The sequence below is a fragment of the Columba livia genome, chromosome 2, assembly GCF_036013475.1.
Source record: "Columba livia isolate bColLiv1 breed racing homer chromosome 2, bColLiv1.pat.W.v2, whole genome shotgun sequence".
Taxonomy (NCBI): Eukaryota; Metazoa; Chordata; class Aves; order Columbiformes; family Columbidae; genus Columba; species Columba livia.
In genome coordinates, this window is record NC_088603.1 from 78,158,321 (window position 1) to 78,230,409 (window position 72,089).

The 72,089-nt window shown below is 37.5% G+C and overlaps 1 protein-coding gene across 1 annotated transcript; it reads right to left on the minus strand.

Moving 5' to 3' along the window:
- Positions 1–23,308: 23,308 nt before the first annotated feature.
- On the minus strand, positions 23,309–52,157 carry LOC135578557 (uncharacterized). Its single transcript, XM_065052598.1, has 2 exons — positions 51,143–52,157; positions 23,309–45,026 (listed from the first exon to the last, which is right to left on the minus strand). Exon 2 carries the CDS (start codon positions 43,210–43,212, stop codon positions 41,785–41,787), a length of 1,428 nt encoding a protein of 475 aa, XP_064908670.1. The 5' UTR covers positions 43,213–45,026; positions 51,143–52,157; the 3' UTR covers positions 23,309–41,784.
- Positions 52,158–72,089: the final 19,932 nt, after the last annotated feature.

Consider the following 72,089-nt stretch of genomic DNA (forward strand, 5'->3'; position numbering starts at 1 on the left):
AATTAAGAAAAACATTTGATACTGCATTCTAGAAAAGCTCTTATCTCAAAATTAATTTAAATTGGCTTGAATATGAATGTTATCATGTGGAATAACCACTGCTGGAAGATAGTAAACAAAGGGAAATTATGAAGTGCAAAATAGTGAGTTAGGAGGAAAAGACTATTGGTTTACTGCCAGAGAAGGAGGTCAGGTTATACTCTTTTCCTCCACTAATGACTTACTTAGAAGAGAGAATGAACAGCACACTAATTAATTTGCAGGCAGTACTAACTTGGGAGGAACAATAAAAGCTAAAGTGCTATTAGCTGTACTTCTGCATTTTCATGCAGATTAACTTGAATGCTAAATAAAAGCTGAAAAATATCAACTAACAGATTTTTTGTAAGATTTTCCAACATCCAATCTTTGTGAAGTAAGTTTCAGTTCGGAAAAATTCTTCTACATATTCTAAGCTCTCATTGACTTTAGCAAGTGTTAATCATAAGCTCGCGTTGTGTGGAATAATTAAGCAGTTAGACGTAGGTTTAAGACTAAGCTTACGCTTTAGTACTTCGTTGATGTAAATTCCATAAAGCAGAGATGGAACTTGAAAACAAAAGTATAAGAATATTAGAAAGATGTAAATGTGATCCTGCATTAATAAGCTTTCTATTGTATCGCCTAGGTTACTACCTGGAAATCAGATTAAGGAAAATGAGGAAATCAATAATAATTTTATTTTCCATTATATCAATCACAAGTAAAACTTTATGTCCTCAGATATGCTCCTGGTGCATCTTACTTCCTCCCCCTTTTTCTTGATATGTAACCCACTAAGAGAAATTAAATAACTGCTTAAGAAAGTGAATTTGTTAGTACAAGGGATAAAGTTTAAGAAGAAATCATGCTCTGTTGAAATCAGTGAGAAAACTCCCAAAAAATCTAATGAGGATTAGAATTTTACCAGAACATGGGGATGGCATGGTCCTATGCAGACCTCCACATCACACTGTAACCTTTGCAAACTCAAAAGTGATATAATATAAGAATTCCATTTTGGTCTGTAATGAAAAAGAACTTGCATGACCTAAAAGAAGTTCCCCTTAAAGATTGGAGATGGGGTGGGGAGTCAAGAAGGAGTAAAAATAATCTGAGAGAATATGAGCACTTCTAAGGTATGCATCTACCTTTAAAGTATCTGGAAAACAAAACAAAACAAATAAACAAACAAAAAAATAGTGGAGAACCCTGCTAAGACTATGCTTGTGGCTGTGTATCTTTTTTTTCCAGCTTCCACACAAAAAGGGTCCCAGCAAGGACTGATGGTATCACCCTAGAATCAGAATAAATGCAACCAGAGAGCACAGTTGAAGTGCAAACAATTCACAGAAGAACAGCTGTCTGCAGCAATGCTCACCTGCTGTGGATCAGCACATGAACCTGATGTTCATGTCATGCTCCTATATGTGGAACAGGATGAACACTGAATCTCTTCCCTATCTGACACTGCTTACAGCCACAAATCACTTCTTGATTAAAATCAGTTTTGCAGGAAGAATGCCTCTAGACTAATTTTTTATTCACAGCAAAGCTGGATACAAGGGAGAATACAAACTTGTGAATTAATTATTTTGCGGCTGGAAAGGGAGGAATGCTTTGATCAAATTAAATTTTCAAAACACTTCCAGCTTGTCACCCAAGTAGGCTGGGCTGCACTTGGAGTCCAATTGAAAAATGGATGTAGGTATCATCACTGACTATATAAATCAGCAGGAATATGAATGTCAGCCAAAAGAGCTGAGCAACTACAGAAGTAGATTTTGTGTGAGCAACAGGCCCAGTCAGTTTCAATTTCACATGTGATATCCTTGGGATAGTTATCTAGCATCTCACAATTGACTGCCTCCTCAAGCATGAACAGACCTAATTTATTATTAAAGGCAAATGAAAGGACAAGTATTTTACTGAGAAGAGAACAATGTTTTAACCAATGTTATACTATTTTTGCAAAGAGAAGTTTGCATGGTCAGAATCAGTCTTGAAAAATGATGCAAATGCAATGCCGGGATATTTGCCTTGGATCCCCAAGCAGAAGAAGATTTGTGCTAATGGTGCTAATTGAACCTTAGGGGACCAGTGATGTAACCAAGCAGAGGTTTCAAAGGACAGAAAAGACATTAATCCTTTAGCAATTTCCTTCTGGTTTTAGAGACTCTGCAGTGGCAGGAGCAGGCGGGGATCTGCTATAGACTTCATAGTATCTAATTCATTCAACCTCTTCTCTGATAAATTCACAGTCTCCAAAGAGAGAGAAGTCCTTTTATAGCAGCAGTCAGAAAAGTTCAGTGTGCAATGTTAGCATTTGTTTATTCATCAGGTTACTCGAATTGTAAAGTGAAATATGAGAATGCTGATAGAAACTGGCAAGTAGCTCACACGAACACAGCTAAGCCTCTGACAATTTATTTATCAGCTAGTTTTGTCCCAGGACAAGATATTAATGCCTTGAATATTAATTTAAAGTCTTAATATGTGGAAATATTTACTTATCTGGTCGTGAAGGCAGGGAAAATTCTCTTAAGGAACTGATTTTTGTTTTATGCTTTCCCTACTGAGTGACAAGATCTTCCAGGACCAGGAAGGGATTCAGCAAGGAAGGTCTCAGTTAAGACTTGTGATTTTACACATATGAAGTTTGTTCTCTTTCTGAGTGTCAGCTAAAGGATAATTAAAGAAAGAATGTATAAATGTATAGACAATCTAGTCTGGCTATTTGCTCATCTGAGTAGAAGTCACTTAAAAAAAAACAAAAGTTTGCTATGATGTCCAAGCATATGTATCACTAAGGTTTCATTAGTGTAATGGAAAGAAAATTCAGTGTATTATATATGCTTGAGTATTCTGTCTTTTTTTTTTTTTTTCTTCAGAATCACATGGATGACTTGTAGAAACTCATATGTGATTCTGTGGACAAAGTACTACACTCTTGGTTCAGTGGCACATATTCAGCTTTCTCTGCACTTTCACTGCAGAATCTTAACAGTGTAATAGCAGATTCATACGAAGAGACAAGGTATGAAGAGCAATACCTATAAGTGATTCATGAGGATGGATGCTAAGGTCTATGTGCTTTCAGAAGCAGGCAAAGCTACATTTCATTGGCAAAAGGAACAAGTAAGAGACAAGTAGGATGAATGCATAATTGTACACCTTACTAAGCTTTGAAGGAGTTTAGTTAATCATTAAGAAACAGGTTTAGAGCAGATCTAGGGCAACTTCCCAGCAGGAGCTGACTGAAAGATAGTAGAATACTGGAGCAAAGGATTTTGCAGGAAGCTACTAATTCTTTATTGTTGATGGAAAGTAAAAACTTATGAATCCTCAGTAACCAAAAGAACTGACAACTACCACAACATATAACACTGACATGTAAACATTCCTTGTGGTGTAAAATTCTCCAACAAAGGAGCAGTTTTATATTTTATCTGGTGGTCTGGAATGAACTGTTGTGGAATTGGAACCTATAGCAAATAATGGAAAGTTTGGAAGAAGCAAATGAGGATTTTACTGGTGCTTTTTGGCGGCAAGTATCCAGGACAAGTGATTTCTTTTGTAGGACATTCAGCTCCCTGATAGGTTAAAGGAATTTTGAGAGAGTTATTTGCAAAGGAAACTACAGCAGGGAGGGGTGAGGTTCCTGGTAACAGTGGTCAAGTATGCAATGTGGCAACAAATGGCTGGTGACCCATAACAGCTGGAAAAGGTCATGAAAACAGAAGAATTCTCTCCATTGTTCCTGCTTAGTTCCCAAACTGGACAAGGAAACAAAATTCCAGCCATAGTGAGCCACCACCTTCAGATCTTGCCCACCTATAGTAATGGAACGCAGCACTTCCATACTCCGTGCTGAGCACCATGTGAGTCTTTGCAGGATTAACACCTCAGAAATCTAGGAAGCCATGTTGAATAAAGAAAAGTCATGGTCACAGTTGCAGCAAGCTAATATTGAGTACACAATGTGATATTGGAGTAAAAATAGCTAATAGAATTTGGGGCTAGATACTCAGAGGGGTCTCGACACAGAGAATATTCTTTTCTGTACAGCTGTAGTGTGACTATATTTAGAATGCTGTATTAAATGTAAGGCACCTCATTGCCAGAAGAATATTGAAGAGATTTCAGAAAGAGAATTAAAAACAATTAAGAAGGTGGAGGGATCATTTAGTAGGAGAGATTAGAAGAGTTACAGATGTGTAATTTGGATGGTTGACAAAAATCAGCTGGTATGTGAAGGGTAAGAAAACACTGGAAGATGGAGATTATTTAGAATGTTAAATGGAATAATAACATATGATATCGCCAAGTCTAAGTTCCATTATTCCTAGATACACCATATTTTACTGGACTAAATAATTCCCCTGACAGTAACATCTATTAGGCTGTCACAGGACTGGCTTGTGTAGCAAGGTTAGCTTATAAATTGCAGTGCTTTTCAGAGATGTGAGAATACATTTTCTTACAGAGCAGAACTTCAACAACAAACACAAACCACAAGGCTTGTCAGGTTCTGCAGCAGCAACAGCTTTTACGCTGCCACTTCCTTCTCTTTCACCTTCTTTTGGATTTTTTTTTTCCTGTCTGTTCTTGACAAACTGTTTGCTCCCTTGGTTCTCTGTCTCTCCAATAGGCAAACCTGAAGCAATTATGCTCTGTCTTCCTGGACCACTTTTTATCCCCACCAATCAGTGGCTATTTCTCACAAGCAAAAAAAAATATTTGGATAGTAAAGAGAAACCACAGAGACTGTAGCTACAAACAACTAAATGCGTAAGGGACACCAGGAGACAGGACAAATGTGTGTACATCTGATTTTCACATCTGTTTATGCAATATACAGTGTGCTTCAAAAAGATGGACCCAGTTTCAAAGATGCAGTGATTTCTAATTGGGTCAATCTTTTTGAAACACCCTGTATAACAGCCTTTTAATTTGAAGCAGACCATTCTGTGATGTGGGCTTTCAATTTTGTTTGCAAACTGACAAATTGCACATGGGGTAAGAGCCCCATTTATAAAACTAAATAAAACAAAATACTTACAAATGAGAAAGATTATATCATATTTATTATTTTTGTTTAATTATTTAATGTCTCTAGTCAACTCTTTTGTTGTACTTATTCTCCCATCAGCTCCCACACTACACTATTCCATCAGAAGCTGAAAGGTATCTGAGTTCCACACACTATTTTGTCATTGTTACTCAGACCTGCAGATTTGACTAGTGAGCTCTGCTTACTGACACTCACTAATATTGCTTTAAAATCACAAAGTCTCAGAAAAATTAAAAATTCTTCAGCTAAGACTTCTATAATCTATCTCCCTATTGCTTTGTGTGCATGATTATGTGTTCCCACACAGACACACATATGATTTGCTGTGTTAAATTACATTTGGCTCTTATTGCAGTCCATTCTTTAAAAGCAATGAGCAAATATGTCAACATGAGGCTCTTTAACAAATATAGTATAGGATGTGTGCTTGATTGTCTTATATCTTAATCTAGTTTTCTTTCAGGGTCAGCACACAAAAACTCTGTTTCTGTAAATATCTTGGCATATATTTACAGATATACTGCCTATAAGCAATTTTTATGAGTTTTATGTTCTTGTGTTGTTTGTAAGCTAGAAAAAATAGATAATAAAAATAAACCCATACCTTTCAGAAACAAAACTATAAAATTAATGGCCCCATATAATCCATTCAAAATAGCAAGACAATATGGCCCAACCTCTATACCTGTTAGGCTGCAAAATTACAACTGACCCTAACAATCTTCCTAGAGGAGATGTAACAAAAAGTTTGAGATAAATATTTGATAGTTTCAACATATATGATATTGTTAAACTACTGGGGAAGGGCACAAATATGAACATTATACCTTCAGATACAGTAATTATTTTGGTTATATTTGGACTTAAATCCACCTAACAAATAGGGAGCTCCCCCTAAAAAAAAAAGACCTGTATACATTGTATGCATGCTTCATTGAACATATATGTGTTGAAAATACACAGATCTGGGCCTTTATATCTTTTTTGGAGACTGGAATAGTTTGAAGGGATATAAAGTAAATTTGAGGAGATTTCAAGTTTGTTGCTCAAAAAAACACCAAAACCACAGTTCCCTTCCCTAAATCTCCAGTTGTTTTCACAAAGGAGTGGTAACGCCTTACTCAAAATATATAGGGATCATGCATCTGATGATGTTAAACTTCTGCTTTAGCCTTGGCCTGGTATGTGCTCTAGAAACAATGCAGAAGTATACAATGTTTCTGGGAGCATTTAATGCTATTTTATGCCAGAATTAAACATATGAAGGAAAAAAGTCCTGTCTCTCTAACACTGGTCTGATGATGTTAGGAAGAGCATGAGACTGTTACACATGTCAGCAGTTTCAAACTACCCTTTTCTGAAATATTTGTGGAGCTTCAATTTTACTCTGCTAGTGGCATTGACCCACATTATTCATCTCAGCATCTGACTTTTGTGATGGAGTTTGCTCCTGTCAGCAGACTGTATTTGATGAACTGACTAGTTTATATCTTTGCTATTCTTAAACACATTTTGGTTCCTCTCTCATTTGTTCTCTGTCAAGAGATGGTGAAATGTTTTATGCCTTAATATCATCAATAGGTTTGTGCAAGAATCTCTGCTTTGTGTTATGAAGTGGTGGGCTGTTGTCAGTGCCACCAGACCTTCAGCGGTCGCTGATATGATGATACCAGGATGCTTGAGTTGTCAATCCATATGTTCCTCTTGCTCATCTGAGAAAGCACCTGCTCCATTCTTTGTGGGCCTCATGACCTTGGGCAGGTTTGGCACTTGTTTTCTGGTCAGAAAAACAAGTCTGTTTATTTGATCTGCTCTAGTGGCAGTGGTCTTGCCCAAGGCTGCTGACAGGTACACCCAGACAGGACAAGCATACGATTTGCATACTTTATTATTCTTTCTCTCATTTCCTGACCTTAATTTTCACCACCTTGTACCTCTCCTTCTCCAATTCAGTCTCTATCTAGCTAAGCAACCTGCTCTATTTATTCTCTTTCCAACATATCCAGTTTTCTTGCAACTGTACACAAAATTGCTATTTATGATACTGTTGCCTAGGTAATCTCAGCTCTATATGGAACTGACGTTGCAAGACTATGCTCCCAGAAATGTTCACAGTGCTTCACTCCAACCAGCTGTGAGGTTTGGTCCCTTCTCCCACAATTCCTCTTTCAACACTCGTGACACCCAGCTATCCTTCACAGCACTACCTGTAACTTTTGTCATCCTCTCGCAAGCTCCACTTGGAAGCAAATCAGACCAGAGATGTCAAGGGCTTCTTCAAGTACATGTAGGTGCACTGCTGAATGAGGAGGGTGCCCTGGTGATGGATGATACAGAGAAGACAGAGTTACTGAATGCCTTCTTTGCTTCTGTCTTTACTGCTAAGACCAGCCCTTAGGAATCCAGACCCTAGAGATAGGAGAGAAAATCTAGCAAATGAAGACTTTCTCTTGGTTGAGGAAGATCAGGTTAGAGATCGTTTAGACAAACTGGACATCCACAAATCCATGGGTCCCAATGCGATGCACCAAGGAGTGCTGACAGAGCTGGTAGATGTTATTGCTAAGCCACTTCATCTTTGAAAGGTCTTGGAGAACAGGAGAGGTGCCTGAGGACTGGAAAAAAGACGTTGTCATTCCAGTCTTCCAAAAGGGCAAGAAGGATGACTCAGGAAACTACAGGCCAGCCAGCCTCATCTCCATCCCTGGAAAGGTGATGGAGCAGCTCATTCTGGACATCATCTCCAAGCATATGGAGGAAAAGGTTATCAGCAGTTGTCCGCATAGATTCACCAAAGGAAAAACATGTTCTATCGACCTGATAGCCTTCTATGATGGTATGACTGTCTAGGCAGACAATGGGAGAGCAGTGGATGTTGTCTACCTTGACTTCAGCAAGGCTTTTAACACTGTCTCTCACAACCTCTTCATAGGCAAGCTCAGGAAGTGTGGGCTGGATGAGTGCATGATGAGATGGATCATGAACTGGTTGGACGGCAAAGCTCAGAGGGTTGTGACCAGTGGTGCAGAGTCTGATTGGAAGCCTGTAGTTAGTGTGCTTCTCCAGGGGTCAGTATTAGGTCCAGTCAGTCCTGTTCAACCTGTTCATCAGTTACCTGGATGAAGAGACTAAGTGCACCCTCAACAAGTTTGCTGATGATACTAAACTGGGAGGAATGGCTGAGACACCAGAAGGCTGTGCTGCCATTCAGCAAGACCTGGACAGGCTGAAGGACTGGACAGAGAAGAACCTAATGAAGTTTAACAAGGGTAAGTGTATGGTCCTGCACCTGGGGAAGAATAAACCCCGGCACCAGTGCAGGTTATGGGTGCACCTGCTGGAAAGCAGCACTGCAGAGAAGGACTTGGGAGTTCTGATTGACAACAGGTTGACCAGGAGTCAACAATATGCTCTTGTGGCCAAGAGGGCCGATGATAACCTGGGGTGCATTAAGAAGAGTGTGACCAGCACGTCAAGGGAAGTTATCCTCCCCCTCTGCTCTGCCCTGGTGAGGCCACGTCTGGAATACTGTGTCCAGTACTGGGCTCTTCAGTTTAAGAATCACAGAATCAGAGAAGAAGGGTAAGGAATTATTGGAGGGAGTCCAGCAGCAGGCTACAAAGATGATTAGGGGCACAGAGCACCTTTCTTATGAGGAGAAACTGAGAAACCTGGGTCTGTTCAGCCTGGATAAGAGAAGGCTGAGAGGGGATCTCATCAATATTTATAAATATCTCAAGGGTAGGTGTCAAGAGGATGGGACCAGACTCTTTTCAGCGATACCAAACAACATGGCACAGACTGAAACATAGGAAGTTCCATCTGAATATGAGGAGAAACTTCTTTACTTTGAGGGTGACAGAGCACTGGAACAGGCTGCCCAGAGAGGTTGTGGAGTATCCTTCCCTGGAGACATTCAAGACTCACCTGGACACATTCCTGTGCAACATACTCTAGGTGTACCTGCTTTAGTAGATGGGTTGAACTGGATGATCTCCAGAGGTCGCTTCCAAGCCCAACCATTCTGTGATCTTCAGCAGTTTCTCATGCCATATCTTGTAATATTTCACATCCTTCTCATTTGGCTGAACCTCTCTTAAACTAGTCATTCACCTGCAGCTGTAACATCTTAAACTACCTGTTATTAGAGAATGAATACTTATACTTATACTTATACATGAATACTTATACTCGAATGAACTCAGACATGCTTGAGGAACTGCATTTATAGTGTACAGATTGTTTATGGTGTAAGAACAGATTGTTTGTTAGATGAATAGTTTATGATGCTGCCTATGGTTGCCCAATGAATAAACTGTATTTTTAAAAGCATAATTACAAATCAGAGGACAGCTTTTTATGAATAGGTAAGTCATGACACCCTTATTATACAAATTTACACAACTAAGTGTCAGAGGAAATCCTCTAAGACTTTACAACCTTGTTGATACTCTAGTGCAATAGGAAGCATACTGGAACATACAGGTTACTAAATGAAATAGGTTTAGGCATTTGCAAGGGCATGGGACAGCAAAACACCTCCAAGCTGCAGGAGGGGGCTAGAAGCATGTCCAGAGGGCGGGAAGATAACTTTCTTGGGAAGTGTCGGTGATAGGCAGCTGGAAACCAACAGAAAAATGGGAAGAGGGCCTGAAAATCAAGGGTCTCTATGAACGTGTGGCAATTATATGTACTTTTTGAAAAGACTGATTGTACTGCTACAATCAGATGTGACAACTGTGTAACCCCCACCAATTCTTATCTTTTGGAAAACAGAACTGGCTTTTACTACTGTCATTCATATTTTGACAAAAGTGATTCACTGTTATGAAAACAGCATGAATACTTAAAATAGAGTGCAAGAAATGGTGGTTTTTGAAACCATGCTAGTTGTACAGTGCCCAGAAGCATTTTCTTTTGTCTGTTATCAGGCATCGCAGTGGTGCTTTTTCATATCACTTGTTCATTTTGGTTAAAAGTGAAAGAATTCAAGTCTTTATTATTCTTACCGGTGGGCTGGCAGAAATATGTCTCAATGATTTTTTTAAATAAATCTAAACTGTTACACAATGACTAATGAAGATGTTGGACCTTAAAAGAAGCATTAGGTGTCCTTGTAAATTATGATCCCTAGAAAAGTGTAATTCTGATTAATTCTCTCCCTCACTTTGATCAGGATGTCAGAAGAGGTGAAAAATGTCTTTTTACATTAGTAAAACTCTATGTTTCGGTGTGCCGGGTTAGCTGAAATTGAGGTAATTTTCCATGAAGTTAGAATCTTCTTAGTAGCTAGCATGGTCTTTTGTTTTGGATTTAGTGTCAGAATATTAAGATAGCACCCTGGGATAAATTAATATTTTCTTCCAATAGCCCTTCAGAGTTTGGGAGTTGATATAAAAATAACGTAAGAACTCACTGACACCTTGGCTTTTGACAACGAGACAAAGGACTTTTTCAATTGTCCAGCTGTAGGTGCAAGATCACAGCTGGGAGGAAACATAATGGGACAGCACTTAGGTTGTCATACAGGTTTGTAAATGACTTATATGATGAACTTCATGCTCCATATATAAGTGGGAAGTTGCCAGGGACTGGCCAGCTCCTTTGATGGCCACTATCTGTGAGGGATCCTGCTCCTGCTTTTACTCCCAGTGCCCGATTCCTTTGACCACTGTGGTCTCCACATTTTGCTGGACTCGCTCTGCTCACAGTGTCCACCCTCTGGCGTTCGTTGCTGGGATTGCACATTCTAGTGGCTAAGTATTGTTCTGTATAATAGTATAGCTTTTTATATTTTATTGTATTCACATTATTGTTCATTATTCTTTTAATATTATTCTATAAAAACTGTTTCCACTTCAGTCCACTTCCCTTCCTTCCCTTTGGGAAGGAAAGGCAAGAAAGAGAGCAGCTTTTTACTGTTTCCCTGATGGCTCAACATGAAATGGTAACATTCAGTTTAGGAATAAAACTGATCTAGAGTTATCAGAGATATCTGACCAAATAATTTTCAGAAGAAAAAGGTGGTTTACCCAAAATTAAATACTTATGTCAAACAACTTTTCATTTTCTTAATGAGTCTAAACGAAGAACTCAATTTCTTATAACTAAATCATAATTTTTAATTATGCAAATATGTTAATTTTGATTGTGTTTAATAAAATGGCATGATTTAACCCCAGCTAGAAAATAAGTACCACATAGCTACTCACTGACTCCTAGTCCCTGGTGGGATGTCGGACAGAATTGGAAGTATAAAAGCGAGGAAACCCATATGTTGAGATAAAAACAGTTTAATACCTAGGGAAATAACAAACAAACAAACAAACAAATAAATACAAATAGAGAAAATGTAGGGAAAAGGAGAAAAATAACAAAGAGAGAGAAAAATACAACCCAAGAAAAGACAAGTGACGAAAATGAAAACAAGTGCTCACCAACCAATGCCCAACCAGTCCCTGAGCAGTGTCCCACCTGCCAATTATCCTGCCTAGTTTTATTGTTGAGCATGACAGCATGACATCATATGGTCAGCTGTCCTAAATGTGTCCCCTCTTAACTTCTTCTGCACCCCCTGCCCACTCACTGGTGGGGCAGGTAGAAGCAGAAAAGGACTTGACTCTGCATCAGCACTGCCCAGCAGTAACAAAAATATCCCTGTACTATCAACATTGTTTTCAGCACAAATCCAAAACCTAGCCCCGTACGTGCTTTTATGAAGAAATTTACCTCTATCCCATCCAAAACCAGCACAAAGTGCTAAACTGCGTTTTGCCCTCCACCCATTCTTTCCAATATATAGGGCTACACGGAAAAACACTTATTCGGATACCAGTATCTTATCTTCCACCTGATTGAGCTGCATAGAACCTCACAGGAGTAACATGACTTTTGGTTAGTCCTGGGAAACAATATTTGTTCATAAATCTGTACTTTAAACGAAAATCAGGGCTGGAGACTGCTAGAGAACCATTCCTTCGGTCAAAGGCTTATGGCAAAAAAATAGGTCTAACAGTAATTATACCTCCCCCTGTAATAAAAATAAAAGGAAAACAAAAAATTAAATAAGAAGATGAGTGGATTTATTAATTTACTGGTATCTTGGTTAAATTTAGCTATTTAGAAGAATCTAGAGATTTCTTGAGGTTCATGTCAGAAACACAGACAACATAAGGGAAGATGAATGCATGTGATTAGATAATTTACAATCTTTGGAAGACAGACATAGAATTTGGAAAAAAATTTTATTAATTGAAATACAGTTCCAGAAGGATTTGAATTAGGTCACATATGTCCTTGATTTTGTTTAAAAAAAAAAAAAAAAAAAAAAAAAGATAGAGAGAGAGAAGAAAAGTTTGAAAATTCCAAAGCATTCTGTTTGGAATTATTGTAACAGAATGCTTTGGTTTAGAAATTTTTAAGTCTTTCATTTTAGCCTTTTTTTTTTTTTTTTCAGAAAGAATGCATTCTTATTACAAATCATGGTTTTTTTAAATGATATAAGGGATTAGTTAGTCACACATTTCAGATAAAATAAAATATTTTGGTGTGACCTGAAAAGTTGTAAAAACACTTTTGATAACAAGATTTTTATTTGATCCAAACTAATTTATTTTCTGCAGTTCATTTAAATTGCCCATTAGACTTAAAAAATTCACTTTTCTCTGAACTTGGGCTGTAACACTAACAATGAAGAAAAAATCTGATAGGTTTGAAATATACCTTCAGGATAAGTTTAAATAGGTTTTGAGGAGATTTTAAGTATTTGATTTCAGATGGATACAATTTTCATGCTCTGAAGCCATGACAGTGACTCCTGTTTTCACATATTATTTCTTTCATGTGTCAGATATACTCATCCTACCTTGTCATCAGTACATACATAGCAGAGAACTCTGAAACTGACAGACTGCATGATGTACTTCTCTAGATGTATAGCATGTGCTGTTTGCCATTAACCAAAATAGCTGTGTTCCTGAACATGTCATGAACCAGAAGGAAGACGTAGAGCTCTTTCTATACTTCATATTCAGAAATACCCCATTTAACATGAACAGCCTTTTGGTTTTTCACTTTGAATAACAATTTGTCAAACAGGAAAACAACTAGCAAAATACTTGAATACTGCTACATACAGGTAGAATTCAAATACAAAAAAAAAAAATACAAGAAAATTTTTTAAGTGTAAATTTGCTTGAGCTAAGCTTCTGACAGTATTCATGTTCATCTAAGAGTATTTCTATATTTCTCTTTAGTTTACTTTCATTTCTTCTTGTATGAGCTGAAGAACTGTGTTTTAATTACACAAACTTACATCCACCGAATTTTAAGAACTGGAAAACAAAGATTTTAAGTACAGAAAAGCTGAGTTGCATGTGAAATATACAGACCTCAAGAAACATTGTAAAAAACCTTTTGATTACCTCCAAAAGGTATACATTAATTGTGGATTCTAGAGACAAAGATAAGACCAGAACTGAATTGTTTATGTATTTGAGTTCAAAGCCTATTTAGAGATTTCCCTACAATAATAAATGTCCATCTTCCTGTATATTTATTTGCCTGTCATCCTGTTCCAGAAGAAGTCTGGAGCTCTTGACTCTCCATTCAATTTTTATCACAGACTTAATGATAAGGATAGTCCTAGCCACATTGAAGTCAAGGCTTTGGAAGAAGGTAAGTAACTACTACAGGAGCAAGACCATGCTAATGAACAAGATAAGGATTATTCAAATGGAATTATGGTTTAATTTTTAGATTTGGATTAGGAACTAGATGGTAAAATAACTAAAATGTTAAAGTAGTGCAAACCTTTGCTGGACAATCTTACTATGAAAGATAATTATGAGCATTGCTGCTTTTCAGGAAGGCAACAGGGAATAGTAGATACCTGTAAAACAGTTGCCCTTATTATATCAAAATCATTTGTAGATCTGATAGTATTTGGATGACATGCACAGCTGTGATATGTCTGTGTTACTGCCTAATATCAACAAACCAGGGATGGGTAAAAAACTGTTCTTACCTCAAGCATGTCAACAGGAAGTCTACCAGAAAAAATGAAAACAAGACAGCTGATTTCTTTGTATATTGAAGGCTTCCCTAAACCTAGGTTCTGGATGGCTTGACATTCCTCAGAGAGGGAGAGGGCAATGGCTCTCCACCAGGCACAGCACTGGAAGCAGTCTATGAAAACTTAAAGAATAGTCTTGAAATCCACAGCTTCCCATAGAGTGAGTTTACCTGCAGCTACTTCATGTCATTTCTCTCAGGTTCCTCTCAGCACACCGTTCTGAAGAACACGTGAATTTACTGAAGTAAGATTTTCAAGAAAAAAGATAAAACTGTCGAGTTTGTATTAACAGCTAGTTATGAAGGTGGAATCATGTTGGTTTAGCTCATATTATAGGTAAGTTCAAATACAGGGTTTTGGTAAAAGATTAATTAAGACATCAGTTTAGCAAAATATTTAAACAGATGATTCAGTTCATTGCTTTTATTAAGAAATGTGTGTTTTGCTGAATATGAAAATCGTATTGCAAGTACTTAGGTAAAATAGATGGATCTTCAATGCTTATACCTGGACAGGAAAATATAATGTTACTTGTGTATACCTGTTCAGCTATGTCCATTCTGCCCATATTAAGCTTATAAAGCTCAGGTTTACAGAACTCCAGATTTCACAATCCACAGAATGAATGACATTCAGTTTGGCTGGAGTGGGACAGGAGTTTAAACACTGTTTGTGGTATCACAGACAAATACCTGAACCCTACAAAGCATCTGCCTTTATTTGTCAGGGAAATTCACCTCCTGCCTCACAGACCAGGCCTGGAGGGATTGCAGCAGTGATCTGCTTCTTTTCCTCCTAATTTGTTCCCATCTGTCCATGAGTCAGACAGACTAGACACCAAGTAGCCAATTTAGACAATTATAACATAATATTATAAGGTACTAATGCTAAACTGGTGGGTGAGGCTCAGCTGTTTCCATGAAAGTACTGAGGCAGTTATGAACTGGATTCCCCAAAGGAAAAGTGCCATATCCCTACATGCATGTTCTCTCACCAGACAGCAGTGACAATAGTTAAAATTTTAATTAAAAATTTAAGAGAGCAAAAAATCTATACACGTCTGTTGTATATCTTTATCAGTCCAAAGCCATTTTTAGCAGTATTTTTTGAAAGAATGCTGAGTTAAAAATTGGTAATATATATTTCTTCTTGTTTTTAGAAAATATATGGCCTTTTTCTTTTTTTTTTGCCATCCATGTGTGATAATCTAAATGTTAAACTTGAAATATGTGTTGTATTATTTTCTTACCCCCTGCTGTTTTGGAAAAATTAATAGTATGCGTTGGCATTATTATTCATGGTAATTTGCTTAGTTCTTGTTCTTAAAAATATTTTACCTTGTGAAAATATGCATTTCATATTAAAATGAAATAAAACTATTTTGTTTATGTATTCTGAATCATTAACTCTCTCTTACATTACTATTTCTAAATAAATTTTAACTTTTCTTTTTATTTTATATGCCTTCAGTCATCCAATTAGTATCTGCACTTAAGTAACTCAAATATATTTAATTATGACTTAAAATTAGAGATGTATAGTTAAAGAATCTACGAGTAAAACTTTTAGGGACAATAAAATAAGTTTGGTTAACAGAGAAGTATTCTCCTGCAGCTTCACTTGAAACTAAAGGGTTGCTGTTACTAAGCACATGAAATGTGTGGCTAACACTTGAAAAATTGATAATTTTTTTTTACACATTTCCACATTTCCTGGCTTTCTGGAACAGCAAGCTGTATTAATAGACTGCAGTGAGAAAGTACATTTGGCATTTTCAGCCCTAGAAATCTGTAGTTCCAGGGTACTTGTGGGATAATGTTTTTCAGAGAATTTCTAACCAATTTCACCCACTCATATTGTTATTTCAACAAACTCTACAAAGATAAAGAAATTACACCTGCAAGCTGTGCTGACAAATAGTTTATGAGTTTTATACTCTTACAATTTGAATCAAGAATACAAACTCATCAGTGTTTTAAAATAGAAGATAAAAGTAATTGCAAAATGAGGTAGAATAACGACGACAGTAATGTACAAAGTAATAGACAAATTTTAAAAGCTACAATTCAATTGTTATTAGAGAACAGTTTTCTTAATCCAAGTTCAACTGTTGCCTTTTTTTTGCTTTGCTAGAATTTTCTGCTCTCTCCCCCAGTACTTTAAGTATGTCTGCCAGCATTTTTTCATCTTGAATCAGTGATTTACCATTAAATCTATTCCTTATTATGATCACACAGGATTACTTTATTATGCATGTCTAGTTCTACTTGTCAGGGTCCTGCAGTCACTAACCATGCCCTGCCTTCTCCGGGGCTTTCCTCCAGTCCTGCCCACCACTTAGGATGCCATTTCAGCACATCCCCAAGTCTGTCAATCCTTACCAAGCCCAGACACCAGCAACCCCAGATGGACCTCAGGTGCACATTTGTAGCCATGTCTCCAGCCCCATCTGTCCCCATCTTCTGCTGCTGTACATACTCTGGCAGTGATGCATCACATTACTTGCCCAGCCTGGGTCTGTTGATAGATCCCATCACATGACCTGGCTCTGCTCAATATGGTCAGACCCTGAGAGATGGTGCCCATTGGAGGGGGTGCTGGCTGCCCCAAGGTCACCTTGAGTCCCAGTTCCTCATCACTTAAGGAGCAGGCAGCCCTTGTTGCAACCTGGTACCACTTTTTCCTGTTTCTAAGCTGCTTTTTGTACCTTTCTCAGCGACACGTTATGTTGTTGTTAATTCGCTTCTTTTTCCTCAAACTAGTTGTACTATCCTTTCTGATATGAATCTCTGCTAAGAAAACAAACAAAGAAACAAAACACCCCACTAAAAGAATAGCATGGATGGAGTGGTTTGGAAAAAAAAATTCCTCTAATCTGAGAAAAGGTGACCAACTGCTTCCAAAGGCCTAAGACTATCAACAGCGGGAGAGGTAGTCTGTGTCATAAAGTATGATAAATGCTATTTATATAGGATATATGGAGCCTTCAGTCTAGTAGAGGTCTGGGGAAGGGAAAATATTCATGGATATTGATCTGTATGAAGTCCATCAGCTATTTTTTTTTTCTGAATAATGATATGAAAAGTTTCCTTTTTACCTTAAGAAATAGGTTATATGAGTACCAAAGCTACAAATTCAGTGGTACTGCAGGTACAGATGGGATGTACTTCTCTACAGCATGCACTTCACTGTCCATTTAGCTACTGATGACTGCTCATGCTCCTGCATTTTGCTGCTGGTGAACTCTGGGACAGAAAACATTCAACCAAGAAACAATTCTGTCTGAAGGTCTCCCCTCAGAGTATAACACCGCAAAAAAAACCCTGTGTTTTCTTTGTCTTTTTCACTAAGAGTTTTTCTATGGAAGCGTTTAAAACTAAATTCTCTACAGAGTAGTTTTAAATAGCCTTTTTTTTTCCCCTATTATCTAAACCATTAAATGCTGATATAAAACATTTGAACTTATCTGTCTCCTTCTTATTCCCTTGTGATGGATAATTGCTCATTTGTAAATTACTACCTAACTATGCATGCAATCTGGTATGTTGCAAGAAACAAACATAAATGTATTCTGTTAATAGTAATTATGAGTTTAATTTAGTTTTTCACTCGTATTTTTTTACCTTAAGGAGTTTATTTTTAAATGTGTTGGAAATAATTATAAAAAAAAAAATAGCTCTTGATTTGGGAATGTGGTTTACTAAACATACTAAATGTGGTTTACTAAACGTACTAAATGTCCTGCACTAATTATCATGGGATGAACTATATTAACTCTTTTAAGTCTGGAAGATATCACTACTATAGGAATTGGATTAGAAGAAGAGCCTATGGGGACAGTTCATGGGGTGGCTCCTTCAGGATGTTTAACAATCTTGTCTTGATGCAGGCAGGCAACCTGCATCATCCATGAAGTTCTGTAAACACTGTCAATGCCACCATATCCTTGCAGGCAAACGTGGAGTTTATAATAGTTTCAGTGTTACTATCCTGTTTAATATCAGGGTAAATCAGAGCCCTGCAGAAAAATCATACGTTATCTAGGTCCCCTATAAAATTGGTAGCTTGCCCACTAACAATTAGAATCAGATTTCTTGGAATGTTTGAATCAAAGAACAATTTAAACAGGTTTCAATATCTTCAGGTTTTACTGCAATGGAAGATTCTCAGGTCTTGTTATTGACTGGATAACATCACCGATATCTTTTCAAGTGACAGGATATTTTTTATTATGAGCTAATCTTTGCATCACTAAGCACATTAAAAGCTTTTATTAATTAATAAATGAAGCGATAATCTGCTTTACTTGATGCTGGTGGAAGAAGTAAGTAGGAGACTGTAATTAAAATCCAGGTCCAACTGATGTCAATCTCCACATCATTACTCATTTAAATGAAATTAGTATTTTACTTCTAGGCCAAATTCAGCAATGAATTTAAGTAGTAGCAGTTTCATTTAAGATTTGTGCTTAAATATATATATTTTTTTTTTAGACTGGGGAGTGGAAAAGTTTGCAAATCTTAAAATGCATAACAGTTTGAAAGAGTAGTTGTTTAGGCCAAATAATGTTTAAATGTCATTATTTCAAAAGAAAACTATTATTATTAAGAACTCTTATTTTGAAGTCTAAACATTTCTTGCAAAAAAATGTAGACTATATAAACCCATGGACCAAAACCAACATATGACTTGATATCAATACTTGATACCTTTATAAAACTAATCAGCAAAAATAAAACTAATAACAGTAATAACAATAACAAAAACAACAGACGAAAAAAAGCTTTTGCAGCAATACAGTTTAAAATCTCAGTATGGCTAAAATAATCTTGTAATGTGTTGTCTTTCTTATTTCAGAAATAAGTTCTGTTATGATATCAAGCACTTATTTTTAAGGGAAATAACAATTGTCACCAATGTTATAGTGGCATAATATGGCTGAGTAATAATGACTTGTGTGGACCATGCACCAACATCAACTTGCTTACTCTTAAAAGACCTTTTTCATTACAAAAAACCCAATAAGGTGGTAAAATTCAGTTAACTTGACAAATTAGATTGGTCTGTGTGAAGAATCTTTTCCCTGGCAGTCTTAGATACTCAGAGCACATTTTTTACTGTAGAAATGATTAAACCAAAAAAAAAAAAAAGTCCATAAAGAATCTGATCTGTGATGATCTGTGATGATTTCAGATTGTAATAGAAAGGCAGTCTTGACACACCAAAAATAATGTAAATTAACAGGTACATTTGCAAAGAACTTTTGCCTGTCTTCTAAGCAGAAACATCTCTCAAATTCTCAAAGAACTACACATGTATGCACATTAACATCATTAATTGTGTCAGTAAATACAAATATAATTTACTTGGAGTAGAGGGAGAAGAAGAAAATTGTGAGATGAACGGTCTGATACTGAGGCAGTGTTTAATTTCCATCCAAACAGAGTACTTTGTTCCAGTCTGTGAGTAATGCAATACGATGAACATGGTATACAGAGTGAGAAACATGGGGTGAGTCTTTATTGAAATGATGTCACATGCAAAAAGCATGCATTTATCTGAACATTGTATCAAGAGATAAGTGTGATGGCTATAGTAGGCTAGCCTGGGTGGATGTGTTCACACCTCTCACAGAAGCTGGCACTCAGGGTTACTTGTTCCTTACAGAATCACAGAATCGACTGGGTTGGAAAAGACCTCAGAGATCGAGTCAAACCCTTGGTCCAACTCTAGTCCATTTACTAGATCATGGCACTAAGTGCCATGTCCAATCTCAGTTTAAAAACCTCCAGGGACGGCGAGTCCACCACCTCCCTGGGCAGGCCGTTCCAATGCCTGATCACTCTCTCTGTAAAGAATTTCTTTCTAATATCCAGCCTAAATTTCCCCTGGCAGAGTTTAAGCCCATACCCCCTTGTCCTGCTGCTAACTGCCTGGGAGAAGAGACCAATCCCCACCTGGCTATAACTTCCCTTCAGGTAGTTATAGAGAGTGATGAGGTCACCTCTACGCCTCCTCTTCTCTAGACTAAACAAACCCAGCTCTCTCAGCCTCTCCCCATAGGTCTTATGTTCAAGTCCCTTCACCAGTCGTGTTGCTCTTCTCTGGACCCGCTCCAGCACTTCAATGTCTTTCCTGAACTGAGGGGCCCAGAACTGAACACAATACGCCAGGTGTGGCCTCACCAATGCAGAGTACAGGGGAAGGATCACTTCCCTTGTCCTGCTGACCACGCCATTTTTGATACAGGACCGGATGCCATTGGCCTTCTTGGCCACGTGGGCACACTGTTGGCTCATGTTGAGCTTCCTGTCAATTAGTACCCCCAGGTCCCTTTCTGTCTGACTGCTCTCCAGCCACTCTGCACCCAGTCCGTAGCGCTGCAGGGGGTTGTTGTGACCAAAGTGCAGCACCTGGCACTTGGCCTTATTGAACTTCATCCCATTGGAATCAGCCCATTTTTCCAGCCTATCCAGATCCCTCTGCAGAGCCCTCCTGCCCTTCAGCAGGTCAACACTCCCTCCCAACTTGATGTCATCAGCAAATTTGCTGATGATGGTCTCAATCCCCTCATCTAAATCATCAATAAAGATGTTAAACAGGACTGGACCCAACACTGATCCCTGGGGAACACCACTAGTGACTGGCCGCCAGCTAGATGCAGCCCCATTCACCAGCACTCTCTGGGCCCGGCCCTCCAGCCAGTTCTTAACCCAGCATAGAGTACACTTGTCCAAGCCATGGGCTACCAGCTTTTGCAAGAGTATATTATGGGAGACAGTGTCAAAGGCCTTGCTGAAGTCCAGATAGACCACATCCACAGCTTCCCCCTCATCCATCAGGTGAGTCACCTGATCATAAAAGGAGATCAGGTTGGTCAGACAGGACCTGCCCCTCCTAAACCCATGCTGGCTGGGTCTGATCCCTTGTCCATCCTGAAGGTGCTGTGTGATTCTGTTCAGGATGATCTGTTCCATAACCCTGCCAGGCACCGAGGTCAGGCTGACAGGCCTGTAGTTGCCAGGGTCAGCTCTGCAGCCCTTTTTGTGGACTGGGGTAACATTGGCCAATTTCCAATCATATGGGACCTCCCCAGTGAGCCAGGACTGTTGGAAGATGATGGAGAGCGGCTTGGCAAGTTCTTCTGCTAGCTCCCTCATCACCCTAGGATGGATCTCATCTGGTCCCATAGACTTGTGAGGATCCAGATGGCTCAGTAAATCACCAACTATTTCCTCCTGGAATACAAGGGGCCTATTTGGCTTCCTATCTCTGTCAACCACCTCCAGAGATGAGTTGTCCTGAGGGCCACCTGTCTTACTGGTAAAAACTGAGGCAAAGTAGGTATTAAGTACCTCAGCTTTCTCCTCATCTTTGTTAACTATATTTCCCTCAGCGTCCAACAGAGAATGGAGGTTTTCCTTGCCCCTCCTTTTGTTATTAACATATCCGAAGAAGGACTTTTTATTATCCCTGACAGAATTGGCCAAATTAACTTCAAATTGCACTTTTGTTTCCCTGATTTTTTTTCTGCATGACCTAGCTATTTCCATAAATTCTTCATAAGTAGCCAGCCCTTTTTTCCACAGTCGGTAAAGTCTCTTTTTATTTCTGATTTCATTCAGAATCTCCCTGTTAAGCCAAGCCGGTTGTCTTCCCCGCCGGCTAGCCTTTCGGCACACTGGTATAGCCTATTCCTGTGCACTCAAAACCACCTGCTTGAAGCATGTCCAACCCTCCTGGGCCCCCTTGTTTTTAAGCATTGTTTCCCAGGGTATGCTCTAAACTAGACTTCTGAATAGGCAAAAATCTGCCCTCCGGAAGTCCAGCATAGAGGTTTTGTTAATGGTTCTCCCTGCATCTCTGAGTATTGAAAATTTTATTATTTCATGGTTGCTATGCCCGAGGCGGCCTCCAACCACTACATCTCCCACCAACCCTTCTGTGTTTGTAAACAGTAGGTTCAGCAGGGTCTTGCCCCTGGTGGGCTCATTTACCAGGGAAGGAAGGAAATTGTCCTCTATACACTCTAGGAACTTCCCAGACTGCCTCTTCTGTGCAGTATTGAGCTCCCAGCAGATATCCGGCAGGTTAAGGTCACCCACAAGAACAAGGGCTGTTGATTTTGAGACATCTGCCAGCTGCTTGTAGAATAATTCATCTCCTTCATTGTCCTGGTTGGGCGGTCTATAACAGACACCCACGAGGATGTCAGCCTTGTTGGACTTCCCCCTGATTCTGGTCCACAGGCACTCAACCTTGTCACTGCTGACCTCAAGTTTAACAGAGTCGAGTGACTCTCTAACATATAAAGCCACCCCTCCACCTCTCCTACCCTGCCTATCTTTTCTGAAGAGCTTGTAGCCACACATAGCAGCACTCCAGTCATATGAGTCATCCCACCATGTTTCTGTGATGGCAACTATGTCATAGCTTTCCTGCTGCACGATAGCTTCCAGCTCCTCTTGTTTGTTGCCCATACTGCGTGCATTAGTGTACATGCACTTCAAGTGGGCTGCTGATTTCCCTCTTAATTTGGGCTTTCCATCCTCAGGCTGATCTTTGGAGAGCCCAGTTTCAATCCCTTCCCCCTTCAAACCTAGTTTAAAGCCCTCCTGATCAGCCCTGCCAACTTATGGGCTATAGTCCTTTTGCTCTCCCTAGAAGGATGAAGCCCGTCTGATTTGAGGAGACTGGGTACCACGGAGCTTGCCCCATGGTCAAAAAACCCAAAATTTTGACGGTGACACCAATCCTTAAGCCACCTGTTGATGAGATGGGCTTTTCTGCTCCTCTCTTTATTTAGTTCCTCATCCACCCCAGATAGCACAGGAACTGAGGCAAATATCACTTGTGCTCCCGTCCCATGAACTGACTGACCCAGTGCTTTAAAGTCCTTTTTAATTATCTTGGTACTTCTTCTGTTGATGTCCTCACTGCCAGCTTGGACTACTAACAGGGGACAGTAGTCTGAGGGCTGAATTAGCTCCGGAAGTCTCCTATTAATGTCCCTCACCATGGCCCCAGGAAGGCAGCAGACCTCCCTGTGGGATGGGTCTGGGCGACATATAGGCCCCTCTGTTCCCCTTGGAAGGGAGTCTCTGACTACTAGCACTCTTCTTTTTTTTTTTTCTTCTTACAGCTGCAGTTGTAATTCTTTTTGTTGATGAGGCCCATCCAGAGGGCTCTCCAGGTGGATCTTCTTGGCTGTCCTCTGCCTGATTTTCAGGGTCCAGGGCCTCATATCTATTTAAGGGCACCAAGGGTGGTGATGGGGTTCAAGAGAGGGTTCTTTTACCTCTCTGATCAGGGACCTGTTTCCATTCCCCCCATCAATTAGATCTGCTGTATCCGCCTTATGGCAGGAGGGACAAGGCTTTGCCATCTCCTGTTGCACACCCTCAGGAGTCAAAAGAGCCTGACCCCACCAGTCAATTTCTTCTTCACTCTCCCTAATGCTTCTTAGTCTCTCCACCTCTTCCTTAAGCTCTGCCACTAGGCACAGTAAGTCATTGACCTGGTCACATCGTACACAGGTGCCTCCCATACCATTCTCTAATACTAATTCCAGGCATAGACACTGCACAGCCAGAAGCCTGGGTGGCTGCATCCTTCTTGGCAGGTAGTGTCTGTGTAGACACACTCTTTGTATTAACAGCAGTAACAGCTTTCCTTTTTCTAGAAACCATTGCTACCCTTAGTTAAATTGGGGACAAGAAAACAAAATGAAACCCTGGACAAACTCACCTACAAGAGCTAGTTGTGTCCAATCTACTTGCCCTGCCACACCCCAGTCTGTGTCACCAGCAACAAGTGAGAGGTCTAACAGCGAAGAGTGACAGAACCTCTGAGCCCTACTGCACGAGCAGCCCCAGTCGCTGCTGCAGCACCGTATGGGTGGTGCTCACCTGCCTCACAAGCGCGTCCACCCCCCAGCGCCTGGTGGGCAGCGGCGCGTTGCTGCCCTCCCGGAGGCTTTTTCAAAGCAAGGGGGAGGGGTGTGACTTCCGTCACCGTGGTAACGGCCGCGCCACGTCAGCCGGTTCCGCAAGGGCTGCCGGGGACTCCCGGGTAGCGGAATAGAAAACGCGACCAGAAACCCCTCTCTTTACCTTCTCTTACCTCTGTAGCTTCGAGATTTCCCTCCCGGCTCCGGCCGAGCGTGCTTCAGTCAGCTGATCCGAGGAACTGTATTTTAAATCAGTTTAGGTGGAGTCAGTTGAAATGGTCAGCAGGATCTAAATGAAATTACTTTCATGTTTTACTCTTGGTTTTTATTGTTATAGCTGAATGTTGTGAGTTTCTGTTGGTTGCTTTTGGCTTCTCCCTCCTCCCCTCCCTCTCCCCATGCCCAACCAGGAGAAAAATGTATTCTGCTTATTCCTTAATTCAATTATTACTTTTTTTTTTTTTTTTTTTTAAATATCCCTATCTGATCACCATCAGGTACTCTCAGACTGCAGCAGATCACCTCACATTGGCTTTACTTTGTGGTCTAATTGGCAAATGTCAAGAGCTTGAAGGAATCAGTGAGTCAATATGTGCATCAGGGCAGATCATTGTTCTGTGCTGTTAGCCCTGCAGTGGCATTATCACTGAACACTTGCAATGGGAAGGTACAACAGAAGACCTCTGGTCCATCCTCCTTCTCAGACTTGATCTAGACTGAATTCACACCAAGTTTCTCAGGGCTTTATCTAGCTAGAGAGTGTTTTGTGTTTTCTTCCTATATCTATACACTATGTTAGTTTTTTCTTCCAATTTTTTTACCGTAACTGAAAATAACATGCTCCTATTTTGCCATTAATCCAAACTACAGTTTAAAATCAGCCAATACTCTTCAAAAGAGGTTTGGTCTCACCCTTTTCTGATTCAAAAAACATTGTGATGTTACATTCTAATATATTGTCATTGACTGATCATGAAATGATGCTATTATGGGTAGCTTATGGGAATAACATAGAAAGAAAGACTGATGTTCACACAATACTGTGAAATTTTCTGTGACATATTTCACCCCTAAGCATCTCGAAAGCTTTATAAAGTGATTTAAGTTCTGCACACAAGGATCATTTCATCCATCCATGTTTATTAGCTGTGCAGCAACACTTTGGTTTAGGACAGGAATTAAAGGCCATGTCCAGCCAAAAATGCAAGGTGAATGTACTCATAAAACACCCCTCACAACAGTTAAGACTTCAAACAGCTTCCTTACAGTGCTGTACCTTCTGCAAGACATCATTCCTGAGATATTAGGCTATTGAAGGATTTACTGTTCAGATTCAAAATTGAAATTCAATTTACACTCATTGTGTTCACAAAAATAGTTTTAGTTAGAATATATATTCAAAGAGGGATATTGGATATTATATTTGCAGCTTCTAATTGCAACAATTTTAAAATGCATGTTTCTGTTTCTTTGTTTTTCCTGGTCAATTTTCATCTCCTGATCACAATGTTGTAACATGATAGGAATGACTTCCTTGGGAACATACATCACTTTAATTTTTATGTTTCCAGCAGGATTCATTTGAGGATTTTAGAGTAATATTTTTCTAGATGGATTAAAGATTCCAGAAAATAATAGTTCAGATATTTACCTAGTTTCAACACAGAATTTATTCGAAGTCATGTTCCATCACCTATTTTTCCTTCTCTAAATTAACATTAACACACTTTTTTTTTTTTTTCTTATGCCTAAGATACATGTTGAATGACTACTCATTGCTTGGAATTTTTTGTTGATTTGTGGGTTGTTTGGTTTTTGGTTTTGGTTGGTTGTTTGGTTGTTTTTGTTGTTTTGTTTTGTTTTTTTATTTACATATAAATATAGATGGTACTGAATTGTTTATAAACTCATAATGCAGTTTTCTTTCCACACCTTTTCATCCACATAAGAATGCTCCAACTTATTCTCAAATACATGTTTTTTTCTGCAACAGATGCTAGACGAGTATGATGTATTTCAAGGAACTCATATTGCATAAATCCAAGCCAGATATTGCAAGTGACATTTTTCCTGGTATCTTGGAGACAGGCTCTGCTACATAGAAGAAGATGTGCTCCTGAACTTTTGAATCAAAAATGCAGCCAGAAGGCTTTATCTAAGAATGGTCAAAACACCACATAGGCACTACAGCAGTCATTAGGACACTAGTATTTTATGTATACTTTTTCTGCTGCCCAAAACTCACACAGTAGGAGGAAGCATAGCAAACCTACTGAGGACTGATGAGTAGGACAGCTTAAGGAAGATGGCTGGTTTGCTGAATTTTTGGTTTAGCTTCTTATGAATTGAATTCTTCTTCATTAAGGTCTATGACTACAGGAAAAATTTCATAGTGAATTTCTATAGATAAGTCTGTAGAGAAAACATATTTATAGGCAAGATTTTTGAATGACTTTGAGATTGTAATTTAGATATTAATAGTAATTAGCCTCCAATAGTAAGAAATTTAATAATTCTCAATTTAAGATTTTTTTGGGGTGTGACATGGGGGGCTAATACATGAAAAATTCTTAGAAGTTAAAGGCTTAGTCTTTGTCTAAGTTAGTGAATGACTTATAAGTAAAAAATGTTCTCCATTGTTTACACATTCAATACAGCTGTTAAGTCTGTTTTCTGTTTTATCAGAAAAGCAGCTGTGTGTAGCTGTTACTTGGCTACTGTAGCAACAAATTTTAAGAAAGGTCTCTGGGACAAAGCATCCAAGTAGCTCCTCCATCCAGAGCTCTTCCATGAGCACTCATCACTTCTGTAACTGTGGCCTGTGTGGCTTCTTTGCTAGATGAATACTCTGATGACAAAGACTTGGTTTAATTTTACCCAAATCGCTCGGTCTGAGTGCCTCCCTGCTCTATCATTTTTTCTATCATCTCTGAAATTTATTTTTAGATGGAAGTTTTAAATAAAAACAGGTACATTAACACCCTTGTCAACCACATGATTAATACTCCATTCTTGTGAAGTTTGACTATCTTATGGGATTAATTTTCAGTAACTCCTTAATCTACATAAAAGAGATGATCTCTATTATGTTACCCTTTAATCAGAACTTCCTGAAACCCCAAATACCTACAAGTCTATTATGTTTAGACAGATCACTTAAGCCATTAAACTTTTTATCTCATCTTTTCTAAGGCTACCCCTCGTTACTATGGTCTAACTATTTTTTAAAAATTAGTGTAAGTGGGCTTTGAAATATCTTCTATTATCTTACTGGACACCCGTGAGCTAATTATTCAGTCCTTGTGCACCAAATTGCTTATCTCTTGTAAATATTAACTAATGTCAAGGTGAAATGTTCTTTTCTTCTTTTTTTTTTTTCTTTTTTTTTTCCTTTTTTTTTTTTTGACTATTGTAATTGATTTCTTGCAGTTATAGTACAGAAATACTTAGAATAAATGTACTTGAATACTCTTTTATTTCAATCCACTTTTGTAAAACATCATCTTAATCTAGTGCAATGTGCTTCCTAAGATTTGTATAGTCTGTGAGGTAATTCTAGAAATACACTTAGAATGGCACACAACCTGATATCCTAGGGTCTTTATCAGCTTTGTGAACTTTGTATGCCATCCTTGATATCTGTGGTTGGTGACATCTAGGGTTTTTTTTTTACTTTCTATTGCTTTAAAATTAAGTTTTAATTCCTATTATCGTTTTTACCATTCAGTTTGAGTGGATTGTGTCACAATCTTGTCTAATTGTTTATACTACAGAACTTGGTTACTTGGTTTCTATTCTCTATACTATCTTTCTTTTTCTTTTTTTTTTTTTTTTCTAAATTCCATGGTTCTTAAGCTTTTTCTCAGCTTCAGGAAAAAAAAAATCACCTGAATGACTGTATGTTTGCATACAGTCATATATTAGTAAATGGAATTGTCCTTTATTCAACAACACCAACCATGATCAAATGACAGCACTGAATCCTTCTAAGTGGACATAAACTTTAAATCCAGTGGCAATTTAACCTATCGTGATGACTTTTTTATTTTTTTCCTGATTGGGGAGAGTAGAATGTAGTCTCATTTTTTCCAGACATTTATTCTGATATGACTTTGTTAACTTCAACTGAGTATTCACTTGCTCTTTTGATTATACAATAGAAATTAATTTCTATGTGTCTGTTTCAGAAAATATTTTATTGGGTTTTTCCCATAATTTATTGGAAACCACAAAGGTAACTCAGAAGTAAAAGAGACCATCAATTTTATTAACTGACTAATATTTTGACTGCTGTGTGAACCACAGATGGCATAACAAAGATTAAAGCTGAACCGTTACTATGTTTTATCTTTAAAGGTAGCTTTGCAGAATTTTTCTGAAAATACTTGGGACTAAAGCTGTGCATCAACATCAGTGTTTATTTTTATCTTTTTTTTTTTTTTTTGGGGGGGGTGGGGTGGGGTGTGTGTGTGTGTGTGATGTAGATATTGAGATTTGCTAGAGATAATTAAAAGTGACCTGTGCTCTTACAGAAATTTGAGATTCTGGATTGCTTCCTGAAAGACTGCTACTAATCCTCTCCACAGACACAGATAAAATCAGAGTTACTGAATTGTTTCTTGTCAGTGATAAAGTAAGGACCTGTAGTTTCTATTCCCAAGGGGTGTCATTAGGCATCTTAAGAATTCAGGGAAGAACAAAACAATATGACTATTATGGGCTCTATTATATGCTTTGACAGAATAATATTTGTGTCACACAATCCCTTTCTGATATCTGAAAGTCTAGGTCTAATAAAAGAAAATATCTGTTTCTTAAAAGTTAGATGTATAAATAGAAGCTTGGTTCTGAAGGGCCAGCATTTACTTCGTACGGCCAGTAGCTCTGAAATTACACTTCAATTACAGTCAAGTTACTATTCTTCCCCTACAAAAGAGAATCTTTCTTGCCTATGTATTTGTGAAATTGACTGCATACATTGGCAGTTGACTAAAATAAGGGCAATTTCAGCTACTGGTGTTGTCAGCAAGGCTTCTAAACAGACACTAAGCAGCATCTCTGAATGCAGGATGTGTGCAGGATTCCTGACGGGTGTGAGATATAAAAAAGCAACTGCCTGAGGTCTAGTTTAATATGCCCATAGTGCTAATACGCCATGATTGTGAACCTGGCCGGAGCTATTTAATAGTTAAGATTTTGGATAGACCTCTAATGTGACAGTAAGTTTCTGAAACAGGTTTGGGCTGCTTAACACTGTGTTGGAGTATAATAATAGTTCACACAAAAGATAGTCCCTGCATTCCTTGTACCAGGCCCAAGGAGAAGTTCTTTGCTCTTCTGGAAGCCAAAACCTGTTGTGTTATTGATTTCAGTTGGAGCAGGACTTCAATCCAGAAAAAAATAGCACATATTAATCAAGTTTTTTTGTATGACCACAATACAAAGCAGATGACTGCGATTGTTCCTGGCATGCTAGGACAAAGTATCTGAAGAAAACAGCATGGTGTTTCAAAACAACTTTTTTCTTAACAACTAGTTTTCACTGGATTAAGGCAGCTAAGCAAACAACAATGTATTGTATCTAATTTGTTATCTCCTGTAAATTTTGTTTTGACGTTTTATCCAATATTGCTTTTCTTTGGATCCATAAGAACTGTTTTTAGTTTGTAGAGTTGCAGTGGGGAGCAAGATTATGTTAATTTAATCGGATGATATTATAAAGCTGGGGAAAGTATAGCAAATCAAAATAACAAAGACATGACAGTTCATAATTAAAAAGAAAATATAAGTAAATGACCATTCTTACTTGAAGAGCATTGGTTACCTCTTCAAGTATCTGAGCTCTCTGACTCAACATGCTGTTGATTTAAAATAAATAAATAGATAAAGAGATAGATAAATAAATAAAAAATTAAACTCCCTTCCATGTCTCTGTAATGCCAAAGCCCTATATAGCGTGGACATAACGTACTAATGAAAGGAAGGCCAAGAATATGCAAAACCTTTCCTTGTGAATTCAGCAGTCAATTCCACCAACAGGAGGAAATCCCTTATCTGGAAGAAAGGTTAAGACTGATTTGACACTTGATATTCTATACTTATCACTCACAAATTAAATTCCTGAAGAAAAATTTTAAAAATCCCTTATGGCAGATATTATTATCATAAAGATATGGACATAGGAAATATAAGTGTTTTCCTGGTCTGTCCTATAAAGGAAAGCAGATAGGTAGCTCTCTAGCAGAGAACTATTCTATCATTGAGTGTTCAGAGCTGCTTGCCACTTTGTAATATCAGCAAACACTGACACAATTCCATAAGCCACTAAGCTAAAAATAATGTCCATGTGCACTATATTAAAAAGTCTTATCAATTTCATTTTAATCATAGATACACTAGATTCTTTTCCTAATCACTGTCAATAGTGACGGTACCAACTAGAAATATAATAATGATTTTTAAAGGAAACTGCATGTTACCACCAAGACAGCTGTGCTTATTAATCAGCTTCACATCAACCCACCCCCAAAACACCCTATATAAGCAAGTTAAATTACAAGCAGGCTATCTGAAAACAGTCACTATAAATAATCCATTTCAATTAATCTCTTTTTAAACTAACCACAACACATCCCAAATAAAAACATTTTTATGAGTGTGCCAGTATTTCTCGTTCCTCAACCTCTGACACTTTAATAGACTTACTGTGTTATGAATAAATCACAAGACTTTTTCTTTAGAACGGATATCAAGCAAAAATCTAACTCATTAAACTTGTATAAAAGTCCCAGCCCCCATAAATGGTCAAAATAGGTACATTTGGAGGTTATGCGTAATTGAAATTTTGACTTCTGAAAATTTGTTAACATCAGAAGTAATTTGATTAAGGACATAATTTTATTTTAACCTCTTGAAAATATCTGGAGTTATTTTAAAGATAATTACTTGTATATTGTTCCAAGTTGGTTTCCACTATTGGCAGTGGAGCACAGTTATACCTCAGATAAGTGTAAGAGTAAGTAACACAGGTACCTAAAGGAGCCCAGATGCTGCAGAATGACACCTGTTTTAAGCTGGTTTATTTTGCTTCTCAGAATAATGACACACAATCATAGAAAAGACACTTTCTTCAGTGCTGACTATGGAACTTTACTGCTATAAGGAAAAAAATAATTCCTAGTGCTACCCTGTTATGCTTTCTCTTATATCCTTGTATCTTCCAGCTGCTTACTGTAAAGTACTTCTCCACTGTGAATTTAAAAAATATATATAATCATCTGGGTAATTTAATAGCTTTTTTACTTATCCAAGCCATTTGTCTTTTGTTTTGATGAGTTATTTTTCTGATCATTTACATTTATGAAGCTTTTATCAGTTTTTGGGACCCTCCTCTCAAAAAAATAGTTACAATTATGAAGTTGGTTCTTGAAGTAATGTTGGTTTACGTCTGTACATTAAAATTCAGCTAACCTCAGAGCTAAATCAAATAGCTTTTTGTTTATTCCATATAAGAAAGCTTTTGCTAGTGCCAAATACGTAGGCTGGCTGTGCAGCAAAAAGCTCAGTAGAAACTTCTGTTCTCTCATATTGCTCTCATTCCATTTTATTAGGATTTTCTCAGAGATTGGATCTGGAGAGTTGTCAAGCATTATTCAGACAGCTAAAGAAGACAGTTGAAGGTTAGATCTAGCTAGTTGTCCTTTCAACAGGAGTGCTTAAAATTGGCAGCAATATTCTTCCAGCAGTTCACTGAGTCTTCTGAACTGGGCTTAACATGTCACTAGCACATCTCATACATGGAGTCCTTTCATTATCAGTTTTTCATAGTAATTTCTTTTGGCATCTCAGCCACTCTTTTTCATTGTGGATGTTACATGTTGGAAGTAGCATGTTTGAAATCACAACACATTGTGAAAATAGCCAAAGCAGCCAACTGTCACTTGCTGTTACTGAACATTTCTTCTGAAATGCCTAATGAAAAAAGAGATGTCTTTTCAATTTTTTAATGACCTCTTGACTTACAGTTTGAAAGAGAAGTAAAAATTCTACAGAACTAGAGAGCAGCCTGTGGTAACTAAGAAGGTACTTTTATTTTTCTTTATGAAAGTTGAAGACCATGCTTTGTTATGCTTTGTCAAATAATGATCTGAGTCTGTGAGGTTTTTTGGGTCACTTATGCAGTTAATGTGCACTTATACTATGTTTTCCTCCCACTGTTTGCTGGGTTGTGCTCCAAGACTTTGTGAATTGCCAACATTTCTCCCAGTTTCACTATGTCTTTGTCTAGTATTATAACAAGATTGTTTCCTCAGCTATGCCAAATCCATTTTAAGGATGGGATGAAGCTTTTCTTAAGAGTATAAATTATCTGTAACTTATATATTCGGGTGAAGCTGTAACAGTGTCTCATGAATAAATACCCATGTAATTTTTTCTCATTTAGAATTAGCAGCAAAATGATATCAAGATATTTTTCTCTGATGTCAGTACAGTAAAACAATACTGTATTACAACAATTAATTCAAAAGCTCCTCATACAAATATTCTGTAACATCTTTGGGTAAGCTTTGAGTCGGGTTTCCTTGACACTTTGGGATCTTCATCAGCTAAAGTTTTACAGCCAGGTTACTTGAAATAATTTATGTATATGTTGGTCTGGAGAATGGGCTACAGGATGTATGAAGTTTCTTCCAATCCTATGACACATACACAAACAAATTTTAATTTCAAAGTCAAATCCTCCTTGATACCATTGTTGAGTATTTGGGCTTCTGGTTTTGCCTTTGGTTTGAAATCAGCATAGAATTCAGCATCTTCAAATACCAAAGAAAACTGTTGCATGACTGTACATCTGCAAAGTATCATTTCTCAATGATATATGTCCCTGACCCAAGATGTAAACCTTGGTAAAATAATCTGTGAACTTCAGTTCTTTGTCACTTCACTGGAAGGAGAAGTTCAGCAAGAGTAAAACTGCTGGTAATTACTGAAAAGCCTGTGGACTTCAAAACATCAAACCATTCTGGATAAGCTTCTGAACAATTTTATCAGCCAAACAATGGAAATATAACTCCCAATAGCAAATTTTAAGGCTCCTCTCTAAGGACTCTTTTATTATTGACAAAGTAGTCATAGAACAGAAGCAACTGAATGGAGCAACACTAAGCAAGATATTTTCTGGAAGTATCCTTGAAACCATTCAGGAAAGATGGAATTAATTCTTCACATTCTCCCTACTTTGACCTGTATTCCATTTTCTTATATTCTCAGGCAGATGGGAATGTGTAACTGTCATAAGGTTGCTGTGCTTCTGCTTTATTATATAGCAACATATAAAGGTAGCAAGGGATCACAAAAAATTCCTTAAGAAATCCATCAATTTAAAGCTATCCTTGAATTACTTTAAAATAAACAATCAATAATTATTAGCAGTAAGAGAACACAGTTGTGAAAGGACATTACAAAGGCAGGAATCATTAATCTGTAAAAACAGTAAAGAAAAATGAAACAGGGAAAAAAAAAATGTCCAGTTTTATAAAGCACATTAGTGCTGAAAATTGGCACATGGAAAATTCTTCCTCCATGTAAAAATGTCCTTAAGGATGATATTACAGAACACTCACAAATTGTAGTGCAATGTCACCAATACTCCAGTCTTAGGACTGTTGCTGAATTGGGCAAGATTCAGTTTCAAGATTTGCACAGACTTCTATGATGTTTGTGAAATCAATTCCTCTCTACCTCAGTTTCCCATCTGAAAACAATGGCTGGAATCAGGATGAGGGGCAACAGGTACGGACTGAAGCGTAAGAGGTTCCATCTGAATATGAGAAGAAACTTCTTTGATGGTGACAGAGCCCTGGAACAGGCTGCCCAGAGAGGTTGTGGAGTCTCCTTCTCTGGAGACATTCAAAACCCACCTGGACACATTCCTGTGCAATCTCCTCTAGGTGAATCTGCTTTAGCTGGTGGATTGGACTAGATCAGGGGTGTCAAACTCATTTTCACTGGGGGCCACATCAGGACTGTATTTATACAGTCCTAAAATTACATTTGGTCCTTTGAAGGCAACTGCAAGGCTGATGTGGCTTCCGGTGAAAATGAGTTTGACACACCCGGACTAGTTGATCTCTAGAGGTCCCTTCCAACCCCAACCATTCTGTGATTCTGTGATTCTGATTATAGTTCCAGGATAACAGAGAGGACACATTTGGGACAGGGTCTCTTATGTAGTTTGCATTGTAGAAACACATGATTGATTAATACAGTGCTCAATAGAAACCATTGTACCTGTGCTCCAGACTGTAATTCAGTTCTGTAACCAAGGCTCCCTGAACAGCTTTTACCTCTTGCATGACATAGCTACAACCTTCCTTTCAGGTTTTCAGATTTTATAAAACCAGTCTTTTTATTAAAAACTTAACTTTTCTGTAGAAAACAGTCTTTGTGACTGCTTCCTATCAAAAAATGAGTTTTGATGGAAAACATGTAGGACTGCAGCTGTCAGTTCAAAATCCTTTGAAGAATTACCCTTCTTTCACTCTCAATGCCAAAATTAACTCAATTCCAGTAAATTAGATATTACATGTAGCATAGAACAATTCAATTAATTTTGCATAAGTTCATAGGTATTCTTACAAATTTGTGTATCAAGAGAGAAGGTACTAATTAACTCTTTCTTGCCAGCCTCTGAATGGGAAGCCGCAATTAATTCCTCTGAAATTTTCATTATTTTCCAAGCTATAACTAACATGTTAATAGCAATACTATGTACAGGTGTTTCAAGGATTTAAAACAGAAGGGTGAACTATTCTTGAGGTCATGTCTTGTCATTCTAATCCCCTGCTTGAAAATAATTAATTAATTAATTTATCACGTCAAACTAAGAAATCAACTTAGCCATTGGTTAGCCAGAAGAATAAAGTAATGTTTACTGATTTCACATTTTTGTTGTTGTTTTTTGTTTGTTTGGGGTTTTTTTTGTTTGCTTTTTTTTTTTTTTTTTGGTGCTTTTTTTTTGTTTGCTTCCCCCCCCCCCTCCCAGAGGAATAAAATGCAGCAAATGTTTAAGTAAAGGAAAAATATCTTTCACAGGCTGTTAGTCTTTTATCTGTGTTTTTGTTTTCCCAAGTGAGTCAGTATAAAATTACTTAAGCAGGTGTTTCTGTAAATCTCATTATGTAGGAAGACAGCATATTGAATACCATGCACATTTCTATTTATTAGGTAACTTACTGGTGCAAAACAACTGACTTCATGTTGTCACTCAATCATAGTGACTGCTCAAGTAATGATGAAGAATTTTGTTGTTACTACCCTTTGTCTTTTCTGCAAAAACTTGTACCAAACACATAGGCAATGTTCAGTTAGTTCTATGTCATTTATTCAGTTAAAATGAAGCTTTAATCTCATTTGTGAAGTTTAAAATACACATTGATCACAAGCAAAGTGTTAAGGGAATGATTAGGATAAAATGTGAATTTCTAGCAGTTTAGACTAGTTTAGGGACTGATGCAAAATCTACTGGAACTAATAAGCTGACTCCCATTGATATAATAGTCTCTAGAATAGATGCTGACAATAATTAAATTCCATCTCTTCTTAAATTTTCCAGTTGTTAAATGATTTACAAGACACATACTTTATAAATTAACTTCATTTTAACATTTCAAATGTAGGTAGTTTAAATCCATAAAGTTAAGGGAAAAATCCTGGTTGCAGTGATGTTCATGTCATCTCCCTGCCAACCCACGTATTTTACAAAAGACTGCTCTTATCTCAAAAGGTATAATGGAGGTCATATGCATTAAGCAATACTTCTTTATTTATTAGAAACACAGAGATGAAAACTTATAGGATTAGTTTCCAAATTAGAGAAGCAAAAAGAAGTTAAACCTGTGATTTCATTTCTTAACACCATCTAGGTACTATTCATGTAACACTTCTAATAATGAGAAATAATAACTTGTACAGTTGTTATTCTCATGCGTATAAAATTTGTTTAGGTGAATTCAGGTGAAGAAATGTGTAACCCTTAGCTATGCTTAGAATAATGCATTTTGTAATTTAGAGAATACAGAGCATTTGAAGAAACACCAGTGTGAAGGCTAAGGCAGGCTAAAATTTTTATTTTGGAAGAAGGATTTGGATTTATAGTATCTATCATCTCACATGATTCTGAGTACACACACAACAGTGTGGCCACAACAGAGTGTCTGGAAACTGTTGCTTTTCGACCCCTTCTTCCTGTGGTGAACTTGCATATGGCTTTAACTGAGCTCTAACATAACCCATATAGTACAATTTTCACCATCAAGGAGGTGTTTTTTTCTTTTTGCCCTTAGAAAGTGGTCATTATTTTTCCATTAAAAAATTAAGGAACACATAATGACCATGATTCAGTCTAGAATCTAACTATAATGTTTCACAAATTAAACTCAATTAGTGCATAGGTTTTGAGTTTTTTTGTGGAATTCACACATTGTCAGTTGCATTTTTGCTAAAGCAATTTAAAAACAAACTGAGATTAGCTTTGCACAAAAAAAAGGTATTTTTTAACCACTGTTAAAATTCACTTTCTTTATAGGATTACTTTTAAAAAGTCAAACCACAATACTATTGAAATATTTCTTTATTTTTGTCCTGTTTGGGTTATTTACATTAGTAGAATGCATGGTAGAAAGAGAATAAAATAATACTTTTCATTTACATTTATTTCTTGTAACCTAAAAGAAAAAAAAATGACAGCCTATAATTTATTCTTGATTTCAGAGCACAATACAAACTGATTTAATAATAATAAGTGATTTCAAGAAGTAAATCATGTCTCAGAAACACCATGAAATCAAAGTCTCAGAAGGACCTCAGAACCTCAGGATACATTGAGCTTGAGGAAAACAGATAATCTGTCTTATGGAAGTGCAACTCATAAACATAGTTTGGAAACCTGAATGTTTTCTCAGTGTGTGTAATTTTAACATCATAACTTCCGTTAAGATCATGGTCCTAATGGCAATTTTGTAAATAGGGAATGAGGACTATCATTATGAAAGATACAGGTTACACAGATGAGGAATCAGTATATTAAGCTCATATACGAGTCTTTCTGTTTGTACAAGTTAGTCCTTCGAAATACAGTCTTAGCAGCTGCTGTGAAAAGATTACTAGTTTTCATAGAAAGAAAAAGAGGATTGAAAAACTGAAATAGGCCTAATAGATCTACGTTGCTACATCATCTGTATGTGACAGGGCTAAGGAAAATATTTCAAAGGGAAAACTGGGCTCAAATGGGAATGTGATTTATGAGGATTATCAGTCTCTAGAAGGGATCTTGATGAAGAATAGTACCAGTTTTAGGCATAAAAACCCATAAGAAGGATGTGAATTACGTTATCTGTTTAATCCTTAACTATTACCTAAGGATCCTGCTGGATTTTGATCAGCGGCCATTGTGATAAATTGCAGAGAGCCAAACGTTCCTGAAGGAAGGATGTCTATAGGTTCAGTTATAACTAGCTGTTTATTTCCCTCCTTCCTTTCACCTTTTTCTTGTCTTTCTATAGACAACTAAATTTGGAGGAAATGGAAGGCAACATTCTGTGTACTACGAAGATTTTAATATGGGAACTAATTTACAGAGAGGGAGAAGACATCTCTGGATGCTGGTAAGACTATAAAGAAGTTAAAAAAAGGTCAGTCAGATTTCCCACCAGTAATTATAACAGACAGTTGTCAACCAGTGACAAGATATATGTGAAATATATGGCCTGGAGAACTTCCCTGAGAAGATTCTGACATTTCTGCAACCTCCACAGTTTGTGGAATATCTTGTTTCTGCCCCTTTGGTCCAATATAGCTGAGCAGTATAGACCAAACAGAGACTTCATGGTATATCTCGCTGCATTTGAAAGCGAGTTGTTGCGGAACACCAACCTGCTGGACAATAACTTCTTTCATTGTTCCTTTTTCAACTGCCACTGCTTTCACATAAAAATGTATCTCAAAAGTACTTCCTTGTGGCCCAGAGGCTGGAAGAATGGTGATGGCACTGGTAGCACTGGTGAAATCCAGGACTGAAGTTGCAGTGCCCTCAAGGTAACAGTTCTTATAAAAATTTGGGAGATAAAATAAAAGCTGTTTTGGAATTTGGGCTGTGACTAGATACTGTGTAGATACGAGTTGATTGATATCAAGGATATCAGGAAGTAATTTCAGTTGTCATTGGGACAGCCCATGGAAATAATGCTTGATGGTTAAGTTCACTCTCTTACTTACTTAATAGCCTAGCCTGAGACTAACTCAGGCAAGTCTTGAGACAGATGTGGAAGGGCAATCCCAGGTTCACAGAGGTTGTGCCATAGTCAAGGAAATTAGTGTGGAGAAAAGAGAGAGAAATGAGATAATGAAGAAAAACATTCTGGATAACAACATATAAGTTCACTCACTCTTCCAAAAAGAAGAGGATCAAAGACTTGGAAACATCCTATGAAGAAAAGCTAACATTAGAAACAAACATCACAATAGAGCTTTTCTCTTAGACTTTTCCAATTTCAGCATTTTACTAACTATTCCTGCATTTTGCTTATACTTTTGATGGTATTGAAACAAATATGCAATGAGTTCATGTTTTAAATCAGTATTTTAAAGAAATTTTCACTCAACATTTCATAAAAATTCAGGGCCATTTTATAAAATAAAAGTTCAGAATTCTCTCAAGGAAATAGATTTCATTCTGTGGGCAACTCTTTTACAAATACAAAAATGGTAGAAGGATAATACTAGCCGTATCTCCTTTAAAGCACTAAAATAATATCCATCTGTAAGTAAGTTAGCCATACAGTAGAACATTTGTAAGGAGTTTCCTCTAACTCTCCTCCTAAACAAGTACATGCAGCCAGAAAATGGAAATTGTTACAGAAACTATTACTTCTAGTTGTGGTAGAGAAATAATCAGATACAGACAAAATATCACTAGGCTTAGTCATTAGGCCAGATGCAGAAGCCCACATTCTTGACACCTTATTTATTAATAGCTTTTGTTGTTGTTGTTTTGTTTCCAAGCAAAGTTCCATATTTATCATACTCCATACAAGTAAATATATAAATCTAACTCATTATCTATAAAGCTCCAGAAGTGAAGAGCATATCTGTGACAGCTGCAAAAGGTATTTCTACTAAATCTTTGTATTTGCATTACTATACCTGGACTTGAGCATATCAGAGAAAATAAACTTCCTGTAATATCATTAATTGTTATGATTTATATTAATGTTGTTGTTCTCAATGAAATATATTTTCTACTATTGCATTTAACAGCTAATTACTCTTTCAAATGGAACAACCAAGCCTAAGTATTGTGAATAATAATTATTTAAAGAGCAAGAAGGTTCTTTTTTTTACTAAAATATAACCTCCTAGTTAAAAACTCAGGAACAAACACAGCTTGTCAGCTTCCCAATCCTAAAATAAAAAATACTAGAAGGTTTTAAAAGATCATAAAAGAATTGATCTGCAAAGATAATTGACTGCTTTTTATATCAGTACACAAATACATCCTTAAGCAAGGAATAAGAATTATGAGAAAACTCCCGTATTCTTACTGGGTGTCTTCCACACTGCACATATTGCTGCTGCAATTTTATGCTTTTTTATGCCTCTGAGATTTCTGCTTCTTCTGTATGTAAGAGAAGTTGACAGTAATGGCAAATACATGTAAGTTCTCTTGAGCTTTACCTGCAAGAGTGCACTGGCTGCATTTTTACTGGCTTTATCTGGAATTGGACAGATGAACTAATGTTGCCAAAATGTGGCAAGACAAAGATATTATTGTAATTTAAAATAAAATATATAGAAATATGTCACTCAATACTCAAATATAAGAAGAGTAGCTCAACTGCTGCCTAGTATGCAGAGTCCAGTGAGATGAACCAGAAGAGCAACCCAACAGTTAGTTGTAAGATTCCTGTAAAAAAAGCAGCTGAACTCATCACTATGTACTTGATTGTGTGTCCTGCTAGTCCCCAGTCTTTCAGCCTGTCACATTACTGAACTGCTCCCCATGGTTTGACCTTTCTATCAGGACTATGCTTACATTGCTGCTGATTTGGATATGTGCAATAGACCTTGTGCTTCCCTGAAGTGCCAGAGCTTTGCGATGTGTCATAGGATCAGCTGTGCTGTGCTGGTAGGATCAGCTGGTAGGCTGCTGGGCATCTGACTGCATTTGAGAAGAGCCAGGAGCAGGCCCACAGGTGGATCACAGACTCACAGAATCGACTGGGTTGGAAAAGACCTCAGAGATCATCGAGTCCAAACCCTGGTCCAACTCTAGTCTGTTTACTAGATCATGGCACTAAGTGCCATGTCCAATCTCAGTTTAAAAACCTCCAGGGACGGCGAGTCCACTACCTCCCTGGGCAGGCCATTCCAATGCCTGACCACTCTCTCTGTAAAGAATTTCTTTCTAATATCCAGACTAAATTTCCCCTGGTGGAGTTTAAGCCCATACCCCCTTGTCCTATTGCTAACTGCCTGGAAGAAGAGACCAATCCCCACCTGGCTATAACTTCCCTTCGGGTAGTTATAGAGAGTGATGAGGTCACCTCTAAGCCTCCTCTTCTCCAGACTAAACAACCCCAGCTCCCTCAGCCTCTCCCCATAGGTCTTATGTTCAAGTCCCTTCACCAGTCATGTTGCTCTTCTCTGGACCTGCTCCAGCACTTCAATGTCTTTCCTGAACGGAGGGGCCCAGAACTGAACACAATACTCCAGGTGTGGCCTCACCAATGCAGAGTACAGGGGAAGGATCACTTCCCTTGTCCTGCTGACCACGCCATTTTTGATACAGGACAGGATGCCGTTGGCCTTCTTGGCCACCTGGGCACACTGTTGGCTCATGTTGAGCTTCCTGTCAATTAGTACCCCCAGGTCCCTTTCTGTCTGACTGCTCTCCAGCCACTCTGCACCCAGCCTGTAGCGCTGCAGGGGGTTGTTGTGACCAAAGTGCAGCACCCGGCACTTGGCCTTATTGAACTTCATCCCATTGGATTCAGCCCATTTTTCCAGTCTATCCAGATCCCTCCGCAGAGCCCTCCTGCCCTCCAGCAGGTCGACACTCCCTCCCAACTTGGTGTCATCAGCAAATTTGCTGATGATGGTCTCAATCCCCTCATCTAAAACATCAATAAAGATGTTAAACAGGACTGGACCCAACACTGACCCCTGGGGAACACCACTAGTGACTGGCCGCCAGCAAGATGCAGCCCCATTCACCAGCACTCTCTGGGCCCGGCCCTCCAGCCAGTTCTTAACCCAGCATAGAGTACACTTGTCCACGCCATGGGCTACCAGCTTTTGCAAGAGTATATTATGGGAGACAGTGTCAAAGGCCTTGCTGAAGCCCAGATAGACCACATGCACGGCTTTCCCCTCATCCACCAGCTGGGTCACCTGATCATAAAAGGAGATCAGGTTGGTCAGACAGGACCTGCCCCTCCTAAACCCATGCTGGCTGGGTCTGATCCCTTGTCCATCCTGAAGGTGCTGTGTGATTCCATTCAGGATGATCTGTTCCATAACCCTGCCAGGCACCGAGGTCAGGCTGACAGGCCTGTAGTTGCCAGGGTCAGCTCTGCAGCCCTTTTTGTGGACTGGGGTAACATTGGCCAATTTCTAATCATATGGGACCTCCCCAGTGAGCCAGGACTGTTGGAAGATGATGGAGAGCGGCTTAGCAAGTTCTTCTGCTAGCTCCCTCATCACCCTAGGATGGATCTCATCTGGTCCCATAGACTTGTGAGGATCCAGATGGCTCAGTAAATCACCAACTATTTCCTCCTGGAACACAAGGGGCCTATTTGGTTTCCTATCTCTGTCAACCACCTCCAGAGATGAGTTGTCCTGAGGGCCACCTGTCTTACTGGTAAAAACTGAGGCAAAGTAGGTATTAAGTACCTCAGCTTTCTCCTCATCTTTGTTAACTATATTTCCTTCAGAGTCCAACAGAGAATGGAGGTTTTCCTTGCCCCTCCTTTTGTTATTAACATATTTGAAGAATGACTTTTTATTATCCCTGACAGAATTGGCCAAATTAACTTCAAATTGCACTTTTGTTTCCCTGATATTTTTTCTGCATGATCTAGCTATTTCCATAAATTCTTCATAAGTAGCCAGCCCTTTTTTCCACAGTCGGTAAAGTCTCTTTTTATTTCTGATTTCATTCAGAATCTCCCTGTTTAGCCAAGCTGGTTGTCTTCCCCGCCAGCTAGCCTTTCGGCACACTGGTATAGCCTGTTCCTGTGCACTCAAAATCACCTGCTTGAAGCATGTCCAACCCTCCTGGCCCCCCTTGTTTTTAAGCATTGTTTCCCAGGGTATGCTCTGAACTAGACTTCTGAATAGGCAAAAATCTGCCCTCCGGAAGTCCACCGTAGAGGTTTTGTTAATGGTTCTCCTTGCACCTCTGAGTATTGAAAATTCTATTATTTCATGGTCGCTATGCCCCAGGCGGCCTCCAACCACTACATCTCCCACCAGCCCTTCTGTGTTTGTAAACAGTAGGTCTAGCGGGGTCTTGCCTCTGGTGGGCTCATTTACCAGCTGATGACGGAAATTGTCCTCTATACACTCTAGGAACTTCCTAGACTGCCTCTTCGGTGCAGTATTGAGCTCCCAGCAGATATCCGGCAGGTTAAGGTCACCCACAAAAACAAGGGCCGTCGATTTTGAGACATCTGCCAGCTGCTTGTAGAACAAATCATCTCCTTCATCGTCCTGGTTGGGTGGTCTATAACAGACACCCACGAGGATGTCAGCCTTGTTGAACTTCCCTCTGATTCTGGTCCACAGGCACTCAACCTTGTGACTGATGACCTCAAGTTTAACAGAGACGAGTGACTCTCTAACATATAAAGCCACCCCTCCACCTCTCCTACCCTGCCTATCTTTTCTGAAGAGCTTGTAGCCACACATAGCAGCACTCCAGTCATATGAGTCATCCCACCATGTTTCTGTGATGGCAACTATGTCATAGCTTTCCTGCTGCACGATGGCTTCCAGCTCCTCTTGTTTGTTGCCCATACTGCGTGCATTAGTGTACATGCACTTCAAGTGGGCTGCTGATTTCCCTCTTAATTCGGGCTTTCCATCCTTAGGCTGATCTTTGGAGAGCCCAGTTTCAATCCCTTCCCCCTTCAAACCTAGTTTAAAGCCCTCCTGATCAGCCCTGCCAACTTATGGACTATAGTCCTCTTGCTCTCCCTAGAAGGATGAAGCCCGTCTGATTTGAGGAGACTGGGTACCACGGAGCTTGGCCCATGGTCAAAAAACCCAAAATTTTGACGGTGACACCAATCCTTAAGCCACCTGTTGATGAGATGGGCTTTTCTGCTCCTCTCTTTATTTAGTTCCTCATCTATCCCAGCTAGCACAGGAACTGAGGCAAATATCACTTGTGCTCCCGTCCCATGAACTGACTGTCCCAGTGCTTTAAAGTCCTTTTTAATTATCTTGGTACTTCTTCTGTTGATGTCCTCGCTGCCAGCTTGGACTACTAACAGGGGATAGTAGTCTGAGGGCTGAATCAGCTCCGGAAGTCTTCTATTAATGTCCCTCACCCTGGCCCCGGGAAGGCAGCAGACCTCCCTGTGGGATGGGTCTGGGCGACATACAGGGCCCTCTGTTCCCCTCAGAAGGGAGTCACTGACTACTACCACTCTTTTTTTTTTTCCTCTTACAGCTGCAGTTGTAATTCTTTTTGTTGATGAGGCCCATCCAGAGGGCTCTCCAGGTGGATCTTCTTGGCTGTCCTCTGCCTGATTTTCAGGGTCCAGGGCCTCATATCTATTTGTTAAGGGCACCAAGGGTGGTGATGGGGTTCGAGAGAGGGTTCTTTTACCTCTCTGATCAGGGACCTGTTTCCATTTCCCCCCATCAATTAGATCTGCTGTATCCGCCTTATGGCAGGAGGGACAAGGCTTTGCAGTCTCCTGTTGCACACCCTTAGGAGTCAAAAGAGCCTGACCCCACCAGTCAATTTCTTCTTCATTGTCCCTAATGCTTCTTAGTCTCTCCACCTCTTCCTTAAGCTCTGCCACTAGGCACAGTAAGTCATTGACCTGGTCACATCGTACACAGGTGCCTCCCATACCATTCTCTGATACTAATGCCAGGCACAGACACTGCGCAGCCAGAAGCCTGGGTGGCTGCATCCTTCTTGGCAGATAGTGTCTGTGTAGACACACTCTTTGTATTAATGGCAGCAACAGCTTTCCTTTTTCTAGAAACCATTACTACCCTTAGTCAAATTGGGGACAAGAAAACAAAATGAAACCCTGGACAAACTCACCTACAAGAGCTAGTTGTGTCCAGTCTACCTGCCCTGCCACACCCCAGTCTGTGCCACCAGCAACAAGTGAGAGGTCTAACAGCGAGGAGTGACAGAACCTCTGAGCCCTACTGCACGAGCAGCCCCAGTCGCTGCTGCAGCACCGTGTGGGTTGTGCTCACCTGCCTCACAAGCACTTTCATCTCCCAGCGCCTGGTGGGCAGCGGCGCATTGCTGCCCTCCCGGAGGCTTTTTCAAAGCAAGGGGGAGGGGTGTGACTTCCGTCACCGTGGTAACGGTCACGCCACGTCAGCCGGTTCCGCAAGGGCTGCCGGGGACTCCCGGGTAGCGGAATAGAAAACGCGACCAGAAACCCCTCTCTTTACCTTCTCTTACCTCTGTAGCTTCGAGATTTCCCTCCCGGCTGCGGCCGAGCGTGCTTCAGTCAGCTGATCCGAGGAACTGAGTGCTTGTCTCGAGTTACAGCCGCTTTTAAGTCTCCCGCGTCACCGTGGTAACGGTCGCGCCACGTCAGCCGGTCCCGCAAGGGCTGCCGGGGACTCCCGGGTAGCGGAATTGACTTGGTCATCTGCACATGAACCATTGCTTTAGGATAAGAAACACTAATACTACTAAAAATTACAAATGAAAATATTAAGTTGCTTTGTTTTCTTAGCCATTTAAACACAGCATATATTAACTATAATATATTATTCTCAGTTTATTAATCTGAAAACAAATGTTACAATACCCTAGTTCATCTGGAAGAAACCTAAAATCTTCAATACTTAAAATATACTGCGCTTCATTAAAAAGGATACTACAAGTTGTTTTAAATAGCATGTCTTTCAGTAAGTCCATCAATAAATATTGTATCTTTGGAGTAACAATTTCAAATGTTTTATAATTTTCTTCTTCCCTGATAAGTTATATAAAGGAAAAAGTATTTTTTTCTTAAATACAGTGCCTCACGTAAGCTGAAACACCTATCCTCAGAAGAGTTCAACTTGAGTATTCTCGTTTGGAAAAAACCTAGTAGCTTCACCTTAATGACACTGCAGACACACAGTAGTAGAAGACAAAATTACTCTAGTTGTTTGGTTTTTTTTTGAAAACTGATTACATCATTCTGAGTATTGTGTTAGATTCTTTCTATTTAAAAAGTGGAAAAATATATACCTTCATCACAAATGTGTGGTGAGATCAAGTGTTTGGTGAGCTATGTACAAATACAGAGCACTACAAATGATAAGTATTTTTGTTATCATTATAAACATATGCCTAGATTCCTTACAAAGAATTCAATTTATTACACAGAAAATTAGTTATATTTTATTACACGTGTGATTTTAGCACTGAGAATATACCTGATCTTCTCAAACTACACTTAGAAACTCATATTCTCCATTTATTCATCTCCATCCTAATATGCTTGGCTAATGTGTGTTCACATTAGCATTTGACCATGCTTTAGTTTAGTTCTGATGTTGAGTGCAAAATACTAAACCAAAATACTGAATCACTGACAATTTCAGATCATATAAACAGTTACTGATCAGATAGAGAATGATTCTTCCTCAAGCAATGAAGTAGTCCACGTATTCATTTATCTGTAAACCTCAAAACAGTCTTAACAGACCTCTGGATAACACATAAACTTTCCTCTGTATCCATACTCACTCTGTGCTCTCAGCAAGTCTGGGAACAGGCAGATACTTGATCATTTGACTCCAACTCTTTGAATAGACCTGAGAATAGTACTTGTCATAAGATAAGAAATAATATATGATAACCATTAGGGAAATATGGGTAGGAAAAAAATATGAAGTGGGTTTTTCTGCAGCTACAAGTCAGAAGAAATAGCCTGGTTGCAAAGCAGTGAGTAGACAGCATTTAAACCTTATTTAGATCAAGATAAGATAAGAATATATGAAGCAATCTTTTACAAATTAAAGTAATTTTTATAATACAGTGAAAGAAAGGTCTGGACCTGAAACCTCTTCCACTAAATCTGTTCATCGAGAGTTCTCATTTGGAGAGACTTCAAGCTTCTGCTAAATTGTCATCTCTGAATTTACGCATGAACTTCTGTTCTAATGTGTTAATTCCTATTTGGTTTTGACTATCTACTCTTTCTTATTACATTTACTTCTGATCTTACTTAGAATCCACATTATAGTCAGCAACTGCACACATTTTGCATCATTCTATGATATTATTTTTTTTTCAGTTGTTCTTGTTCTTATTAACTGGATTGCATTAGCGGTCCTAATGCTTTTTAGCTGCTGGGGCTGTCTCGTCTCCATCTCATCCCAGAGAGCTACTGCCTAAGTTGGAATACTGTCCCTGCAGTCTGTACCTCCTCTTCCAGTTTATACTCCTAGGCTTTGTTGAGGACACCTCTTGGACTAGATGTTCGAAGTAACATTTTCCTTTGTTGAAGACCTCATGTCTACAGGACAGGTTTCTTCAGATCTGGTCGTTTCAGTTAAGATTTGGGACTCAGAAGTATTTAGCAATAAAAATTAGATTTTGGGAAGAGTCACATTTTCATAAACTCTTCACACATCGTTTTGGACTGGCTCCTCTGTGGTTACTATTTATACCACCTCTTTGCCTGTTCCCTGGCTTGTTGCAGAAATGTTTAATCTGAAAAAGCATGTTGAAATGCTTGTGCATTCAAAAGAAAGAGGAATATCACACTTCTAGAAAAACTCTGAAACAGGGTCTGTTCAGTTTTGATTGTGGGGAAAGGAAAATCAACCTCAGTGTGTACACGTTATGTAATCAATGAAATTAAAACAGCAGTCACTATAAAATGTTTTGTATATTTCTTTGATTTGAAATGTTAAGATTTGCCTATGCAGTCAAGTTAGTGAAAAATAATGAATATAAATTAGAACATAAATTCACAGTGCTCTCAATACTGACTGCCTGTGTGAAAAATTCTTCTACCTACTATGTCTTTTTCTTGAGGCCATTGATTCCACTGGCAAAGTATGGTATAATACCCTATGGGTATGGAGCACTGAGTGTTTGCAGGTGAAGTCAATAAGAAGTGATGAACATGCTATAAATTTACACCCTAGATTGCTGCAAATTATCTTCTCTATGTAGGAAAATCCTTAGAGAGGCAATATGATTGTCCATTATCATCCATTGTTTCAAAATGTGTTAAGGGCTGTTATTCAAGAATTATATGCGCCAAGCTTAAATTAATTAAATACAACGCAAAGAAAAAAAATACTTTGACAAAGAGAGCATGATGACTGACCTTTCTAGGTGGAAACAAAATTGTTTAATTTAATGTTTCAGTAAAGGGTGGTGGTGTTTTTGTTTTTTTTTTTTTTTTTCTGTCAAATCACCGGAGTTATAAAACAGTTTCAGAAGAAAACATGGTATGTGGATGGAATGTAATTTCATGACATTTTCACAATCTAACTTTGTTCCTGTACTTCTGAAAACACCAGAGATGGGTGGAGTGTATTTTATTTTTTTGTTTTCTTGTTTATTATTTTTCCTTTTTTTAAAATATTTTTGTTACATAATTTTACATTTAGTTCAGAAATATATGAAATATTTAAAAGATAAAAAGTATCAGAATTATTTTAAATATAAGCAGAGAAATGGTTTAAGATAAAAATAGTTATTTTCTTGGTGAATCTGCATTTTTGTTCCTGGATTTTTCTTTTGACAATGCTTTACTCTGTGTCAGACAGACAGATGTTTGTCCTTTGGCAGCAGATAAAAGGGGTAGAGGCAGAACAGTTCCGGCTTTTGTATGTTAGTGGCAGTCAAAAATTATTTTTATCCTCTTTCTCAACCCAGTTTGAGTCACAAAGTTCTGATACACCTGCATCATACTGCAGTGCATTGCACTCTCCATCACACAATGGGCTTTTGAATATATCCTGAAAACATCTCTAGGCAGAGACATGAATCTCACTAAAGCTTCACTGGCTTCCTGGAATACTTCTCTGTGCAGTGTCAGTAGGAGGCTAGAGCCTGAGGCAGAGTCATATGCACACATACTTGGGAAACATTCCTGTAACTTTGAATTTTATTCACCACCAGCTCTGTTGGGGAGGATGTGATGTGGGAAAAAATGAAAGAAAGGGCAAAACAACTAAGAACTAACAACTTTTCAGTCTACATATTGTTTTGAATTTTTAATATGATTCAGTAGTAACAAGTATTATAAACTCCAGGTCTTTTACTTTAGAAAAAGTTTTTATTCAAAAAACTCTCCTTCTTTCAGACACTGAAAAACTTTATCAGTGTCCTCCGAATGAGAGCTTAAATTGCATCAATACTTCAGTGTTTCATAATGAAGTTACAGAGCAGAATGGTCATGCATAGTGCTTCTGCTTTAACCTCATCCCAATTAGTTTCTCTTTTTAAGCAATCAATGATTTTCTTTTTCCTTCTGCAGATGTCTCAGTACTATTTTAATATTACATCAGTCAGCTGGTGCACACAATAATCTCATTCTTTATCCTTCCATAGTGGGAACTGCTTATATAACTTTTGGTTCTACTTTTTTCACTACATGCAGGTTTTTTTGTCAAAAATTTAAGCTTATTGAAGTTGAGTTGTCTGCTCAGGTGATTCATGAAGATAGTAAATTAAGGTCTATATACTCAAAGAAATTCCATCTGTGATATAACTCCTCCTAACAAGATTACAGCTCTTTTCTCTACCTGCATAAACTGCTATATCTGCTCTGGTGCTAAAGTGTGTGTTTTTGAAGCTTATCTGGAACATATTTCTCTTCATGAGGGAGAAATTGATCACTGAAATAACATATTACAATGTGTTCCATCTGTGTAAAATATGCTTTTGTAGATCAAGTGCACTATGTGCAGGTGAATCTCCATTGAAGAGCACAAATCTTCAGAGGTTCCCAGAAATGAAATCTAACCTTTTTTTTTTCACCCACGCTGTGCTGCAGAGGCTGAATGACAGGTAGCAAATAAATAGCACTTGAGGAAATAACTTAAAGCTACTGATCAGCTACTGTTGCTGAGTGGATAACGTGAGTGATCAGATACTCATCTGGTATTGACAGGCAGAATTACAATGAGAGCTCTTTAGGGAAAACAGTGTTTCTTGATGGTAATTTGCTCACAACTAAACTCTTTTCTGCATGTGAGTAACCCTTTGCAACACTTTGGGAGATATTTTTGCTGTCAAAAATATAATATTGTTGCTGTTTCCAAAAACTCTCTGTCCTTAACATAAGAGGTGGGCAGAGTATGCAAACTATGCTCACTGTTCTGTCTGCAGCAACACACTTCTAATTAGACATTTTGCTTCTTCTACTCATCTTCTGTCACATGAGGTAATAGATGGGGAAACACAAGTGCCAGGCAAAACTCCTGGGAGGTCCAGAGGCAAGGACTTCTCCGAGTCATCAGTGCAATTAATGTGATTTGCAACCCACTTGTTGTCAGGCCTGTCACTTAAAAACAGGGATCTCAGGAGCAAGTCATGGGCTCAATGGGTGGTGTTGATTGGTGCAAAATTAGTTGCCATTTAATTTCACTTCTAGAGTGTGGAGGAAGAAGAGGAATAAGTATGAATCAAATACCTCTCAGGTATGTAAATAAAACATAGTAGCATAAAGATACCTCAATTGAATTAAACTGAACTTGTTCTGGTAATGAAGACACATGGAGACCTAGATTTCCTGTTGTATCCAGTTAAAAGCACTACTTTCTTAAAATTACCTCAGTTTTCTCTGATCTATGCTACAGTGTCAAAACCTTTTCTGGAGTGACTTTTCAGCAGCACAACAGTTAGTGTTCTTCCAGTCATTAAAAAACAGCCTGCAGAAATCACACACAAAATACATGAAGTTTTACGTAATTATATCACTGCCATTTACTTCCCCTAACTACACTGTTTGATCTTCATTTAAACCATCAGCAAGGTAAAAATTTTGGAATTTCTAGGCTTAACTGTAAAGGAAAATAAGTTGTGATATTTTACTTTAGCAGAAAGATAAAGGATGGTGAGGTAATGTTAGGTATCAGGCTAAGAGGTAGTCATGCTCTGACATATCCTACTTCAGACATGAAGCCAAAGCCTTTTTAGCCACTCAAGGTGTTTCAAATTAATTAAAAAAAAAAAAAGGCAGAAAAAAAATTAATTTGAGTAGATTGTGTAAAGTGTAGTACCAGTCTATAGTTGTCACACTGAGAAAATTATTATTATAAATCTTGATTATTAGCTAGAAAATAAAAGACGTATGTTTTCCTTAAATTAGTTTGTCTCTGTTTCTTGCTAGACATGTAGCTCAGCAGCAAAGAAATACAATTGTACTGACCATGGCAATATAACCTGAATGTTAATGTAATTTTGACTGAAGTAATTTGTATCATAATGAAGAATGATTTCCCAAAATTTTAGTTAAGGTAATTAGGGTTTTTAAGTATGGATTGAAGTAGATAAAATATTATAAATTATTAAGTGATAACTGGACCCTGTATCATCTTAACCTAATCTAAGAAGCAGCAGTCTTTAAAAATAGTATCAATGCAAATTTCACTCCGTAATTCTTAAAATAAGAAAATCGAATCTTCATAAAATAGTTATAACTTCATGTGATGCGCTTCTGCACTTCCTTATCCAAGCACACAAGAACAAGATTTCTAGCGTAATCTTTGAGTTTAGAGTTGAGATGTTTATCTGAACTGTACCTACCTCATGAACTCCTGCTCTTCCAACATTCTTCACAGCAGAAGTTTTCTAAATTTTCTGCAGCTCATAGTGATAAAACTCTCAATAATCCTCTTAGATAAAAAAAATAAAAACTTCGCATATTACCTTTGCTGCAGATACCATCTGTTTCCTGTTCTTTTGTGGGCTTATTTTAAGCAAAAAAAAAAAAAAAAAATTTGATGAATTTAAATATGTGGGTTGGGTGTAGAAATTAGTTGTGATATTAATAAGCCCTACCAGGAAATGGCCCTGTTAAAAACATCATTTGCATGAGGGCCAGATTTGTGCATATATCTGAATTATTATATGAGAATCAATATCTTCCAGGATAATTCCTGAAATTTCTTACATGAAAGTTCTATTTTCTTCTCATTGAAAAACCTATTAATTTGAAAGTATTGTTTTGTTAGGAAATACTTAAAAATTAGAAACAATCAGCACTTTCTTTTCCACTTAATGAGAATTTCTACAATTCAGCTATAAGAACTTCTGTATGAACTAATGTTCCCCAAAGTGTATTCTGGGACCGGCTTTTCAGGGCACAGGGTAGATCACTGAACTTGAATATGAATGAGGAAAAGACCCATTTGTTTCTTCACTCATCACTTGCAAAATTCATGAACTTCCCCTCCTTCTTGTGTTTTGAATTTTGTTAAGGAGTTCTTGAATCAGTCGGGAGTCAGCAAAACATTAGCAATAATGGGTTCATTTCCACACAAATTGACTCATTATCATGCTGACTTCCAGTGTTTTGTGACAGTTATGAACTCAGTCCTCTTGCAAGGAGTGTTCATTTTCTTACCTCACTCACAAAGATGCTGGGGGCAAGGAGTGGGAGGAGGTAAAAAAAAAACCAAAACACACAAAAAACCCACCACATATAAATGTACCAGTTCCTTAATGCAGCAAGCTCTCTGTTTTCTCTGTAGTTCATTTCAGAGAACTCTGAGTAGAACATTTGTTTGTTTCATTTATCAGAATGCACTAATTCTGTCTAGTATTTGGTGAAAACTAATACTCAGGATTTGACTTTGCAATTTGCATAGAGGAGATATAATTACAATTTTGTATCAAAATATCTGACCCTAATTATAATCTCATAGAAGTAGACTCAAGTGAAAACACATTGTGGGAAAAATATTTTTTTAGTACTCAAATAACCTTCCAACAATTCTTTTAGTATCTTATGCATGTTTGTTGTTTTACACAATGTCATAATATATTTGTGCTGTAGCTATCAGTTTAATGATGCTGCTGATCATTCAGGCCCTCTCAGAACAAATACTAAACGTGACGCTGTTTGTAATCTTTTTCAAGTGAGACATTATGTTTGTTCGCCTTCAGACCACTGATTTAGTCCTTAATCCATTTGTAACTCACTGTGATTATGCCCAGCAGGTTTATGAACTATTAACATATTTACAGGTCTACTCCTGCAGGCCTTTTTTGTCTCATAAAACTTGATTTGATACAGTAGGTGTGGTTTATTCCACCAGTCCAACAAATCCTTAATGAAGATGCAGGTTAGTCAGCCTGTTTTGTTACATCCTTTCTTTTTGCCAGTTCTGGAATGTCATTAATTCATCCCATGATCTGAGATTAAAGTTGTCTCTTTGTATCCTTTACCTTCACTATATGTCAGGCTTGTGAGTATAAGTAGTTATTTTATTTTTTTTCCGGGGAGAAAATTATCACAAGACTTCTTCTGGCTAATAGGATTTGTATTAACTACCACCAGGTATGACTATGGTAGTACAACTGTGCATTAATAACTTTTGTGTGTCCACAGTATACATTATATAGTAATATAATATTCTTTGACATTTCTGCCTTTCCAAAGTTGTCTATCTCTCACAATGTAATAAATCCATATTGTCTAGTACTCATGTATCTAAAATGTATTTTTCTCAGAGTGAAAATATGTGACCTCTGTTACACAGGATGTCAAGCTGAATAGAATACAATGGTCTTTTCTGTTCTTTAGCTCAATGGTAAATATTTATCTGTCAATTTTAGGCTCCAAATACTTATCAAGTGCATATGAAAATACAAGAAGTGATGCTGTACTCATCATTTATTGTCATACTTATTGTTGGTGAGCAATAACACTCTTGTTCCTACAATGTTATGGGAGCACCCAAATTGCACATATATCCAGTTTGCTGCTGATTACTCAAATAACTGATATATGTGCAAGTATAATATGTGAGAAAACTTAAATGTCTTTTAAACTCTATCTTCTCAATTAAAAATAGCACACTCAAATTTCCAAGAATAAAATGATCCAATGTTAAATTTTTAAGTAATGATACAAGCTTAGGAATGGATATTTGGGTCAGGTGTTACTGAAAAAAAATTGAAATATATGCTTAAAAGGATTGTCTGACACTGATATTGCCCAGTTCAGATTTTTAATACCTGTATCACTGTAATGTGTTCTATGAAAGGTTGTACTATCAAACAGTTAACTTATTGCATGTTTCCACATTTTATTGCTTCAGAAATCTGTCAGTTTTTCTACTTTATTGAGCTGTTGAGGATTTATTTTCAGTAATAGATCCTGTCTGAAATCTTGGCTCTGATCTGCAATAATCTTTCTTATGTTTATACAATCAGCTAAGGCATTTTGTCCAAGGACATGTTTTTGTTCATGTTGTGGATTAATCTGAACAAATTTTTTTTCTTTTTCTTTTTTTTTTTCCTTTCAGTTTTTTCCCATTATAGGCTGTAGTTCTCTGCTACCTTAAAATCTTCCACTAATTCTGAATTCTGTAAATTTTGATAGCAACCTTGAAGACAAGAGTCAATGTCTCCAGATATTATGGACCTAGAGCTCTTTCCTGCATGAGCATGGGTGATTTGGATGTGTTGACCTTTTTGTCAGCAAGTGTTTTTTCCACTTCATTGATCTGCACTGTGGGCTAAAATATAGTTCTGATTAAAAGTAGAACCCACCACTTCCCTGTAATTGTTCTATGACAAATTGTTAGAGTCTTTAGTAGGCAAGGACTCTTGCACATTCACCTATAATTTAGGACTTCCATAGCTCTGCTAGAATCATAAAGCAGAACTGTTAAAAATGTTAGAGTATTAAGACAGAATTTCTGCAAACTGATTAATAAACAATTCTGCAAGCTTTGCATTCTTTTCTTAGCATCTATCTCAGCAAACTTACAAGGGCATCCAGTTGTTGACTTAATTGATAGAGAACCTTAGAAAATCCAGTAATTCTGGGATCTTATTCTGTATCTAAATATATATTTAATTTAAATTCCAAATTTGGGAGTCATGATCTTGACTTCAAAAAGTTGAACATCAGGTTTTCTTTGATAATCAGTATCAAACAGTCTTACAGGTTAAGAAACAGATTTTTTAAATTTTTATTTATTTATTTATTTTACAATGATATATGCTCTTTGCTGGACTCTGATCTCCCATCCTTATTAGGTGTAAATCTCATCAGCATTTTATAATAACATCATCTCAGAAAGACATTCTTGTTTCTCTGGATAAATGACTAATTTGGAAGAATATTTTGTAAAATATAATTGCTAATATGTTCTCTATATACAAAATGCATTATATGCTTTATAGACTGTAAGAAGATAGATCAGGTAAGCATGTGTATCTGCACATGCATGTATTTCTATGTTCTTTGTAAAATGATGGAACGTTATTGTAGTTCTCCACTTATTAGGGTCTTTTTAGTGAATAAAAAAAGGAAATGCTATTTTTAATTATTGATTTAACATGTCTAAGACACAAGATTATCAATTCTTTCTTCAAATGTGACTGTGTTGTTTTAAGGAGGTGAGCTTTCATGTTTGCAAAAATTTGCAATTTGGAGGCTAAAAGCATTGTATTGATTTATTAGATAGGGATCTCTGAAGAAGACTCCTCTAAAAATGTGACCTCAGATGAACATGTACCACGCCATTCAGGAACAGCAATAGCAGTAACACACAAATTCATCCTCAAATTTCCTTTGGGTAGAATAATCAATAACTTTAAATGAGACTCTTATTGTAAAAGGATGTTGAAAAATGTGAAAAACATACTGAAAATGGCTTTTATCTGGTAACCAACTGTTGTAAGTTACCTTTCTGACTTCTTTGCCAGAAACTCTAATAAAAGTAGATAACAAATGTCACTGTATAAATTTGCCAAATAATTTATATGACTCTGCCACATGAATGAAAAAAAAAAAAATAAAGTGTTGTGCACTAGCTTAATTCAAGCATAAAATTAGATTTTGCAATCAATAATTACATTCTACAAAACATCAAGAAACAAAGTTTAGTAAGTGCACTTTATGTAACAGTAATAGGGTCAGTCCAGGTCCTATAGAAAACTGATATTCAGTTTATATGCAAATTACACAGCAGTGTATATCCATTTACAGCAGACCAAACATTGCACAGAGATCCATTTGGAATCTGTAGATGTGCCGAGCTAGGAGGTGTTGACCTGCGTATGCTGCACCACAGGATGTGCCTGCCACGCCACACATGCATACTGCACCGTGGGATGCTGCAGTCACAGGATGTTCCCTACGGACCTTCATCAGCCAAGAAGGTGCACTTTCTAACACTCCATTTTGACTGGAGACAGAGTGAGCACACCCTGAAGACCCCTTGTGGGCAGCACTTCCAATGTTACAGTCTGCAACTGGAGAGTGATGTGTCTACTTCTTGTTTTGAAATGTACGTGGCTGAACTGAGACCTGGTAAACTCTCTGTACTGTCTTGCAATCTCAACATAGCCTAAACTAGAAAATGTTCAGACCCCAGTTGCATGAAGACTTTTACATATGCTCAAGCATATGATGTGCAGATAGATAACTCCACTGAAATGGATGATTAGATTCTGTTTGTTTTGCAGAATTTGCAGGTTTCTCAGCTACACCCGGAAACACCAACAGTTTCAGTCTATAGTATCCATGCAAAAATTAGTACCTCAAATATGGATATGGAGGTGGACTAAACTTTGAAAATTAATATGTATGTAAAAGGAATAATAAATCACTTTAAAGGGGAAAAAAAAAAAAATAGACACAAAAACCCCAAACCACTAGAGATGCATTTTAGAGTGCTACTCTCTAATCATCACCTTTTCACCTCGCCTATATCACAACTCTAAAGACACAGTCCCCTGATTACCATTTCACTATTTTTTGTGGATTTTGTAATGTGTGGTTTGCTTTTACAATCAGACTGTCTGAATATGCCACTTTCTGAAGACTTGCAGGTGTACAGACTTACAGAGAAGTGTAGTGGAAAGAATGAAACTTCATTTCTGGTGTTAATGGACAGAGTTTCTGAAGAATCCAGTCCCTGCATATTCAGAAAAATAACTTACCAGATTTTCTTAAGGAGTCTGCATAGATAAGCATATACATATAAATGAAAATAAACCTATAAGGATTCTGAACCTTTCAGAATATAAGTCTGACTCCTGACTTCTTTGAGTTCTCTGGTCTTGTAAAGTCTAGGCTCCTGGCTCTGTTATTATGCTTTGTAAGCAACAACAGGAAGCACATCCAACATGCACTGCTCTTCAGAAAGTCATACACAAATGGAGCCAATTGAGTGTCATAACACAAATTGAACCAATGTGCCCCAAGCCTTGAAGAAAACGTGCCATAACAAATGAGCTACTCATCCCACAGAACAAAGCAAGAATGAGAAAGTGCAAATAAGGATCTTGAAAATGTAGAACAGGAAAGTGGTGAAACAGTGGGAGAGCAATTAATTTTAGAAGGCAAAATTTTAGAAATAATTAGAAAGAAAATTATGAGAAGGCCAGAAGAAAATTGAAAAAGAGGAAACAAAAAGGGCAAATATATTAAATTAAAAGTTAACTCAATGAGGAGAAAATATATAGTGAAAAAAATGTTTTGAAAACTTACTAAGGCCTTTTTCTTCCCAGATTATGTCAGATAAAGAGATAGAACATACTCCAGTATCAGATTATATAGACCTAGAAGTGGAAAAAACAAACAAACAAAAAAAACCCACAAACAACCAAACAAAACTATCCTCAATACCTACAGAAAATGTCATACATAATGCTTTCCAAGAAAAGCAAGTAAAGGCCCGATGAGAAACAAGATATGTTGAAGGAACTTATATTGACTTTACAGCTACATAAGTGCATGAAGCAAACATAAGCCATGAACTGTGAAACCACTTAGTATAAGCAATTGAAGTGGCCAGGAGCAGTGCAGAGGAAGCGTGTGTGTGTGTGTCTGTGCACATGGGGGAGGGAGGAGGGCAGAGAGGCAAATGAGAAAGTGTCAGAGTGCTCACACCTTATCACAAACTTTTTCAAACTTTTTTTTTCAAGCAGAAGTCATTCTTTCCCCAATACACAGAAAAAGACATCAACCAAGGATTTTGGATCTCAATTGACTCCTTTTCTAAAAGTAGTTTTCCCTGTAGATCTGAAGTTCTGGTCTGCAGCCCATTCTAATAGCTATGACAATGTGACAATAAATAAGGGTCCTTCAATAAATACACAAGTTCATGTGACTTCTACTGAGGTAAGTTGAGGGATGTTGACGGAAATGCTCTGAGAGTGAGAGATACTGTGGATGAGTCTCGATCTCAGGCTTATTATAGCTCTGCACTTCTTTTTCTTATCAGTGGAAAGAATGAAAAGACTTCAGGGAGTTTCCAGGCTTCTAGTAGGCAGTTTTTCATTGATCCTTCTGATGGTGAATGAGTAATACATTTGTAACAATGATCTGAAAAACTCCAGAATACACCTGTGTCTTGTTCAAGGGTTAGGGTGTGATGATTAGCTCTGCACTCCTGTCACAATAACTCTGATTTTATGTCACAAGCTTGTGAATATTAATCCCACTTATCGTTCTTCCTTCTCCCTCCTCCTCCTTCTAAGCTTATCCAAATATTCTTCTCTGATTTTTTCCCATTTGGAAACATCTCCTAACATTAGTTCTTGTCCTAGTTCTTGCCCTATTATGTACTGTGCTTGTGTTGCCTCCTTATAGTCTTCATATGAGAAGCAGGGTCATTTTAGGCATGCATCAAATTGTTAGTGAAGCTAGTCTGAAACTGAATTGAACACTTCCTCACTGAATACATAATAAATACTAAGGAAAATATGGATGATAGCATTATGGGGGAACAGGTCAAAACAAAGAACTTAAAGGAAATTAAATGAGAAATTTAGCCAATGAGTGGTTTGCATGAATATCACAATGGAGATGATAACATTTTTCGTGAATGATTGTAATGCTACTTTGCAACCAGACCTCCTCCCAGCATCTTCCAGACCTGTGACTGACATCAAAGAAGACTCTCTGACTTGAGCTGAGAGGTGTATTTAGCTAGAGGTAATTGATTTAACTTTTATAACAGAATTTCTTTTCACAGGCCCAAGCAGTGAATAAAGTGCTTACAGAGCATTCACAGAGAGAATGGGATTCAGAGATAGGTGGAACTGGTAGGAAATAAATAACATTCTTCAGTCCCTGTCTCACAGAGAAACAGAGAATGAAGCTCTTTGCTATGGATCCAAGGAAGTCTTTACTGTTAATATATGGACAATTAAATGCCACCCTTTAGACGATTTCTTTTCTGTAAATTGTCAGGAAGAGAGTTTTGTTTGTAGTTTTTGTTTTGTTTTGTTTTGGTTTGGTTTGGTTTGGTTTGGTTTGGTTTGGTTTGGTTTTTTCCTCCCTACTTCAATTCACACCTGGCCAGATAATTTTTTTCTCTAACACATGAAAGTTTGGCTACCTGTGAAACTAGGGGATACCTGAACAGATGACACAAATTTATGATTGCTAGTTTCTCAGCTTTCTTCTGGAGCATCAAGCAGTTTTAAAACTGAAGCCAATAACCAGTCTTAAGCAACTTCCCTGCACTAGGAGAGCAGCACACAACTTTGGTACCTCTTTCCATTTTTCCACCCTACTTTCTGTCTGTAGATAGCAAAGGTGACTTCTGTGAGGGCTACAGTGGTGAGTTTCATTCATTAAAATGTTTTGGGGTGACAGATTAACTAGTTGTGTGGTTCTTGTCAGACACTATGTCTGTGTAGACGCTGTGCATCAAAAGTAACTTCAGAGAAAAAATGTGGTACTTGGAGGAAAAGGTGATGGCTCATTCACCCTTTCAATAAGCCACAGACAAGCTCAGTTAACAAGGTTCCTCTGCAAGATGAAGTGGCCAAGCATGTGGTTTGCACAGTAGTGGAGGTAGGGGTCAAAAATACGATTGGTCTTTCAGAGTTGTTTTGGAGTTGAGCTCTGCTGTCAAGCTGCTGCAGGAAGGAGGAGGGCCATGTGGTTTTCCTGTGATGTGTGTCCCTAGAGAGACATTGTCTATTCCAATTTGAAGTATCTTGCTGTTAGGTGTATTTCTTGCCCTCCCTCAGGAGACGTCAGCCAGGGAATCATAGGCCATCAGGTTCCCAGCATATCACCAGAGATCTCTGGGAGACAGCTGAATGGGATGAGCAGAGAACAGTGTCCAACAAAGGAGAACCTGTACTGTTTAGAAAGCCAAGGACAGAATGCAGACTGTAGCTATTCAAAAGTTAGAGTGGGATGAGATGTGGGGTTGGAGCTTTGCTTTGTGCCCCCATGCTCTGCCCTGTAGAAGGACATCTAAAGAGAGTGGAAGAATTAAAAAGGACAGATCAAGATGGCCTGTGCCTGCTAAACCTGTGCAGTCCACCTGCAGTGATGAGTCTGAGTTGGAAGGTGCTGCAGATCCTAGGGAGTGTGACTTGGACGAAGGAGCAGTTACTCCTTATCACAAAAATCAACACACAGAATATACATGCATTCATATTATAGTATTTTATTTTATATCTAAATTACATTTTTCCTATAACCTCAAAATTGTTTAAGGGTAGACTGTGTCCTTTTTGTGATCTCTTGCCTTCCTTAGTCAATGGTCTGTATTCAAGCTAAGGTTCATGTTGGCATCCCTCAGGAACCTCCATCAGACTTTTTTTTTCCCACTCTGTTGTTTGTCCCTCTTGCTCTAACAAAAATCCTGAAAAGCATAATTCTGATCATTTTGGATGCCTTCCAGATCCTGAACTTTCAAATGCTCTGTAGTGTATCAAAGACTTCACATTTTGTAGGAAAATTGAAAGTGCTCTATCATCCACCACCTTCCAACTCATGTTCATGGGTCCAGAAATAAAAATGCTGAAGTCACTCAGTGCAAACATTGAAATCAGTTTTGGCACTCAGTTACCTGTTAAATGTGTCTGCAAAAGAAATTAATCTACAGCTGAAAATATCATTTAATAACATGAAATAAATTGAGCCAAAATTAAAATAAAAGAACATTAAAAGAAAGACATCCATTTTTCTTATTTCCTTCACTGAAGTGCACTCCGAGCCTTTATTCTTCTACTGCAGTATCGTCAGACAATACTATAGTTTGTCAAACGTGACTGGAATTTGGACCTTCCTATTAATACAGTGTCTCTCTCTCTGTGTTAATGGAGAGAAAAAAATTGAAGTTTTACCTGCAAGTCAAAGACAATGGCTCACACAGATGTTAGATTTAAAGAACCTACCTGATTTGCTTTTGCAACAGCAAGTTCCTAGAATATCAATGACTCTACCTGTGGGTAACTAATAATGTAGAATGTGTTCACTTTTGTGGGCATTTGTTTGATGGGTGCTTCAAAATTTTTTCATCCCTTTTCTGTGGACCTTCATGCTATGTTACTTGGATTTTGTTCTTTTGAGCAAACTGTTGTCTATGCCCTTGCCTGCTCTCAGGAGTACCACCTTTCTTAGCCATAGTTAGCCTCCAGATCCTGATCTGCCTTTGAGCATGACTGCCCCCTCCTCTGAGTTTGTAAACCTCATCCTTAAGTCTATTCTAGAAGTTTCTTCTCAATAGTTGAAGTATTTTTCTATAATTATATCCATAATTTCATTAGCATATTGGCTGTTTCTTTTATATGTTAAGCAGCAGGTACTCAAACACTGAAGAACCCTACTGTAGTGGGGTTTGATTGCTGAAGGGACCTTGAAGGGAAATGATTTCCAAAAACTTCTGAACACTAAACCTGTGAAATATATTACTTTTCCCCTCCTCCCCTCCCCTCCCCTCCCCTCCCCTCCCCTCTCCTCCCCTCCCCTCCCCTCCCCTCCCCTCCCCTCCCCTCCCCTCCCCTTCTCTCCCCTCCTCTCCTCTCCTCCTCTCCATTCTTCAGGACTGCAAGAAACTGTGGTTCTAGATTTGCTATACTAGATTCTATGTCCCTAAACTACATGGTAAGAACTAAAAAAAATAATATTTAGGTCTAAATCATTGCAAACCTTTCTTTTTTTTAAAAAAAAAAACAAACAGAAATTATGGATGAATAAAAACTTCAATGCTTTTAATTCACATTTTGCAAGCTTATTTTAGATAAAACTGAAATTGTATAATCATTTTGCTAACTTTTTCTCATTAAATTTTCAGGGAGAAAATAATGGTTTTGGTTTTAACACAGGGTAAATTCTGCTTTTTCATGTGCTCCTGAAATTCTTCTGAGCCACTGTATTAGTTTAACTGGCATTCTACATTGTAGGCCACACAAAGAAAGAACATGTGTGATAAGATGCAAACTCTTCTCTGTGTGAGATGACCCTGCACTGGCCAGAGCTTTAAAGCAGTTCTTGCACCTCTTCCCTGAGATGAGCACATGAGTACAACAGAATAACTTTTTGTAATGCTGGAACTAGATTTTATGAAATCTCAATCTGCAGAAAAACCCAATTGACTAGATTAAAAGACATGAGACACTTTCCTTCTTTATTGTTTTCAGCAACAGCCTTTTTAAAGAACTGTATAAAAATGTTAATGACAAAGATTAAGAACTGCATACATTTTACAGCATGTCCTATTTTCCTTTTTGTTCTATGGGAAGTTTTGCCCTTACTTCTTAAATGTGATTTACTTTGCTACTTAATTCTACAGAGTATTTCCAAAAAAAAAAAAAAAAAAAAAAAAAAAAAAAAATTCTTTATTGCTTCTTCTGATGTAGACAAGAAAGCATTTGACATTGCATCTGGCAATTGTACATACAGAAGCAAGAACATATGTGGCTTCACCTGAATGTGCAGACTTGTACTAATGATATTAGTCTGTATTATACCATGAACACCAAACATACCATAATTGAATTATGGACAAATATCTACACTGTTTGATTCCTGATATGATTCAGTGCCAAAGAGAATGAATGCACAGAATGACGCATAAAAAGCGGTATCAATTTACTGTAAAGAATTTGTCTGCTGAAGGCAACCATTGCCATTAATGACTGGATCTTTTATTCAGAAAGACACCTTGCTTTCTGAAGTCCTGAGTGTTTTTCAGATGATCAAGGCAAACAGTTTCTGAATTTCTCACTGTTCACATGAGGCAGTATGTCCTGAAAGGGCTCAAGACTTATTGTCTTATATTTGTGTATGATAATTCACCCTTCTCAAGCTTTTTGTAAAGTTCCAATTACTCCTGTTGATATTTTCCTGGATTACTGTGCCTCAGACTGGTGCTAGGAAATAGTTTGCATTCAGGGCTTTCAAACAGAAATGTGAAAATGACACAAGAGAAATCCCTGGGAAGCAGCAACCCACAGAAAGGGTTTGCTGCTTCTGTTACCCAGAGTCTGTGCAGATTATCTACCCCCTTTTTCAGTTGCTGAATCTATAGTCACAGCTATGAATACAAAGCCAGGCAGACTATTCACAGCTGTGACATGCTTTTACTATCTTGATTGTATGCCAGCTGAGAAAATGCATACTATTTCTCTGTTGAATAAATCTCTGTATCCAAACAGGATGTTATGAAGCTGATTTTTGTCAGAAGATTCTTCCAGTGAGAGACCGAATGGCAGCTGCAATGTGACACCCCTCTGGCCAACAGCGAGCATCCCAAGCAAATTTTAATTTGCCACAGATCTTCTGAATTTCCTATTTTCTTCTCTGCTTCATGAGAGCAAAACGTTTAGGTAAGTGCTTGCAGCAAGATCACATCATACTTGATATCCTTAAAGGAAGGACATTATGGAAATTCTTACCTATTTTTCTCAAGAAGTAAAGCTTCACGATTCAAATTCACACATATTTTGGGTGTCAGGCTCTGCACGTAATATTTTGTCCATGTTCAAACTGTATTTGTCTAACATGCTGTTCTATTCAAGTATATTAAACTATGATACTGTTACTGTGAAATCATAGAAGAGGAAGCCAGAGGGGGAGGAAGGGGCCAGGAACCTGTTTAAGAATAGCTTGTTCTTGTAGCAAACAACAGTTTGGGACACTTTCTAAAACAGTGGAGATTTTCAGATTTCTTTGTAATTATTTAATCCATTTATATGTAAACTAACAGTAGCCTTGAAACTGTATCAAAAGCAAGTCATTTCACTGTAGGCATCTTGGATATAGAAAATCAGTGACAAGATTTCTTTAGAAAGAGTGGGCAAGTGGGTGGATTTTATATCTTAGTAGAAAAGCAATCCTTGAGTTTTAGTGATAACAAAAATGAGAAATGTTTTTAAAAATACACACGTTGCTTTGAAAGATAAGTAGGCAAAAATCAGTCTGTCAGTAGGAATGACAAAATAGTATTAAAATTGTGAAATTCTCCATCACTGTAAATTGAACATTTTACATTTATAATGAGAAGAGAATGTTGCATTGCTCATTCTCACTTAACCTAGTCCAAAATTTTAAGGAGGCATGAGAGTAAGACACTATTTCTCATCAGTGGTTTTCATTTTGCTGAAAAAAAATAAAATTATGTCAATTTTTCTTGATTTTTTTTTAATTCAGTTCAGAATTTCTAGGGTTGGCCCATTGCTGTGTCTTCTGAAGACAAGATTTACTTAATCTGCTTGAGCTCTCCAATGATTCAACAAAAACTGCAGAGATTTGTGGTTTTATTTTAAGCACATGAACTATCAAAAGCTTTCAGTCATAAAGTCAGACAAGAATCTGTGTAGAAAAGTTGCAAAGAATCATCCTCAGATTTGAGCTACTTCACTGAAAGTGTTGGAAAACTGTTAGTCATTCTTTATTGAATATTGTTTCTATGTTTTGAAGCAGCTGTTGATTTCTAGAACTTTGTCATCTGGATTCGTATTGGGATTCTTCACATTGCTGAGTGTGAAATGAGGCCTTGATGGAGGGAGGCCTGAATGCCTTGCTGCTCCTTTGATTACAGTGCCTGGTACCATAGTTCCTCCAGCTGTGAATACTTCATTTGATGATACTTCTTACACTTTGTTTTAAGAATTTATTCAGTGTCCAAGAAAATTCACTTTGTTCAAGTATTTTTTGCTGTGCGTTTAAAAGCTGAAGATTTATTTTCTCTCATCAATAATACTTATTGGTACCTGTAATTACTAGTGTTGACTACAATTGGCAGCTGTAGGGAGAACAAAATACCGCTGTAGTTGTCCTTTCTGTTCAAACCTGACATTACCAAAACTGTAGAAATGACTTCACATATAAAGCAAACACAGGATATGGAATTCTGATTACCTGAATTAATCAGTTTGTGCTAGATGTCCAAATCGAAGCTGATTACTCAGAATCCTAGAAATAGAGATGAGTACCTCTAGAGGAGAAGTCCTAACATATAGTTCAGAATAGGAAGAAAAGCTCTTTGGCTGTATCCATTTTTCCTTCATTGACTACACAGGAAGACTAAGTGGTCATCTTGGACGATCTAACATTTGAATTATAAAGGTAGATGAACTTAGTCCTGGCAGACAATATTGAAATTAATAGATTGGGTTTTTTTTTAACTTGAGAAATGTGAAATTTTCTGTTGTTTTTAAACCAGTATTTTAAGAAGGGATACATGGAACAGAAAACAAAAGCATGGCTTGTATACAACAGTGATTTACAGCTGTTTAAAGGCAAATGGCTATAGCATTCTCACTACCACCTCTATAATACAAAATTTTCCATTCCCAGCTAAAACTAAATGACTACTAATAATAACACTAGGCAGAAATGCATCCGCTAAGATGTATCAAATATGCAGTTAGTAAGAGGATGTATAATTTATTTAATATTTTGAATCCAAGTGCATCCTTTGAAGAAGTGATGCATATTTCATAACCCACAATAACTTCTAACTAAAATCTGTATCTTGGTTGCACAGATATAATTTTGACTGAAATAAAATAAATTCTTTATTTTAGATTTAATTCTACTTCAGGTTTCTCTGAAAGCAGCCCAGAGCAATATCAATAACAAATCAAGTTATAATTAAAAATATATGTACCTTCTCCATTCCTACAAACCGAGTGCATCAGCAATTTCAAAGGTGCCTCCACACCTCAATGTTTTTATTATTCTGACTGTGAAGAAATTTTGCACTAGATCTACATATGGAAAGCTATTTAGATATATATTGCTAGACTGAGCCACATCTAAGTCGGAGAGGAAACTGCAGTGCTGGACTTCCAGCTCTATCTTTTATAATTCTCCAGTACTCAGTTCTACCAGGGACAGCTATGACCTTGGCCCAAGTAGTGAGGATGAAAACTTCATTTCACAAAGTGCCATGGCAAATATTCTGTAAATTTCACCAGTGAAAGACTTCACCTGTGGTTTTCAATACACTGTGACTCACATTTTCCATGGCAAGACATATCCATATCTTAGTGAAATTTTGTCACAGCTCACAAGATATCCTAATCATACCACATCATGCTCAGCTTTTCCGAAAGACAGTGTTTACAAACTCTGACATCACTTTGTTGATTTAATGACTTGGAAATTATATTGGCTTATCCCCAGAAAGAGTTCCTAGAGGAGTTCTCTGAAATGTTAATAAGCAATACTTCTCTGAGTGGGAAAACTGAAAGTGTTCTGCTCTGCTCCCCCATGCATATGATGATTAACTGAAGACACCAGGTTTGAGATTTTAGCTCACTGGGAACACAAAAATTTATTCTAAGGTAGTCACCTGCTAGAAACATTTGTATATAAATTCTAGTTCTGTGTTCAAGACTATTTAATACAGTACATTAAATACATATTCAATGCCAAACTCACAGAAGAGAATTCACAATGCAGAGCTTCAATTTTTTCTTATTTCCAATGGCAATCTTGGTGAAAAACTTACATAATATGCAAAAGTTGAGAATCAAAAAGAAAGTTTGATTTAGTGAAGAAGACAAAATTCTTGACCAAATATACATTTCACAACAACTTATTACAATCTATCAAATACATAAAGGAAGTGAGAATAAGAAATTTTTATAAAAAGATCTGAAAAATAATCATGTTGTCATTTGGTTTTAAATCAGTATTAAACCATAATATTAAAATAAGCCATTTTAAAGTGGAAAAATTCTCATTGAGTAAATATGTAATTTCATAAAAACGAAAACTACACAGGCAAGACCGACTGACTGCATGCAGGATTCTGTCAAACACATAGTTTAAATAAATTTTATGGAAAATAAAGAAAATAGAGTAAACATTCTGTCACTTTTAATAGTGACATGTGAGGGGTGGGAAAATTCAGATAAACTGATTTTAGTTGATGGTGTTTTCCTTTCCACTTCAGTGAGTACTGCAGAATAATTTTCTCACTGAATTTATCTCACCCGTGTCAAATATAAGCAAATTCAGTTTATTATCTTCCACGTTTACCAACATCCTATCCAGTTAATGTGACACAGTTTGCAACTAATAACCAAAATGTCTGACTTCAAATGTTGTTGTTACTGCTTTTTATTCCTTGAGCTACAGTAAGCATAATTAAACAGAAATGTGAAATAACAATTAGTTGCACTTACAGAGGAGACGGGATAGTAGATAATAAGGAAAAAAAAGGAGGTTTCTTCACCTCCAACTCTGTAATATGTTCCTTATTCTGTGTGAGACAGTTATTTTTTTCTGTTACTGGAGAATACCATGGAGCCCTCTAAACCAGGAAACTGGAATCTTCTCCAAATCAGAAAAGATCCAAGTTGAAACACTGAAGTTATAGGCATCCTTTGCATTTGTCTACTTTATAAGAATTTCGGAAATTGATATCAGAAAATTGGTTGTGTTATCTAGTTGATTAGACACATAAATAAGCACATATTCACAGCAGGAAAGGTAGATACTGTTCACAGACAGTGAACAATTAGTTCTTCTGTAGCAGAGAAATTATTTTATTGCTTTTTCACACATACAATTTTTTTTTTGTTTTGTTTTAATATATTTTCCTCACGAGAATTGTAAGCTTAGGAAGAACTTAATAAATGTTACAAAATTTGAAATCTTCCATTTCAAGAAAGAGAAATGTATCTTTGACAATGCTTCTATAAAAAGAACATCTTTTAAAATTGGTTTTACATTGCCCCTAGATCCAAATCAGTATACTTTGGACTTTCTGATAGATAGATAGATTCTGATAGATACTCTGACATAGGAAATGACTCATCTCATTTGAAGCAGTTCACAGCCATGCAACTACTGTTACAACATAAGATGGCGGGCAGACCATACTATGCTTGAGTGTGTTAACTGGGAAGCTGCAACGTAATCAGCCCCACTTTCTATACACACTCCATTACAAGATCTTTGTTAGTTACTGGTACTGCTTTTTATATAGTAAGAAAATGGAAAACAATCTGTCACGCAATATTTACTTGGCTAATGAACAAAACGTAAATTGCATTTATAAGGTATGTCTGAAATTTCTGCTTTTTTATTGACAACATACGGCAGTTATTTCAAACGGCAACAGGGAATCTGTGCACACACTTTGTGTTGCCTAAACTTTGCTTTGTGGTTTAACTGGATTCTTTTGTGGGCTAGAATATACTAATTGGAGGGATGGACTGAGGGAAAACAGGAAGGCACTGAATAGAAAGATCTAATGAATGAGATGATGTGCCAGCAAGAATTAGTAATAGAGCACAATACCTAAAAAAGGGGAAATGGGTACAATTAAATTGAATTTCTGAAGAGAAAATATCACTGTAAAAACAAAATAAGTACTGGTGGTTAAAATTAAAGTTTCTGTCTGCCATTACATTTGCACTATGCAACATGCATTCCTATAGTACAGGGAGTATATAATGAATGAACTGTATTTTTTGTCAGCTTACTTGCAGATCTGTGAGCTGCTGACACTAACTTTCTGAAATTGAGGTGTTGCAGATAGCTGCATGCAGACAAAATACAGGTGCTTTTACACTGAAATATATACAATCTAAATAGCATCCTCTAAATAAAGAAAACATGGTTACACTCTTCCAGCATAATTTGCATAAAAAATGTTCAACCTCGAATATTTCTTGTGGAGCTTTTTCATTTCAGGATTATCTGTAACTAGAACGGACAAGTACAATCAAAGTAGCTGCAAAACTGTACAGCTTCTTGATAGCCTACTAAGAAATACTTGCTGCTTGTTGAGATACAGATTTGCATGTCCCTCTACATATGCTAAGCACAGATAGCTGATAGTCGCTTAGTCACCCAGGTATTTCTCTTAACATTTTTGCCTAGGCTTTTCTTTACTCATTCAAATGATAAAAAAGAAGTCAGTTGAGGAGGTAGAAACTAGGTAGAAACTGTTAAAATCAGTCTAGCTTTGAAGAAAGCAGACTCAGTTCTGCGAGACAGTCTGAAAATAACGAGATTGGGTAAATGTAGTAGTAAATTTCACAGAAGGCCTAACTTCTTTCTCTAATACCAGAGGAATGCTTAGATAGCAGCTGCTGTTATAACATTGCGGTTTCTTAAGAAAATGTAAGTAGCCTCTAGAGATGTTATAGCCATTTTGCATATGGCTAAAAAATAAAAATTCAAACTCTTGTACTTTTTTACTTCAGAATAATCTTTCTAAATGTAAACTTTGAAAGATAGCTAGAAAGTGTTAACTGCCAACATTTTGAATCTGATTTAGCTGTGAACTTTCAAGGAAAGAGAGATCTCAGCCCTTACTCCATATGCACATTCTTATCCCGTAATTTGTAGTTAATCTGGGGTTTATGAACCTATTGAATAAATTTGACTAGCAAGGAGATCCAATCAAAATCTGCTCTTTTCATTACATGGGTTAGTTTTCCATTGCATGATTTGAAATTACCTGCACTGAACCAATTTATCCTTCTGTGGTATAAATGCTTAATGGAATGGAAAACAGAACATCCACCTTGGTTGAAAATCAGGACATCATTTCAGTGTGCTTATTCTGTTTTATTTGAATTGAATTAAATTAAAAGCACTCTTTCTCAGACTAGACGACCGTGTCCCACATGTTTATAAAAAACCTTTAAATTACCTGTTTCACATTCTTCTTTTAAGTCACTCGATTGTGACGTATACGTTTCTCTGTCTAATATTGAGTAGAATCTCACCTGGCAGCATCTGATTCCATCCCATATTCCTTCTAGTATCTGAATCTCGAAGACATCTGCTATCTGCCATCATGCCTTTTGACACATCTGGTAGGTGTGAGCTCAGGTAGTCTCTTAGCAAATTTTCCTATAAATGTCCCATCAAGATGGCAAGCCAAAGCCCTCTCAAACTCACAGTTAGGTTTTCATTGTTCACAATGGAGTTTTGATAAAAGAACTGCCACAGAATTTGCTTTGCAGAGTATCTTCTCCATCTACTGAGTTTTCTGGATACAACTTAAATGAACGTCTAAGGCTTAGTTTAGCTTGGCATAAAATCCCAAATCATAACAAAAAAACTATTTAACTTTCAATGGATTTTGTACCCTTCAACTTATTTTTACCTGCAGATTGAAAGAGCCAAAAATTTTGTTTAAATGTCTTTTTCTTATTCCCTTTGTTTTACTAATATATTATTTCACTTCTGCAAGAAAAATCAAACCAAATCAAAGCAGAAAAATATGAAGTAAAAAAAAATATATATATTTTTCTTTCAGTACAATAAATCTATTTTTTCTCAGTTTGAAAATTAAAAAAGCAAAATATTTTCAGTTCTTTCTCTTTTTGTCCTATTAGAATTGATAGTAAGCTGAGATTTCAATGAGTCATACAGCTCAAGGCTTAAGTAATTTCTTGTGAAGCTTTTATGTTAATTTGGAGACATTAGTTCCCTACTGTATGCTAATCCTTCTCCTGTCACTTCTATGGAAGAAAATCCCTCATCTTCAATCTTCCAATGACAGTATGCTAATCTATCTATCATCAGCCCTACATACCACATGCTATACAATGCAAATGCATTTCTGAGCTAGCTGCAGCTGTAGTTAAGCCATCTACATTCAGTAAAGAGAGGAAAGGCTTTCTTAGTAAAATGCACTCTTTTTTTTTTTTTTCTCAGCTGGAGTATTTTTGACCTATTCTACTTTGCTTTGAAGTTTTTTCATTGTTAACAGTGAAGTAAGTTTAAAAGGTATATGCATTTACTTAATTTTAGAATGTTTAGAAGTGTAAATGCGTTTGGATGTTCAGCTACCTTGATGACTGTCTGCTTAGAAAATACTAAAATTTACCAGCAGATTCTTTTTTGGCAGACTACTGTTGATACCTTCATGCATCCTGGCCATAAGTTAAGCAAAAATACCCACTTGATAGCAGACTTTGGTTTACCCAGTTCAATCACCTCCTCAGGGGTTTTGGAGAAACAAAAATCTCAATAACTGCAAATCAAGAGATTTGACATTAGCAGAACAAGTGAACTTGCAGACTGTATGAGATGCAGATAACAGAAGATGCAGCTACTAGAAATCTGGGAGCAAATCACAGAAAACAGGATCATCATCTTGTATGCATTAGAGTGAAGAGATGGCAAAAGTACCTGAAAAATTTGTGGAAGAAAATAGGCTAGGACACTAATTGTAGTTTTTCAAAACTCAAAAGAAGAGTGGAGTGAGCTTTTTTGTTTGTGTTTTGTTGTTGTTGTTTTGGTTTTCTTGTTGTTTGGGGTTTTTTTGGCAGAGAGAGACAGAGGCAGGGAGAAGGTTTGTTGTTTTTATAAGCCTTTTCATCAGTCTCTTGACATCATGCCTTCAGTATTTTGATATCTTCCCCAGATTTTTGAAAAGTCTAAACTTATCACTCTCCATTAGGCGGGAAAAATTAATAATTCTGGATGTTAGAAGTCTCAGCTGAGTTCCCACTAATAACTTCAACATACTAGAAAGGTATTCAGCCTACGAACATAGAAATGAACTCATAGAGGCTGCTTGCATGTACTGACCATTCCATGAAATAAACCCAGCTATGGTTCCTTGTCTAGTGGGTATTCTGAAGTGTTTTATTACATTGATTTCAGACTTGTGATGCAGTTTTAAAACAGCACTGTTTGAACACTATATTTGTCTTCCCCCTGTGCCTCTGTGCCTCCCCCCCAAAAAAAAAAAACAAACACAAAACACACACACACACAAAAAAAAAAAAAAAAAAAAGCAAACCAAACCAACCAAACAAAGAAAAAACCCCAAAACAAAACAAACAAAAACCACAAACAAGCAAACAGAGAAAATCTAGAGGGGGGAATTTCTCTCAGAAACTCAACCTTGGTGGCCATTCTACTTTTATATAGCATAGATAAATTAAAGCTTCAAGGTAGGTTGCTCTTTGAAAGGAAGTATCTTTCCTCAACTGCCACTCTGATATCAACGCCTTTTTTTTCCCTGTTCACCTCTTTTATCTTTTATCAGAAGATACATATTTTTCTGAGCAATCAAAAAAAATGTTCAGATATAGCTGGCAAGCCAAGCCTCCAATTCTGTCATGAAGATTATATGGAAGGCCATATTATTCTCTCTGCTTCAACTAAAGTGAATTTTAGTGAGATGGGGTGAGGAAAAAAGCTTTTATTTTTCTAATCATTTTAGCTATGGAAATTTTTTTAGGGCAACCAAGTGCCAATATAAGAAGCAAGGTCTGAATTGTGTGGTTAATTTAAATTTTAAAATAGGCAGAAATGTCCAGGATATAATCA

What these genes read in the sequence shown, in the direction of transcription:
- LOC135578557 (XM_065052598.1), bottom strand. Translation starts at nt 43,212, where the DNA reads ATGTACACTAATGCACGCAGTATGGGCAACAAACAAGAGGAGCTGGAA.